This window comes from Caretta caretta, chromosome 20, assembly GCF_965140235.1.
Source record: "Caretta caretta isolate rCarCar2 chromosome 20, rCarCar1.hap1, whole genome shotgun sequence".
NCBI classification, from domain to species: Eukaryota; Metazoa; Chordata; order Testudines; family Cheloniidae; genus Caretta; species Caretta caretta.
The window spans coordinates 15,423,685-15,493,316 of NC_134225.1; the positions used below are offsets into that span (position 1 = coordinate 15,423,685).

The following is a 69,632-nucleotide window of genomic DNA, read 5'->3' on the forward strand; positions in this document are numbered from 1 at the left end:
GATAAAGACTCCTTCCGGTCATGTGACATGTGATCCCGCCAGCCACTGCACAGGGCTGGAGAGACGCATTACGTCACCGCTTCACTGGTCGCCATGGGAACTGTCCCGCCCTTCCACGCTGCCCCCCTCCACCCCAGCCCGGGAGGCGGGGACTTAGCGACCGAGAGGGCGCCTTCGAATCACCGACCACTAGCTACGAAGGCTGAGGGGCGGGGCTTTATGGGCCACGCCCAGTCATTGGAATCGAATTTCTGGTTGGCTGAATGTGAGAGACAGGTTAGCCAATGAACGGCCACAATGGGGAGAGGGCGGGGTCTGGAGCTCCGATTGGCAGGCGACCAACCAACGGCGCGCGGCCCTTGACGCTCCTGCTCCACGTCGGCAGCATCGTTGAGGCCAAGATGGAGGCGCTGATCCTGGTAGGAGCGGGCTCCGGCCGGCGGGGGGAGAAGTGGGGTCGGACCAGGGGGGTGGGCACTGCCAGCGTGGGGGATGGGCACTGCCAGCCAGTGTGGGGGATGGGGGAAGGATGGGCCCTTCCAGTGTGGGGGATGGGGATGAACTCAACTGTTGGGGGATGGGGATTGGGTTCTGCTGTTGGGGGGGACGGGCTCCATTGTTGGGGGACAGGGTGGTGTTGGGCACTGCCAGGGGGGAAGATGGGCACCCCCAGTGGGTGGGATGGGGGTTGGGCGCTGCTGTTGGGGTGGGGGGAGGAATGGGCTCTGCCACTGGGAGAAGCGGGGGCAGAATGGGCCCCGCCTTTGGGGGGTATGGGGGAGAAAGGTAAGAGTGGTGATGTAATGTACTTAGACTTCTGTAAGATGTTTGACTTGGTACCGCACGACATTTTGATTAAAAAACTAGAATGATATAAAATTAACATGGCACATGCCAAATGAATTAAAAACTGGCTAACTGATAGATCGCAAAATGTAATGGTAAATGGGGAATTGTCATCAAGTGGGTGTTTTTCCAGTGGGGTCTTCCTATGTCGGTTCTTGGCCCGTGCTAATTAACATTTTTATCAGTGTCCTGAAAGAAAACATAAAATCATCACTTATGAAGTTTGCAGATGACGCAAAGACTGGGGAAGTGGTAAATAATGAAGAGGACAGGTCATTAATTCAAAGTGATCTGGATTGCTTGGTAAACTGGGTGCATGCAAACAGTATGCATTTTAATACAGCTAACTGTAAAGGTATACATTTGGGAACAAAAACTGTAGGCCATACTTACGGGATGGGGGACTATCCTGGGAAGCAGTAACTGGAAAAAGATTTGGCGGTGATGGTGGATAATTAGCTGAATGTGAGCTCCCAATGCTACGCTGTGGCCCCAATGGCTAATGCAACCCTGGGATACGTAAATAGGGGAATCTTGAGTCGAAGCAGAGAGGTTATTTTACTTCTGTCTTTGGCACTGGTCTGACCATTGCTGGAATCCTGTGTCCAGGTCTGTGCCCACAGTTCGAGAAGGATGTTGATAAATTGACAGAGAGCTCAGAGAAGAGTTATGAGACTGATTAAAGAATTAGAAAACCTGCCTTGTAGAGGTAGACTCAAGGAGCTCAATCTGCTTAGCTTAAGAAAGAGATGGTTGGTTACGTGGTGAGCTGATTGCAGTCTATAAATATCTAAATAGGGAACATCTAAATAGTAAGTAAATAATGGGGTCTTTAGTCTAGCAGGGAAAAGTATAACACCATCCAATGGCTGGAAGTTGAAGCTAGACAAATTCAGAATGGAAATAGAGCATAAATATTTACCAGTGTGGGTAATTAACCATTGGCAAAACTTACCAAAGGTCATGGTGGATTTTTCATCACTGATAATTTTTAAGTCAAGATTGGATGTTTTTCACAGAATCACAGAATATCAGGGTTGGAAGGGACCCCTGAAGGTCATCTAGTCCAACCCCCTGCTCGAAGCAGGACCAATTCCCAGTTAAATCATTCCAGCCAGGGCTTTGTCAAGCCTGACCTTAAAAACCTCTAAGGAAGGAGATTCTACCACCTCCCTAGGTAACGCATTCCAGTGTTTCACCACCCTCTTAGTGAAAAAGTTTTTCCTAATATCCAATCTAAACCTCCCCCACTGCAACTTGAGACCATTACTCCTCGTTCTGTCATCTGCTACCATTGAGAACAGTCTAGAGCCATCCTCTTTGGAACCCCCTTTCAAGTAGTTGAAAGCAGCTATCAAATCCCCCCTCATTCTTCTCTTCTGCAGGCTAAACAATCCCAGCTCCCTCAGCCTCTCCTCATAAATCATGTGTTCTAGACCCCTAATCATTTTTGTTGCCCTTCGCTGGACTCTCTCCAATTTATCCACATCCTTCTTGTAGTGTGGGGCCCAAAACTGGACACAGCACTCCAGATGAGGCCTCACCAATGTCGAATAGAGGGGAACGATCACGTCCCTCGATCTGCTCGCTATGCCCCTACTTATACATCCCAAAATGCCATTGGCCTTCTTGGCAACAAGGGCACACTGCTGACTTCTGGAAGATCTGCTCTAGGAATTATTTGAGGAAGTTCTATGGCCAGTGTTGTACAGGAGGTCAGATGAGATGATCACAGTGGTCCCTTCTGGCCTTGGAATCTAGGAGTGGGGACTGCTATTTGAGGAAGGGGAGGAATGGGCACTGCCATTGGGAATGGTAGGGGGTGAATGGGCACCACCATTGGGTACCCCTGCCACACACATGGTGGCTGGGATTGGGATGTGTAAGGCTCTGGCAGGGGAGAGGTTGCCCCAGGGCTGATGCACCTGGCTCGGGGGGAGGAGGGGGGCCTGACCTGTATCACCCCTTGGTGTGAGGATAGCAGGGGCGTATGCAGGGTAACACTTGCTGTGTGGGGGTTGATTACCTCCTGCTCTGGGTGGGAGTTCCCCTTCTGTCTGGGCCGGGGGAGGGATTCCAGCTTTTGTTGGGGAGGATATGTATGATCTGGACAGACCATTAACCCTGGGGGCTGGCTCCTGAGATAGCAGCTGTGACTGTCATGTGGGGCCCAGGGTGCTACTCTGTAACACAGGACAGTTGTGGGGGAGGGCAGGGCCCCTCCTCAAAAACCAGCTGCACCATCGCAGCTTGCTCTGAGACAAGTATCTCAAAACCTCGCATTCAGGGGAGAACATGGAAAAACTGAATAACTTAGGCCTGAGTCTGTCGAGGCCCTAGGATGCTAGGTCAGACAGGGGCAAACCAGCCCCTGTTTGGTGCACCATGTTGACTCTTACAGTTTAAATGGTGCAAAATTCAAAGGCATAATTCCTTCCTCTCCTGTCCAAACTTCTGGAACCGATGACTTCTGTGACATTCTTGTGTGTGGTTGGAGCAAAACCTCACAGCATTCTGAAAATGCAGCAGTGTAGGGCCGTGTGAAATGATCCCAGTGTAGTAAATAAACCAGGGGTCACTGTGCTGAATGGGGTGGTAGGCTTAGTTTCTGATTTAATAAAATTCCCCTCCCCCGCCCCCCGAAAGCACCCGGAGCTGCAGTGTCACTTCCCCTTTGCCTCCTCAGAGATCTGGACTCTTTGCTGCAGGCCTTAGGCCCAGCTTAGCCCCCCTGCTTCTCCCAGTACTCAGGGCCTTGACTGCAGGGAATGTTCCTCCATTGGCCCCGGGAGATGTGGGGTGTTGGAGGGAGGGATTGGAGCAAAGCAAAGTTCTTGGGAGGGGGGGAAAGCTGTGTTTCCTGCACCCAGAAGCTCCTTTGACTCTGCACAGGCGGGAGGGGCTGCCCACCTGGCATAGGGCTCGAGGTTGCAATCAGGAAGGTGTGATTTCAGTGTCTGTCATCTTTGCAGCTGCCAGGGCTAGAAATAACCTGGAGAGCTGGGGCAGGAGCAGCCCTTGTCCTGGACGTTCCCAGCGCAGGTGTAGGCCTGTTTCGGGGGAATGGGACTGATTGGTTCTGACTGTGTGAATGAGCTGGGAGGGAGTTGGGCATGGCCAGTGGGACACAGGCAGCTGACCAGGAAGAGCAGAGGGCCCCTTGGGCCAGCGGCCTGCCCCTGATGTTCTCTCCAAGCCTTGGCTGTGGAGGCTACTCCACAGAAGCGGTTTAAGCCCAGTTTGTCCCTCTAGCCAGGCTGCCTGGCTCTGAGACCTGGGGTGGGCTTGCTCCCCACATGCTAACACTCTGGGCATGCTGGATTCTGGGAGGTTTCAGAAGGGCCAGTGGGGAGAGGGCTGGTTGAACTCGTGGATCCAAGCTGGCGCCAAACTGGTTTGGATTGGACTGGTTCTTGTCCCTCTGAGAGCCTGGTCAGCTCCAGCTAGTTCGCGTGGCACTTGCCAAACAGCCAAGGCATTTCTGTGTGTGGAACCGGGGCCCGAGTCTCTGCTGCATGAACCCAGGGTGGGGAGGGGAATGGCAGCCTGAAGTCACAGTTGTGCCTCCCTCATTGTGGTCAGCTCCCGCGTGGTCCCCTACACAAAGGAGAGCAGCCCACAGGCTGTGCTAGCTCACCCAGGCCTGGCATGGCTGCCTGGGAGCTGCTGGGAGCCCAGGCCGTCCAGCGCACTCAGTGCTCCAGTCACCCTCCTCCTGCCCCTACAGCTGGGTGGTGGGACTACCCCTCCGCCCCACTGCATTCTGCCCCCTTTACACTGCACCTGACCATTCCAAAGCATTGCCTGCCCGTCCTAGGGGATTGGCTCTAGCGGAGGTCAGGCTGATGTTACAGCTGGCTCTGAAGCACAGGAAGGGCGGGCTAGGGCTCTGGACTTGGACTCCGGAGACCAGTCACTTACTCTGCCCCCTGCCTCAGGTTCCCGTGTGTGCAGTGGAGATCCCCCTTCCCAGGGGTCACACTCAAGCCGGAGTGCTCCGATTCTGCGGTGCTTAGGCCAGAGGAATCCTGATCTAGGTCAGAGCCCGTTCAGATGGGGCAACTCGGCCTAGGGGGTGACAGGGCTGGACTCTCTCATTTGCCCTGTGCTAGGGAATGATAGCTGAGGGGGAAATGAATCTAGGGGAGTAAAAACCTCTGGTGGCTTTGTCTGTCTTGGCCAGCAGCAGTTCTGACAGCCAGGGACGTGCACCTGTCTTATCTCAGTGCAGAAAGATCCTGGGCTTTAGGCTCTTAATATATTGTGCACCAGAGCCGAGTCGTCCGGAGGGAATTGTTTCTGAAGGTGGGAAGTCGTTATGTGTGTACGATTTTCTTCCAAGTCAGGTATGCAGCTGCGTTACCCGAAAAGCCCGGCTACTTGCTGCATGCTTCCCCGTGGGTGGATAGAGCACTGAGCTGAGTGTCAGGACTCCTGGATTCCACCTGTAGCTCTGCAACTGGCCTGCTGCTGGGTTCCCTGGGGCGAGTTACTTCCCTGCCCTGTGCCTCAGTTGTTCCATCTGTGAAATAATAATGATGCCAACCTCCTTTGTAAAGCGTTTGGAGATCCACTGGTGCCTGACAATACCCGGTCTAAAGTGCCCTTCTCTATTGCTCCAGCAGCTCTTTGCCCCTCTCCTTTATCTGCAGACAGGTTCTCCAGTCGCCTTTGCAAATAATAATAATAAAGCCCCACCTGTATTTCTTGGCTTCTGGCATCTCTTTTCTGGTGCTATCCCCTGGTTAGGGTCCTGGCAGCCGTCAAAGGTTTACGCTGTGGCTACGGACACTGCGCTGACCATCTGGGCTGTTGAGCACCTACTTGAATTGAATGAAGTCTAATTTATTGAAACGTCTGAATTAAATGATCAGTATAAACTGTGCCGTAACTCTTAACATCTCGTTTTAATGGTTGATTGCTTGAGGCTCAAACTAAAAACCTCCAGAGAGAAATTCAGGCAGCTTCTCGATCTCCAGGCCCTCTGCCCTCCGGAAGCGCTCGTTATAGATTTAAAATGTGTATTTGTTTGCTTTGCTCTGCAGTACAGCATGGCTCTAGAGAAGTGTAAATCCTCCAGGGCTCCTCTTGAGTTCTTTGCCAGGCTTGCTTCTCATTTCCCTTCTGAGGGGAGATGGATGGAGCAGGGGCTGGGCTGGGAAGACTCAGCCGTTTCAGCTCTAGGCTGCCGGTTCTAATCCAGCGCAGGGCAGCAGCTATTGTAAATTACTAGCTGGATGCAAAAGAGGCTTGTGGTTTTTCAAGGTGGTTCCTTTGGCTCATGTACAGCTGCCCTCTCGTCGGTCAAGGAGCGAATGGAGACTGGTCTCCTTTGTCATCTCCAGAGAGGGTCTGGCCCTGGTCAGGGTGAGGTATATGTGGGGGTAGCGCATTGAAGGGAATGCGGCTCTCCAGGGTTGTCCACCCAGCTGCACCCAGAAGAACACGGCTGAGCCCCCACGTTGGAGGGGAATCTCGGGACAGTCACACCAATGTGGGATGCAGTTAACGGCTGGGGTACGTTTGAGAGTCAATCCAGAATAAAGCAGGGTGTTAATGTAAAGGTGATTATCTATTCCAGTTTAACTCCATGTGTCAGTTAGTAGGTTAATATTAGTTTAACCCTTAATCCACTTTGAAAGTGGATTAAGCTAATTCAGAGTAAGGCACTCTTATACTGGAGTAAGAGTGTCCACACATGGAATTAATCTAAATTAACTCCCCATGTTGACAAGCCCTAAAGAGTTTTTGGCCTGATTCTCAGACCCACTTGCAGTGACGCCCATAGGGGCAGCAGGTGCTTGGCACCTCTGACAGTCAGGCCCTTAGATTGCGCACCCACCAATCAGGCCCCTTAGGGTGTCCCACAAATGGAGACCCCCGAATAGCCTGGTTGCTCCTGGCAGGTTCAGCCACACTGTCTCAGTCTCCTGGGCTGGGGGTGGGGATCAGCCCAGCTTTCTGACAGGGCCTTCTGGAGACAAAGGGCTGCAGACTTGAGCCCAATTCCCTGCAGGCTAAGCCATGCTTGGCTTCTGGGGGAAGGCCAGTCCCATGAAGCTAGGCTCCCTAGGGCTGTGGAGTCAGCTGGGGAACTTGGCCACCTGGCAGTTCCTGTCCTCTCCCCCATCCCCTGGGAGACACAAGGATGAGCAGCTATGGGGAGGGGTCCCTTGGGCTGGTGCCAGGCAGCCCGCGGGGTCCTGGCTTCTCGGAAGTGGGGCAGTCCCATGCTGTGCCCAGTGGAAGCCAGTCCATGCGTCACAACAGGCAAGGGCCCAATCCTGGATGTGCTGGGCACCAGCAGCCTCCGTGGGGAGCAGAGGGCGTCATGGGCGATTGGCACCACGTGGGCTCCAGTGCAGGGTTGGTTCTGGGAGCCTCCCCCCAGGGGCTGGTTCTCCTTGGCAGAGTCTCAGCTTGAGGAGAGGCCGCCATGCCCGTCTGGGAACCGCCCTGCGCTCCTCAGATCCGCAGGTGGGTGGATTTCTGCACTTCTGCTCTGCTGCCGGGCCCCAGGCAGTAACGGGGGGCCCGGGATGGGGTGGGGGTGCCGCACGCAGAGCCCGCAGCGTTTGAGGTGAAGTTCTGTTATACACTCCGACTGTGGCTATGTGGAGGTCAGTGCATCACAGAACTTTGTCTCGAGAGCTTTTTAGCATCTATCTCACTTGGGGTCCCCCAGGTCTCTGCTGCGCCACCCAGGTGCCTCCACCCCTTTTCTGTGGTCTGCAGACCCGAGCTGTGGGTCTTGGCCTGTGTGGGGCTCTGCCGCACGCTAAGCTGACTGCTTAGACTACCTGATACGTCAACAACAGGCTCCCCTGGCTCCCAGCCCCTTCACCGCTGGCAACTCAGGAGCCTTTCAGGAGGCCTGGCGGTGCCCTGAGGCCTGGCGGTGGGGTGCAGGGAGTGATCTCCATGTGACACGGGTCTTGATCTTTGCAAACCCCATTCCTTTTACTCTGGGGGACTGAGGGTCTCCTGAGCCGTGGGGCTGGAAGCACAGAAATGGCCGGGCCCTAATGGGCTGAATCCCTTCGATCCTGCCCCAGTGTGCTGGGAGACTTCGATGCTGCCAGCCTGAGCCCCTAACAGCCCCAATAGTGCTGCTCACCTTCCTGAGCCTCTGCAGACAAGCAAGCCCCATTCCAGGAGCTAAACTGCCCCATCTTGCGCCCCCTCCCCCTAGGGAGCCAGTCCCCCCCCCCCCCCCCCCACGGTGGTGTGCCAGTGTAAATCCGGGTGGTAATCCAGCTGTGTGTGTGTCCAGCTCCGAGCGTGGCCTGGAGACAAGGGGCGACGATGCTTGGGGTTTGCCGCCTCTCACGTGCATCTGTGGGTGTCTGAGTGAATGATGCCCCCGATCTGCCGGGTGCCAGGGGTGCCGTGCTGCACGGGCAGGATCCCGTCAGTGTTCAGGGCTCAGCAGGCCGGGCGCTGCGGTGATGGCACCAGCCTGGGTGGAGGGAGACTTGCCATGAGCCGGGTCTGCACGGGGCAAAGGCCATGTGCGGTGGGGAGGAGCCACAATGGGTCACCAGCACAGAGCCGTGCCTCACTAGGGTAGATGGGAGCTGTAACAAAGGGCCTGGTGGTTGGGGGGCCTGGCATGTATTGGACTGTGGCCCCGTGACCTCCGGGCTGGGAGGAGGTGAGGGGAAGGGCTGTGCCGCCTCCATAGCCAGGGTGGGCACCAGTTGCCCCCTCCTGGCAGCCGCATGGGGAATGAGCTGGGGCTGGGCTGAGCATCGGCAGAGAGACCATGAAGGGCCGAGTGCCTGGGGTGGTGCTGGCTGGGTAGAGGGGCTGGGGATTGGCCCACTCTGCCCTCTTAGTCAGGGTCAGCTCCCTCATGGCCCTTCGCTCAGGGGGCCCTGTGGGGACAGGCCTGGGGCTAGGTGGGACCTATCAGTCCTTAGAGCCTGGGGCCAAGGCCTCATCTCAGTGGGACCTGCGCAGGCTTTCACAATGGGGTATCACAATGAGCCCTGCTGGGCCTGGGGCTGGCTGCTCTGCTTCCCGGCCAATGGCTGGGACCAGGGTGGATCCTGGTGGCGATGGGGGGCTCTCGTCAGTCTGGGTGACAGCCAGCGGCCCCCGAGGAGCCAGAGCCCCCATTGCCCTGGCCCCACATTGCCGGTCGGCCCCCCGAGGAGCCCAGAGCCCCCATTGCCCCGGCCACCCCCCCACCCTCCCCCAAGCCCTGTGCTGGCAGCCAGCCCTCAGGGGGCACAGAGCCCCCATTGTCCCCTCCAGCCCTGTACTGCCAGCTGCTGCCCCCCTTGTGCCTTCTGCATTCATGGCCTCTTAGTGCTGGGGCCCCTCGTCTGTCCCGTGTCCTTGTGCAGAGGGGATACGGCTCCCGACTTACTCCGTTCCCAGTGGAAATAACACCTGTAATCTGCATCATCTGACACTGAGCAGCAAAGCAGGGGCAAGATGGGAATAGAACCCAGGAGTCCTGCCCCCCGATCCCTTGCTCTGACTACTAGACACCACTCCCTCCCCAGAACTAGGGGCTACAACCCAGGAGTCCTGGCTCCCAGCCCACCTCTGCTCTAACCACTAGTCCCCGCTCCTTTCCTTGTCTTTGAAGCTGTCAAAGCTGCCATTGCCTTTGCTCCATGCTGCGGGGCCCCAGGGGGAAGCGGCTGGCCGGGGTGGGGAGTGATAAACGCGGTTGCTAGAGCTGCCCCGTGCAGAGCAGGGGGGTGGCAGCAGGAAGCCAGCTCTCCCGATAGCAGCCGGTTATTTATACGCCCGCCCGCCAAAGCACCAGCTGGGCGTCCTTGGTGAGCCATGTTTGCAGCTGCTGTGGGCCTGGAGCTCCCTCTGCTGGCTGAGGAAAGGGAGAGCACAGGGCTGGGGAGGCTGCCGGGAGGTGGGGCAGTGAGCTGGCTTGGGGGTGCTCGGTCCTGCAGGCCTGTGTGTTACCGGGCATTGGGCCTGTCTGCAGCTTGGGCTGGGGCCCCGGGGTAGCCTTGCTCACACCTGGGGCAATGGGGGGGCTTCACCAGTGCATGGAGGGGTCTGGCCCTGGAGGATCCTGAGTAGGGGGTGCCGGCACACCAGGGCAGGGGCAGCCAAGAGGGGGTCAGGCCTGTGGTGGGGATGGATGGATGCTGGCACCCAAGGATGGGGGGAGCCCCCCCAGAACGTTCCCCTCCCCCCCAGCTGTGCAGACACCCAGCCATTCATCTAGGTCATGCCATGGGCCGTTGGGGTTTGTATAATAATGTGGGACCTGATCACAGCTGGAATCTGTGGGGTGGGGGCCAGGCTCCCCCCTGATTCCATACTCGTTCTGATGCTTCTCTGCGGGGTCCTTTGGTGCCCCTGTCCATGCTCGCCATGGGGCGAGTGGGCACGTGTGCTGGGCGCAGAGAGGGCGTGGGAGGCAGGGGTAGCTGGGCCTGGAGCGACCGTGACAGAGCTGGACTGGTTACAGAGCACCCCCGACGCCAGCTGGGGATGGCCCTTTGGTCTGCAAACCCCTAGGGAGAGGTGCCGGGGCAGCAGCATCTCTGTCTGCCGGGCAGGGGCGTCCTCCCCCAGCAGGGCCCACAGCTGGCGCCGTCTGGGGGAGGTAAGTCCAGCCCTGGGTTGAGCGCCCATCTGGGGGCGATGCGCACGTCTGCTGGACACCAGCTTGAGAACAGCCGTCAGGGTGGGACTGATTTTCCAGCCCTGCTGACCTGGGGCGGAATCGGAGCTGGCCCCATGAGATGTGCCGAGATCCATGCCCCAGGGTGGTCCGTCAAGCCGGCTCCCCCCCCACCCCCAGCCCCACACAGGGAGCATGTGTGGGCCTAATCCTGGTGCCACGGCACCCGCCCCTCTGAGCTCCCAGCGTAGGCGGTTCTGGGCCGTGGCTGCCCCACATGCTGCCCTGGCAGGCTGAGCTCCCTGTGGGTGGGGAGGGTGGGCTGGAGTGGTGCAGGGCCGTGGCAGCTCTGGGCAGTGACTGGGCCTGTGTCTCTGCAGGAGCCATCCCTGTACACAGTGAAAGCCGTCCTTATCCTGGATAACGATGGCGACCGCCTCTTTGCCAAGGTGAGTGCCCGCAGGCAGCATGCCGTGGGGTGTGCTCTGGGTCCCGGGGGCACTGTGGGATGGGCAGAGACGGGGACAGGGGCTGCGCTTTGGGTCCAGGGTTGCCATAGGGGAGGCCAGATGCCATGGCTTTGGGTCCCAAAGGTGCCGCGCGGGGGGGGCATCAGATGCCACGCTTTGGGTCTCAGGGGTGCCACAGGGCGGGGCAGAGGGGCGTCAGATGCCGCGCTTTGGGTCCCAGGGGTGCCATTGGGTGGGGCGGGGGGCATCAGATGCCACGCTCTCGTCAGCTGCTGCGCTCTGAGTCCCACGACCTTACCCTAGGGCAGGCAGGGGCCTGAGATTCTCGTTTGTGAGTGAATTCCAGGACTGGGAAAGTAGGGATTGAGGGGAGCAACTCTGGAACCAGACACAGGGCAAAGCAAACTCCCCCCATCCTGCCAGTGCCCCTCAGTCCCAACCCGCAGCCCCGGGCTCGTCCCCAGCTCTGCCAATGCCCCTCAGTCCTGACCTATACCCACTCCTGGTCCTACAGTTTCAAAGACATGTGCAGGAAAACAAGCCCTGCTTCTTCCCCTCCGGGTCCTGCAGTGCGTGATGCTCTCTGGCTGCCGTGGGTGTCTGGGCGCCCAGAATCCACACCCGAGGTTTGGTGTGAGAGCTTGGTGTCCTTTTCCCAGTGCCAGGCTGCAGGCTGTGCCCATCTGGACTGGCCTGGTCTCCGGGCCCGGCTGGCATTGCACAGGTGCCGGGTGAGCTGTGCCAGGGTCAGGAGTAACGCCCGTGTCTCTCCTGGCAGTACTATGATGACACATACCCCACCGTTAAGGAGCAGAAAGCCTTTGAGAAGAACATCTTCAACAAGACCCACCGGACAGACAGTATGTGCCCTGGCCTGGCAGGATGGGGACCACGGGACACCGAGGGGGAAGGGCCACTGCCTGCGATCTCCCTGCCGGTTCGATTCATGGGCCCTGCAGCTCCACTCGCTGCAGTGGGGTGGGCACGGGCAGATGCCGCGTCTGGGTCCCAGGGGCACTGTGGGGGGAGGGTCAGACCCTGTGCTCTGGGTCCCCAGGGTGCCATGTGCAGGGTGGGAGGTTGGGTGCCATGCTCTGGGTCCCAGAGGTGCCATGGGGGGCTGGATCAGACACTGTGATCTGGGTCACAGGGGCACCATGGGCACCTCTGTTAAGGCAGGGCCATGCAATTGAGTCAGCAGCCAGACTGGGGGGAATCAATGGGGAATACCCCAATGCCCTCCCTGCCGATGATGCTCTGAACCAGGGTGGTCTTGGGATGCCCACCTAAAACCGAGACTGGTGCCATCCCATGAATGCTGGCTTCCCCTCCCTGCCTCACCAGCAGGCGGGCACTGGTGAGCCCACCCTAGCAAAGCCCCTTTTCCCACGAGCTGGCCTGTTCCTCACGTGTGGGCCTGTCCCCACTCCCAGGTGAGATCGCCCTCCTGGAGGGGCTGACCGTCGTCTACAAGAGCAGCATCGACCTGTACTTCTACGTCATCGGCAGCTCCTACGAGAACGAGGTTCGTTCCTGCCAGGGCCCCTGGGCCTGGGGACACTCAGGGAGGAGTTAGAGCCTCGCGTCAGGGCAGCCTAGCCAGCACGGGTGCTGGGGGGCAGGATGTTCTGTGTCCGCAGGGGATTGTGGGTACAGAACTGGAGGCGAGCGCCTGCCTAGAGAAACCTGGCCCTTGCTGAGGGACGGGGCATCGCAGCCGGCTCCTGCAACTTGGGGCATCGCCCGCAGCCCCCCATTGCTTTCCCAGCTGGTGCTCCGCTGCCTGCCCCATGTGGGCGTGGGTGGCCTGGTTGCGGCAGAGCGTTCTTGTAGTGCCAGGGGGGCAGCCTTTGGTTGCCACACAGGGAGCTGACCCTGGGCATGCTGTGAGGGGGGTGGGGCAGGGCAGTGGGCCCTGGAGTCAGCCACACTGTGCACCAGATCGGCAAAAGGGCTCCATGCCAATCAACTCCATGGAGAACGATGGAGACACCCCCATGGGCAGCTGTGGGGAATCCCCCACCATCCTCCACCCCCTGTTGTTCCCAGTGGAGGCTGTGGGCACTGGGCCCCTTTGCAAATCAGGCCCTAAAGGCTGCCCCTGCCCCCCATCAGAGCAGTGATAATGCTCTGCCCCCTCGCCTGTCCATCTCTCCTGCCAGGGGCAGCCTCCCGTGAGCAGATGGCCCCTCCCCAGTGCCCTATGCTTGGGTGTCAGCAGCGGGCTTGTGTGAGGGGGGCGCTTGGGGCAGGGCCTGGTCTCCCTGACCTGCGTCGTCTCCTCTTCCAGCTGATGCTCATGGCCGTGTTGAACTGCCTCTTCGACTCACTCAGCCAGATGCTGAGGTAAGGCCCCGTGAGGGGCGGCGGGGCGGAGCAGGGTGTGGGGAGGGCTCTCCTGCTGCTCGAGTTCCCCCAGCAGTGGGAGATGGGGGGCTGGAGGGTTAGTCTGGGCAGTCTAGGACCATCTGGGGCTCTGGCGCGGGAAGTCAGGGGCTCAGCACACTGCTGGGAGCCTCCCCAGAGCTCACAGTGAGGGAGGCACCGGCATCAGGGCCACCCCTGCTCAGACTGGGCCACTAGGGGCCTCCTGTTGCTGCTGATTAGACATGGCAGGTGCCCAGATGCCATGGTGATGGGCTGCAGGGTAAGACCTGAGCCAGGATGAGGTGACCCGGAAAGGCCTGGAATGGGGGGGTCAGCTTTGAGTCCTCAGTCCCCTCGGGCCAGGCCTGGGCCAGGTGTAAATCAGCAAGGCTCCAGTGACACCAGTGGTTTGTACCAACTGGATGTTTCTGAGGAAGGGGCTGTGGGCGATGTCTCCTGTTGGGCATCGGACCAGCTGCAGACGGCCGGCGGGGCGTGATCCTGCCAGCACCCGCCATTCCTGCTGATGGCTGCTCAGCACCCCAGGATAGAGGTCCACTCCCCACTGTGCCCCTCTGAGCCAGCACAGCCCTGTGTCCTGCTTGCTCCACGAGGGGGATCTTTCTGGGGCAGTGAAGCCGTTCCCAGCCACGGGAGCCCAGTCAGCCCAGCAGGGGAATGAACCAGCAGGGCCCCAGCTCTGCCCCTCAGTGCCCCAGTTCCTGGCAGGATCACCAGCCCCACTGAGAACGGGACAAATAAGATCAGAGTCCTGTCGCCCTAGCCTGGAGATTGGGGGGCCGGTGCAGTTACCGGGCAGCAAGGGGGTTGGCTGATCTAGGGCAGAGTCCAGAGCGCCAGGCACTATTGGCCAAACACTGCCCACCTGGCTGGGTCAGCGCTTCGGTCAGGTCTCGCTCCGGGCGGCTTGAACTCGATTGTGTCCAGGGTTTGCTCTCCAAACTCTGCACGAACCCTGGGGGTCACCTTTCCTCCTCGGGTTTGGATCAGAGCAGGGGAGGGGCCTAGTGGGCCAGATCCTCTGCTGGCAGAAATAGCCCCACTGGAGACCAGGGATGTGGAGGAACCATGTGCTCGGGACGGGGGTGTAACCATGCTGACTGTGGGAGCTAGCTGGGGTCACTCAATTAGGGTGAACTGCAAACAAAACGGGGCAGACAAACCCCTAAACCTGGTGGATATTCCAATTAGATTTGCCAAGCCAGCCCAAAACAACTTCTGTATTACCTCTCTGGTTACTCAGCAGTCCAACTAATGCAGTTCCCTTAAAATCCCCAGCCTCAGGCCTCCATCCAGACATGTCAAACATACGATGACAGACACACATGTCAAACATATGATGATAAATTCTGAAAATCTTGTTTCATCATAGAAAAGAAAAGGTTCTTCCAATCCCAAAGGACCAGACACACACCCAGGTCCAATTATAACTTAGATCTTACCCAAAATACACACTTATAGTCAATTCTTGTTATTTAAGCTAAAATTTATTAAAAAAGGAGAGAGAGAGAGTTGGTTAAAAGATAAGTATACAGACAGACTTGAATTCATTTCCTGTGGTTCAGATACAGAGCAGAGATGAGCTTGTAGTTGCCAAAAGTCCTTTTAGAATAGTCCACAGGTTATAGTCCAATGTCCATATTCAGAGTGACTCCAGTCAGTGACTGGGGATCTCAGTCCTTATGGCTTAAGGTTTCCCACTCTTGAAACCCAAAGCAGATCTGAGATGAAGAAGGATCCTGTCCCAAGGGTTTTATACATTTCCAGCAGCCTTTTGGACTGAGAAGAGAAGAGGCTTAACTTTCCTTCTCCTACACATCATGGCGATTAGCCCAGGGTCATTTATCCATTAAACAGGTCAGCTACAGGTTACCACGACCTTCCAAGAGACATGTAGACAGTAATACGATTTCACTCAAGTGTTCTCCTAAATGACTGTATTCCTTTTTTTGATCTTTGAATCAAAGCTATAGCAACAGACAAGACTTGTCTGCTGACATCACAAGACCTGAGCTGACATCTATCCTTCTATCTCTAACAATGCAGGCTGCATTTCAAAGCTCTGTTCATTTCCATCTCTTCCTAACCAATCTCTAAAGCCATGGGTCAGGTCAGTCTGTGAGTTAATTAACTCTTTCTGGCCCTGTCACCTTTCAGTGAGATATTAAATTACACTCATAACGGAGGTCTGAGACACTGTCAGCCCCCCTCCCCCTCCAGCACACTGGGGCCCAGCCCACCTAGAACCATTGCCCATCTAGTCCCTAGTCCATATAGCCTGGCAGCCCCACAGGGAGCTAGTGGGTCAGATCTGAGTCTCCTCTCCCCACCCCATACTGGACGTATCTGAGCCAGGCAGCCCCTCGCCAGGACGCTCCGAAGTTCCCCCTGCCGGGCAGGGGGCCTGACACCCCTCTGGTGGCAGCCTGAGCTGCCCTGCAGCATGGTGTGTGGGCTGCGCCTGGTGCCCAGGTATGGTGGGTCTGGCGCCAAGGCCCCGGGCTCTCCCTGACAGGGTGCGGGTCTCTCGGCAGGAAGAACGTGGAGAAGCGTGCCCTGCTGGAGAACATGGAGGGTCTCTTCCTGGCAGTGGATGAGATCGTGGATGGAGGGTGAGCACCAGTGTCCACACAGAAATGAGGCTCCGGCTCCCGCTCCCCCCATGGGGCCCAAGGCTGCAACTTCCTCCCTCCACCCAGCTTGTCCTGGGCCCATCTTACCAGGCTCTTGTGTCCAGGGCCTGAGTACTGGGGCATTCTGCCCAGCTTGAGGGGTGGTGGCCAGGCATCAGCACTGGCAGCTGGCAAGTGCTCCCTGGGGAGGGCTGGAACACGCTGCTTGCCAGGCCCCCCCCCCCCCCCCCCGATTCCAGCTGGCTGTTGTCATCACGTATGTCCAGCTGGTTGGTGTGGGCGTGGGCATATGCATGTAAATGCCCAGCCCTGGGAAGGTGACATTTCTCTGAATTGAGGGAGGTTTAAATTCTTCCAAAGGGCCTGGCTGCCTAGATACCCTGTCCTCAGCTGGCCAGGCTGACCCTCTGCATGTCTCTCCCCTCTCCCTGCACTGGCCACCCTGACCCTTTGCAGGCTCCCTTCCCCTCCCTCCCCCCCAGCTCGGTTCGCCCATCCCTCCTCTGGCCACCCAGCTCTCTGGGCAGTCCCAAGCTGGTCAGAGTCGCCCAGATTCTCACAGACCGGCCGTTGGGGGTGGAGGGTTTGTCACAAGCCCGTTGGGCCATCAGTGTGGTGCCCCTTGTGCGGCACAGGGCGGCAGCCTGGGCACGGGGGGCCCCGCGAGCAGGGGCTTCTCTCACCTGGCACAGTGTTAACGGGCCACGTGCTCCTCCCTCAGCGTGATCCTGGAGAGTGACCCCCAGCAGGTGGTGCACCGAGTGGCTGTGCGGGTAAGTGAGTGCGGCCCCCCTTCCCCGGAGCAGCCCCGCTCTCCCCCCACTCTGAGAGCCCCTCCCCCTGGGGAGTAGAGCCCAGCTTCTGTCCCAGTAGGCTCCTCCTCCTTGACTTGCCCATCACCATGCCAGCTGCCCATTCTGCCCCCTGTCGGGCACCCAGAGGGAGCGCTAGGGCAGGAGCCTGCTCCCCCTGGAATGGCTTTGCCCTACAGGGTGGGTGGGGGAGGGGCAGCACGATTCCTCAGTGCACAATGTACCCCCTGCTGCACTCCTGCCCTTCCCCCCTCCTGCTTTCCAGCCCCTAGGGGCTGGGGTGGCTGCGAACCAGGCTGGGGCTGAGCTGGGGCCTGACTCCCTGAGAGCAGTGGGGAAGGGCCTGGCCACCTTGCCCAGCCCCCTACATTGGGAAGGAGGGGGGAACCGTGTCCCCTGCAGCATTGGGGTGGGGGGTGAGGGCAGTGCCCCCTGCAGCATGGAGGGGTGGGGTTCAGGGCAGCACCTCCTGTGGCACTGGGGGGCTGGAAGTGGTGCTCCATGACATGTCTGTTGCAGGGCGAAGACGTCCCCCTGACAGAGCAGACAGTTTCTCAGGTACATCCCTGTCCCTGTCCCCACCCTCCCTGCGCACCGGCATCACTCCCCCAGCCTGGGCAGGCCTGTCCCCCTGGTCGGCTCCAGGGCTCTGCAACTTCCCATCCCCAGATTTCGCCATCTCCAGCCCAGGCCCCACCCTCCCCCAGTCAGGCCCCTCCCAAGCTTAGCATGGGATTCCCCAGGGCAGACCAGCAGGGATTTCCCCCCCCCCCCCCCCAGGGGCCTGGTCCTGATTTCTTTGCAGACTCCAGTGCCCCCTAGTGGCAATGCGGTCCATGGGGGGGGTGCCCTCCTGACCACTTCCCAGCATGGAGTTGGATTGCAACGTGCAGCAATTGTTAACCGCCCCCAGCATGCTCTGTGCTGCATGAGACCTAGCGGTGGGCACAGCCTCTGCCCTGGGGAGCCCACAGCCAGCGAGGCACACAAAGGGTGGCACTAACTTAGAGTAAGGGCCTAAGAAATACTGTGGGCCCCACGGTAACCCAGCTCCTTCTGGGCTGGGTGCTCTGAGGCCAGGCCCTTAGATACACTGTGCCATGCAGCCTGTTGGTAGGGGCTGCCCCGGCGCTCTCCTGTCCAGGGCTGCTCTGCCTCCAGACAGGCCCGCTGCTCATTGGCCAGAGCTCTAGATGGCAGCTTGTCCAGCTGGACAGAGTGCCCTGCCTGTGCCCTGTCGGGGGCCTGTCCCAGTACAGGCTGGGCCGAGCCACAAGACGGCTCTTAACCCTGGATCCGGTTCCCTTTGCCCCATTGTGAGGCAGTGCCTGGCCCAGGCATGGGGAACAGCCTGTAACTCCAGAAACTCATGGAGCCCTGCGGGATGGCAGGGGCAGATCCTGCTTACCTGTTGCCAGCTGGTGCCCGTGGCTGCAGGCCGGGTTGGTAGTAATAGAGCGCGTCCCTTGGCCCAGCTGTTCTCCAGCCAGTCTCTCCTGCTGGGTCCTGCCGGCCCACGGACCCTTCCACCACAGCTACACTGCCCCCTGCGGAGTGGCGCCCAGACAAGGCCCCTGTAGTCAAAGGGCCCAGGGCTTCTGAAAGAGCCTGACATGCAGGTAGCACTTGCCCCACACGCAGCTCCCTCTGGGATTGGAGGGACAGCAGTCAGCTGGGGCCCTGGATCTTGACATCAGCCCCTGCTCTTAACCAGAGAGCTGTGGGGTCTCTCATGCCCCCTGCAGGGCTGTTGAGGCCAGTGGTCACCATGGCGAAGGGGGTTGGCTCTAGCAGTGGGGCTGGTGAGCTCTGCAGGGGAGGGGAGGGGGATGGTGCCAGGCCGGCAGGTCACTGGAGGGGAGGGGAGGGGAGAAGAGGTCTGCCACCCAACCCCTCCAGCTGAGCCACCCCCTTTCTCTGCTTTCCAGGTGCTGCAGTCAGCCAAAGAACAGATCAAGTGGTCTCTGCTGCGATAGGGCACGGATCCCACTGCTGCCCCCATCTCTACTGTGTCCCACCCCCTTGTCCTGTATGACGCACTGCCTGGCGCCCTAACACGCTGGAGGATTTTGCTGGATCTGGTGTCTGGCTCTTTTCTGACCCTCTGGGCAGCCGCTGCTTTCCCAGCCCTTGAACAATGGGGAACCTCGCATCAGGGTCAGCGGAGGTGGCTGCTGCCCAGCCCAGACATTTGCCCTATCCCAGGGCTCGCAGGGGGTCCCCCAGACTCATTGCTACTGAAACCAAGCCCGGGATGGGATGGGGTGACACCCTGGACCCTGCTTCACTGCTGCCCCCTGTGGCGGCTGTTTGTCCTGGCCTAGTGCCCTCTTTGGGGTGTGGTGAGGGCAGGGCTTCCCCACATCATCCTGCTTCCTCCATCTCCACTGGCTGTTCCCTCCAGGGGGTGGGTCCCTGTGCACTCCCTGCCACTGCAGTAGCCAGTTACAATCCACCCACTGAGGCCCTTCCTGGGGCAGATGCTGCTGATGGGGGGGTCTCGTGGGCTTACCTCCTCCCGGGGGCTGCCACTTGGGTGCAGCCAGCGTGGGGTGGGCTCTGGAGCCCAGCAGCTCCCCAGGCCAGGGGAGAGTCGGGGATCCAGCATGGGAGGGGCGTCTCCTCCACACTCTGCCCAGGTGCCTTTGCTGTTAGCCGCCTTTCCCGGGGACCCAGCTTGGCAGCCCCATGGCTCTCGGGTCCCCCTGCCCTGCAATGAGGGGCCAGCGTTACTGGTGCTCCTGGCCCAGCTCTGCCATGGAGCCTGTGCAGTGCCGGGGCAAAGCCACTTGTAGCCAGCCTCCAAAGTGCTCAGCGCCCTGCTGTACCATTACGCTCATGGGGGGGGGGCAGTGTTCTCCATCGCACTTGCGGGGGCTGGGTTCCCCATCATGCTCAGTGGTGGGGACAGGGGGGATCCACCTTGCACCCAACGGGAGCTGCAGGCTGCTGACCCTCTCCCTCTAGTTGCCCTTGGCTTTCTGGGTGCCATGGGCTGGATCTTGGCAGGGGGGGCACCCCCCCAGTTCCCCCGGGTTCAGTTGGAGCCCGGGGCACTCTCCCCACTGGAGGTGGGTCATGCAGAGTGGGTGCTTCAGAGGGTCTGTGTCAGGCCCCAGCACAGGGAGCAGGCAGCTGGACAGAGTTGACTGCACTGACCCTGATCCCTGCCAACAGCTGGATCCCTGGAGGACCAGGTCACAGCTCCATCCATGCTGGAACTAGGGGGTGCAGCTGCCCTCCCAGGTTGAAGTGGTTTCCATTACATGCAGGGTTTACAGTTGGGGTCAATGGCTGACAGAACCCCTGCGGAGCTCCCCTGCCCCACCCCTCTGAGCCTTCCTGCCCCCTGCTGGGCTGGGCCCTTCCGGCTCAGTGGCATGCTGCCCACTCCCCCCATCCCTGGGGAGAGGCCCCATGGGTAACCCCTGCTCCAAGCCAGCTTTGAGGAGAGGCTCTTGGAGCTGTGTGGCAGGTGGGTGCAGACCCTGCTGTGACCCCCTGGGCTCCTGCTAAAAGCATCCCCCTAAAGCATCCTTCTGCTGTCCCGGGTCCCCTTCCTTCCGAGCAGTGAGATCAGCGGGGTGCTCAGTGCTGCTCCCCAGCTGTGGGGAGAGGCTTGAGGCCCCTCTGTGCCACTAGCTCCAGCTCCAATCGCAGCTGGCAGCTCCTGCTGGGCCCCGCCTGCGCTGCGCCCTCCGGCCCCAGGCGGAGTCACTGACCTCCCTGGCTCTGGCTCCAGGCCGGTTGGTGCCTGTGCCGGGTTTCCCAAGCCGGCCCCTGAGTTGCTGTAGCTGCCCCAGGGATGTGCCCAGGGCTCAGGATCATCCCAGTCGTCCAAGGGGTTTGTACCCAGAGGTGGGCGTCCTCCTCTCCAGCAGCCCCCTGGATCTGCGCCTGCAGATCCTTCTGCAGGAGCCCGGGCGTCTCGGCCTCCAGCCACGGCTGATTTACGGCAGGGAGCTGCGCAAAGTGTGAGCGCGGTGTGAGCGGCTGCTCCCCTTCAACTGCTCATAAATCTCCCCTGATGAGCTCCTGGCTCTCCAGGCCCAGCACGGCCCAAGTGGAGGGGCCTGGCAGGCAGGCTGGCAGGTGCTGGACAAGGCTGTGGGCTTTGGGCCTGGTACAGGGCAGGGATTCAATTGGAGCTGGTGCTCCCCTGGAGGGAACACTGCTCTGCGGGGGGGCGAATGAGGGAGATGCCCTCCCCAGCCATGGGAAGGACCCTGCTCCTTGGATCTCAGCGTGGCTGGGGGGGGGGGCCTCCCTCTGGCACGTCCTGTCTGGGCCCCGGTAGGGTTTCTTCCCTAGGGAAGGTCTGGTTAACAGGGGCACTCGGCTTGTCGCTCCAGCCAGCGGCTCACTCTAAGGCAGCTGGGCCGGAGCTCCCCCCACCCCACCTGCCTCCCACAGCCCCCACCTCTGCATCAAAATGCTCCTCTGGTGGGAGGGGGGATCTGCTCCCCCCAGGGTCCCCTCTGTCTTCCCCAGGCATCGTCTGTAGCGGGGGTGGGGGTATTCCCCTACCAGTGAAATTCTCCCCCAGTAAAGCTCCCCTCCCCAGGAGCAGGTGGTGGGTGTCTGCAGCTGAGCGTGGCAGGGGAGGGCCAGTGTCCTTGCAGGTTGGCAACCTTGTGCCAAGGTGTCATGGGTAGGTGACTCTGCTCCCTCACTGGGGCAGAGGCTGAGATGGCTCGTGCTGCCTTGAGGGGGCCACCTTCTCTCGCCTTTGTGTCCCCACGAGTCCCACCTTCCTTGCCTTTGCCATCGCCACGAGCATGGGGGGTGTTAGCCCTGGTGTTCACCTCCCCTTCCCAGGTGCTCCAGCCCCCCCCCATCTACGAGCATGCCATGCTCTGGCATTCGTGCCCCCTTTTGGGATCCACTGTGCCAGCCCCAATATGCACAGACCTACCCATCTGTCTTTGCCCCCCAGCTGCTCTTGGCATGTGGCATGGAGGCAGTGACTGCTCTGGGATTCCTACAGCCGGACTGGGTCAGGCCATAGGTCCGTCTAGCCCGGTACCCTGGCTTCCGACAGGGGACGGTGCCAGCTGCTGCAGAGGGATTGAACAGAACAGGGAATCCTCAAGGGGCCTGCGCTCAGGCTGGCTGGTGAATGACGCTGCCCTGCCAGTGCCAGCTCCCGCTGGAGCCGGTGCCCCCTGGATTTCACTGGACATCCCCACTCCCAGCCAGGGCATGCCTCCCTTGGCTCAGATTTGCCCCTGACCCCCATCTCCGCTGCGCAGTCCTGGTCCCTGGGTCTCCACAGTGCCAGAAGGCACCTGATGCCAGCTCTGAGCAGCGAGGGGGTGAATAATGTGTTCTCCTTGGGCGGCCCTATAGGCTGCTGGGGGCAGAGGGGTGGGGGGTTCTGGGGAGCTGAGGAACTGTCCTGTAGGGCTCTCTGTGTCGCCCTGTCAGCAGGGAGGGGGGGTCTGGTTTGAGGCACTGCCTTGGTACTGGGGCAGGGACAGGCCCTGTGGCTGAGCCCCCCATTCCCCCTTCAGGGCTGGGGGAGGGATTCCAGCCCACTGCTCTGGGCTGTGCCTGACTGTCCCGTGGGAAGTGGCTGCAACTCTAATAATGATGCCCCCCCCCCCCGTGAACCCTGGGCAGGGATCTGGGTGAGGAGCGGTGGCACCAGCTCTAGGGTATCCACAGTGTTCTTGTCGGCAAGTTAAGGAAGTATGGGCTGGATGAATGCACTATAAGGTGGGTAGAAAGCTGTCTAGATTGTCGGGCTCAACGGGTAGTGATCAATGGCTCCATGTCTAGCTGGCAGCCGGTATCAAGTGGAGTGCCCCAAGGGTCAGTCCTGGGGCCGGTTTTTTTCAATATCTTCATAAATGATCTGGAGGATGGTGTGGATTGCACTCTCAGCAAATTTGCGGATGATACTAAACTGGGAGGAGTGGTAGATACGCTGGAGGGGAGGGATAGGATACAGAAGGACCTAGACAAATTGGAGGATTGGGCCAAAAGAAATCTGATGAGGTTCAATAAGGATAAGTTCAGAGTCCTGCACTTAGGACAGAAGAATCCCATGCACCTAGTCCCCAGACTAGGGACCGAATGGCTCGGCAGCAGTTCTGCGGAAAAGGACCTAGGGGTGACAGTGGACGAGAAGCTGGATATGAGTCAGCAGTGTGCCCTTGTTGCCAAGAAGGCCAATGGCATTTTGGGATGTATAAGTAGGGGCATAGCGAGCAGATCGAGGGACGTGATCGTTCCCCTCTATTCGACATTGGTGAGGCCTCATCTGGAGTACTGTGTCCAGTTTTGGGCCCCACACTTCAAGAAGGATGTGGATAAATTGGAGAGAGTCCAGCGAAGGGCAACAAAAATGATTAGGGGACTGGAACACATGAGTTATGAGGAGAGGCTGAGGGAGCTGGGATTGTTTAGCCTGCAGAAGAGAAGAATGAGGGGGGATTTGATAGCTGCTTTCAACTACCTGAAAGGGGGTTCCAAAGAGGATGGCTCTAGACTGTTCTCAATGGTAGCAGATGACAGGACGAGGAGTAATGGTCTCAAGTTGCAGTGGGGGAGGTTTAGATTGGATATTAGGAAAAACTTTTTCACTAAGAGGGTGGTGAAACACTGGAATGCGTTACCTAGGGAGGTGGTAGAATCTCCTTCCTTAGAGGTTTTTAAGGTCAGGCTTGACAAAGCCCTGGCTGGGATGATGTAACTGGGAATTGGTCCTGCTTCGAGCAGGGGGTTGGACTAGATGACCTTCTGGGGTCCCTTCCAACCCTGATATTCTATGATTCTATGATTCTAGGGACCCATGCTATTACCAGCAGGAGAGTGAGTTTGGGGGGGGGGGGGATGAGAAAACCTGGATTTGTGCTGAAAATGGCCCAACTTGATTATCATACACATTGTAAGGAGAGTGATCACTTGAGATAAGCTATTACCAGCAGGAGAGTGGGGTGGGAGGAGGTATTGTTTCATGCTTTGTGTGTATATAATAAGATCTTCTAAACTTTCCACGGGATGCATCCGATGAAGTGAGCTGTAGCTCACGAAAGCTCATGCTCAAATAAATTGGTTCGTCTCTAAGATGCCACAAGTCCTGCTTTTCTTTTCACATCCCCAGGGTGTTCCTCGGGCTATGGGGATGATGTTGACATGTGTTGGCCAACAGCGCCACCTGCGCCCTGTCCGCTGCCACTGCAGGCCTGGCCTGTGGAGGGGGAAGGCGGACCCCTCTCCCCTTTGCCAGGGACCCTTGCGGTCACACCAGTGTTCTGTGCCCCCGAGCCCCGCACTCCCTCAGTGCGCAGCCCTGCCAGTGGGATCAGTGGCCTGGGGGGATCAGGAGCCAGGGTGATGGGCTCCAGGCCAAGGAGACAGCACCAGAGCCAAAGCCCGACTTAGCCAAGTCGGGCAGGTGGTGCCAGGGCTGGGCTGGTGCCACCAGCCTGGGGGATGGGGTGAGCTCCTGCCCAATGCAGGGTGCTGGGTGCCAGCCCTGAAGCCTGGCCCCATGGAGCTGGGCCTGGGGGCTCCAAAGGGCTTGGCAGCTCAGCAGAGGCTGCGCCGGTACTTGGGTGAGCATGCCAAGGAGAACTGAGTGGGCTGCAGGGAGAGGGGGGCTTGGTAGGGGGCGCTCTCCCCTGGCAATCAGTGCTGGTCCCAATGCCCCAGGGTGGCACTAGGGGGCGCTGTGCTGCAGGGAGCAGGGTGGGGGCTCAGTAGGGGGTGCTCTCCCCTGGCAATCAGTGCTGGTCCCAATGCCCCAGTGCAGTACTGAGGGTCTGGGTTGCAGGGAGGGGCTGTTTTGGGGTGAGATTTACCACCCAGAGCCCGCCCTGACAGTGACTCAAGGCCCTGGAGTGCATGGGGGGCAACGCTGGCGCCTGGCACTATCCCAGCAGTGTTACCTGCCGGCTGCCTTCCCCCTAGTTCCCCCGGCTGGGTCCCATGCTGCTCCCCAGGCCTCAGGTCTTCCCTTGCGCTCGGACTGAGGATGGCGGGACCCACAGCCCAGCCTGCCCCGCCCCATATCCGCTGCAGCAGTCCAGCCTGGCATCAGGCTCCCCAAAGGGGCATCAAGGTCCCCGTGGGAAACCCAGATCCAGCTGGTTCCCTCCCCCCACCTTATTGCCCTTGGGGGAGGTGGGGGGATGAGGGAGCAGGGAGGGAAGAAGGGGACTCCCCCCCCATCACTTCAGCCCCCGCCCCCAGGGCGTGTCCCATGACAACACCAGAGGCACCGAGCCGGGCTGTACCAGCACCTACCTCTGGCACATGGAGGCTCTGTGCCTCTGGCCTGACCCCCCCCCCCCATTTACACCAGTCGGAGTGAAACAGTGTGAATCACACATGGGGATTGGGGAAGGGCAAGCCAATGGGAGGTGTGGGGGGAACTATGAGGGGCTCAAATTCAGATCCCTGCCCCCGCCCCCCCCAGCCTCAGCTCCACTCTCCAGGGCTTGCCTGGGCCCTATCTGGGTGGGCTTCAGATCCCATTTGTCACTCCCAGGGAGAGGGTCAGATCAGGCCCCTCCCTGTCCCTAAACCCTCTGGGGCTACCCCCTCCCCCACCGCACGCCGGTCTCATTCTGACCAGAGCCTGAGGGGTGGGGGGCAAAGGGCAGTGTTACCCGTGGGGCTCCACCTGGGGCCCCTCTGCAGCTGCCTCTGGGGGCATGGTGGCTGTTAACACAGGGGGCCCTCGCCGTTGGTGCTGAGCTGTGATGACTCCAGGGTGATGCAGGGGAATCTCCCGTGGCCCCAGGAGCATCAGAGGAGCCTGTCACCTCCTGGGTGGGGCAATGACTGTGGTGGGAGGGGGCAGGTTGGGGGCACTGGCTGGAGGCACGAGCTCCAGGAAAAGCCTCTGAGACTCTGGCTGTCCCCCTGCCCCATGGACTGGGGGGTCCCCACTGGGAACGGCCTCATGGCCCTCAGCAGCAGCTGGCTGGGGTGGATGGCTCAACCCCCAAAACCCCCATGATACCGTGGCTGTTTGGGGTGGGGGGCAGCTCTCCTGCCTGGGGCAGGGGGCGGGGGCTGAGTCCAGATCTTAAAGGGGGGGTCATTCTTCCCTTGTGCTGCCACAGGGGGTGCTGAGTGCAGGGCCTTGCTAGGGGCCCCTCATGCTCCCTTCATAGACCCCAGCAGCCCGTGTTACAGTGAGGGGCAGGCTCAGAATGCTCCAGGGAGGGCTGAGGGAGGTGGTGGGGTCTGGGGTCTGTGAAGGGAGCACAGGGGCCCATCAGGGGCCCCCTAGCAAGGCCCTGCTCCCAGCACCCCCTGGCCCCCCAAACACCCAGCTTTATAACAGGCCAGCCCCCATCTCAGATCATTAGGGCTTGGGGGCCAGCACAGTCCCCTGCTGGAGCAATGAGGGAGTGCAGAGCCCCCCTGGAGGCTTGGGGGTGCTGAGCCCCTTGCAGTGGGGCTGACCATGTGGGGCCAGGGGCCCACGTGCCTCCTGCTGCTGGGTTGGGGAGTGTGTCCCCGCCCTCCCTGGGAGGTTGGGTCAGGCTGCGGAGCTAGCTTGGGGTGTGGGGGTCCAGGCAGGGCAGGGGCTGGGGTCAGGCTCCTGCAGGGAACTGCTCCCTGGAGCTGGAGCTGGAGCTGGCATGGACTCAGCACAGGGTCCCCAGGGGAAAGTGATTAAATACCCTGGTGCAGGGAGCGGGAGGGACTCGCCCACAGCCAGAGCCAGGGATAAAACCCAGGAGTCCTGGTCTCAGCCCCCCCACTCCAACCGCTACACCCCACTCCCCACCCAGAGCCAGGGATAGAACCCAGGAGTGTGTGTGGGCAGGGGGGTACTGGGCTGGACGGGCCCCTGGCTCTGTGTGTGGGTGGGGGGGTGGGGGTACCTGGCTGGACGGGCCCCTGGCTCTGTGTGTGGGTGGGGGGGTGGGGGTACCTGGCTGGACGGGCCCCTGGCTCTGTGTGTGAGCAGGAGGGAACTGGGCTGGACTGGCCCGTGGCTCTGGGGGTGACCTGGGGACAGCGGGCTGGATGGGAGCCAGGCACAGGGAGGCTCCTTGTAGAGATGTCCCCCCGCCCCAGCCAGTGACTGAGCCCAGCATGGAGTAGGGCCCTGGGGGTGGGGGGCTAAGGACAGAGCCTGGAAGCCACCCCATTGCCTACAGCAGGGGGCAGTGGTGAGTTCCATGGAGACCCCAGCTCTCCCTCTCCCTCCCCCAAGACAAGCCTGGACCCTTCCCTCCCCCAGCCCCTGCTCAGCACCAGTGCTGCCTCCACCCACCTTCCACTGACCTCCCCCCCCCGCCACTGCAGAGCTGGCTCCCCAGATCCCAGCCTGTGCAGATACATAGCCCCCCCTCCCACGAGGGTCTGCCCCAGCTCTGCTGGTGCCCCTCAGTCCTGACCTGCAGCCCCCTGGTATCCCAGCCCTGGGCTAATGCATCCACCCACTGTACCCCAGAACCCCACCTCTGCTGCACCCCAAATCACCCCCCATGTACTCCCTGCACTGCTCCCAGCATAGCGCTGAAGCAGCCCCTGTGCCCCACAGCCCCCTGCCATTCTGTCCCCATTGGCGGGGTGGCTGGGGCAGTGCGGGGGCACTGAGGGGCAGGCGCGGGTCGGGGTTCAAGGGGGAGAACTGGGGTGCGTGGGAGGGGGCTGGTGGTGAGGGGTGTCAGCAGCCCCATAATTCCAGGGTCACGGGGCCACTAGTGAGTGGGGGAGACGCAGCCCCCTGGGGGTCCCAGGTGTCCAGCCCCACCGGGTTCTGGGGGGGCCTGGCACAGTCTATGGGGCTCCCTCTCCAGGCAGGATCCCGGCTTCGGGCCACTAGTTGGGGGTCTGCAGCGCCTTTTCTTGTCACCAGGTGGCGCCCGGCGCCGCCAAAACAAGCCGCCCCTGTCTAGTCCGGCAGCCTCTGCCGGTGCCCCCCTCGAACCCCCCACACTCCCGGACCCTGGGGCGGGGGGGCTCCGGAGTGAAATCTTGCGGGGATCCAAAGTGCGGCGCCGCGGGGGAGGGGCAGCGGTGGTGTGTGGGGTGGGGGGCGCGCAGACAGGTGGTCGGGACGGGGGGGGGATGAAGGGGGGCGGTCGGGACGGGGGGGGGGGCTGGATGAGCTCTCAGATCCAACCTGGCCAAACAGGGAGAGAAGTGGTGAAACACAGGAACAAAGTTCAGTTTTGGGGTCCCCCTGCACCTCCCTCCTCATGCCTTCTTCCATCCCCCAGCCCCTCCTTAGCAGTGACCTGTGTGGCTCCCCCACCCCGGCTACCTCTGTCCTGTCCCCCCAGGTCAGCCCAGAACCGAGCACTCCCTCACCCCCAGACGAGCCAGAACAGCCTCCCGCTCTCCCCCCAGGCCCAGGCTCCCAGCCTGGGGCCACTTGACCGCTCCCAAGATCCTGGCATTGGGGGCGAAGGGGACCCCAGCTGGGTTGGGCCACTATGGGGCCCCAAGCTGCCCCTTCCCCAGCGACCAGGACACCCCACCTCCCCCGCACAGAGCCCCCTGCTCTCCAGATCTCAAGTGGCCCAAGGAGCAGGGCTGAGCCGAGCAGCTCCCCCCCCACCCATGACCCAGAATGATGCTGGGCTCTGTGACAGGCAGCCCCCCAACCCCCTCTGCATTCTCAGGATCCTCATCTGGGCCTGCTCCCCCCATTGCTTCCTCCTTGAAGCCCCCAATAACTTCCAGGTGCAGTTGTGCCCTGTGGAACTTCCTGCCACAAGAGAACAGCTGCTGGCACCTTCAGGTGCCAGCCACCTACCAGCCCTTCCTGTCTTCACTGGAATAAAGGTGGGGTGTGTGTGTGTGTGTGGAGGTAGTTTGGAGCTGAAAGCCAGGCTGTGGAGAAATTAGGGATTTCTGAAAGGTTTTGCTGAACAATGTTCCTGACTCAGTTTCCCCAGCCCCTCATACTGCTGCCTGTGGGCTGGGTGTCACAAGGCCAATCTGTTTCCCTGGCCCAGTGGGCTGGGTGTCACAAGGCCGATCGCTCCCGAAGGAGTGGGGTGGGGTGGGGGTCACTGCACCAGCTGGGCCAGGCCCAGTTGCACAGTTAACAAGTGAGAGCAGGATGGACGCAGCACTGATGGCTGGGGGCCCTGCACAGGCTGTGGCTGAGCCAAAGATCAGACAGCACTCAGCCCTGGGGAAACCGAGGCAGCCGAACTGGGGAATGCGGCACCAGCTGCAGCAGGGCCCAAAGACAGGGGGCCTCAAGTGGCTGTTGGCAGGAGTGGCTGGAGACTCGGGCCAGAGTCAGGGCCAGTGCCGGGATGGCCCCAGGAGACACCAGGGTGGCTGCTAGTGTCTCTGCAGATGCTGCCTTCAGCTTGGCCTGCAGCCTTGTCTGTGCTGGGTCCCAGATGAAGCCTTGGTTTAAAGGGTCCTCGCTGGCCATGGGTCCTCGCTAGCTGCATGTCGCTGAGAGGCCTCGCTGGCTGGACACATCATGGGGGACCCTCACTGGGAAAAGCTTCAGGAGGCATCTCACCTCAGCCCCACTCGCTGCAGTGGCTCCAACTCCTGTGAGGGAGCTGGGGGGTGGCCGAGCTCAGGGGTGGGGGTGGGAGAAATAGGGGAACTCCCGGGTGATGGGAGAAAGGTCACAGTAATGAACCTGGAGATCTGGGGCCCTGCGTCCCACCCCCCATACACACCCACTGAGCACACACAGATACAGCTCTCCTGATAGGGGTATGGAACAGCTTCCATCTGAGAGGAGAGTAATAAGACTGGTACTTTTCAGCTTGGAAAAGAGATGACTAAGGGGGGATATGATAGAGGTCTATAAAATCATGACTCGGGTGGAGAAAGTCAATAAGGGCGTGTTATTTACTCCTTCTCATAACACAAGAACTAGGGGTCGCCAAGCGAAATGAATAAGCAGCAGGTTTAAAACAAACAAAAGGAAGTATTTTTTCCACACAACACATAGTCAGCCTTGCCAGAGGATGCTGTGAAGGCCAAGACTGTAACAGGGTTCAAAAGAACTAGATCAATTAATGGAGGAGAAGTCCATCAATGGCTATTAGCCAGGATGGGCAGGGATGGTGTCCCTATCCTCTGTTTGCCAGAAGCTGGGAATGGCGACGGGATGGATCACGTGATGATTACCTGTTCTGTTCATTCCCTCTGGGGCACCTGGCACTGTCGGAAGACAGGATACTGGGCTAGCTACTTTAGTCTGACCCAATATGGCTGTTCTTATGATATGCGAACACACCACACACCTGCACACCATGCATAAGGGATATACACAAACACAGCCTGGTTATAGACTCTCAGCTCTGCCCCAGAGTTGGCAGGGGCCATTGGGGGATGACGACCCCGTCTGCTGCCCCGTCCCTCCTCCTGGGGTGAAGCTCTGCCCATCCCTGCAGGGCCAGGGGCACAGTGGCACCGTGCCCCCCCTTCCCTCACAGGCCATGCAGGCCCAGCTCTCTCCCCTGGGCCTCAGAGCGGGGAGGCAGGGAGCCGGGGGACACAGGACCACAGACTCCTTCTACCTGGCCTTTGCCCTGAGCCCAGACAGGCTTGGCTTTGGGGCCAGGGCCTGTGACTTGCGTGATGGAGAGCAGGGGCCAGTTCCTGCCTCTGCCCTAGGGATTTCCTGGCCAGACCGGAGCCCTGTGACCATCTCCTCTGGCTGGCCAGCCCCACCCGAGCTACAGCAGGGCTTTTAGAGAAACATCCTGGCTGCAGGTCCGACATGCCAGGGCTGGGGACTCCATCCCAGATTAGGGGATTATTGAGACCAGGCAGCGCTGGGATGTGAACCCACAGCCTTTAGGGGATAAGAGCCTAAATCCAGCAGCTTGGACCCCCTGCCACGGTACCAGCCACTGCCAGTGCTCTGTGCCTCAGTTTCCCCATCTGGGGAATGAGGTTGAGAAAAGCCACTTTTTACCAGCTCTTCCAGGCCAGCCTGTGTCTCCCGTTGGGTCTGGGCAGTGCCTGGCAGGAGGCTGCTCTCAGTTGGTGAGGGCACCAGGCGCCAAGTCCTTGGGGGGCGGAGGAGGACTCCAGGAGGGACAAGGAGCTGCATTTCCAAGCTCCCCTGGGCAAAGCGAGCATGGCAGCCCCTCCCGCCACCCTGGCCCAAACCATATTCGATCCCAGAGTCGGGTGACAGAACCCAGACGTTGGGGCGTTTCCTGGTGTGGGTGTCTCAGGGCCCAGCATCTCCCAGTGGGGACAGCAGTGAGTCCCCTGCACCTCGGGATCCAGGATGGATGGTGAGTCCCCACCTCACCCTCTGAGATCGCTGGTGGGTCCCCGTGACAGTGGGCTGAGCGATCCCAGCTGCGAGGCCCCTTTTGCTCAGGTGCAGAGCCTGGCCCTGACCTGGCTGGGGGCAGCTGATGATCCAGCTCCCTGCACAGAGCCCTGCCCAGGAATGGGGGTGACCCCAGCTGAAGAACAATCCCGGTTCCCTTCTGGGGCCTTCAATCCCAAAGGACTCTCACCCGCTGGCTCCAACCCAGGGGCAATGGGGCCTGTGCCCAGGTGGGGCCAGCCCCATGGGGGCAGGCGTTGCGGTTTGCCAGCTCAGCATGTGGCCCAGAGGAGAGACCCCACTGTAGGTCGGGTGCTGCTCTTTGCCCAGTGCCGACAAGCACCACATAAGAATGGCTATATTGGGTCAGACTGGCTAGCCCAGTATCTTGTCTTCTGACAGTGTCTGCTGCCAGGTGCTTCAGAAGGAAAGAAGAGAACAGGGCAATATATCGAGTGATCCATCCCCTGTCGTCCAGTCCCAGCTTCTGGCTGTCAGAGGTTTAGGGACACCTAGAGCACAGGGTTGCATCCCTGACCATCCTGGCTAATAGCCACTGATGGACTTATCCTCCAGGAACTTATCTAGTTCTTTTTTGAACCCACTTACACTTTTGGCCTTCACAACTTCCCCTGGCAAGGAGTTCCACAGGTTGATGGTGTTGTGTAAATAAATACTCCCTTTTGTTTGTTTTAAATCTGCTAATTTCATTGGCTGACCCCTGGTTCTTGTGTTATGAGGAGTAAATAACACTTCCTTATTGACTTTCTCCACCCCAGTCGTGATTTTATAGACCTTTATCCTATCCCCCCATAGTCGTCTCTTTTCCAAGCTGAACAGTCCCAGTCTTATTACTCTCCTCATCTGGAATCTGTTCCGTACCCCTCAGCATTTTTGTACCTTTTCCAATTCTAATACAGCTTTTTTGAGATGGGATGACCAGAACTGCACGCAGTATTCAACGTGTGGGGGTACCATGGATTTATATAGAGGCAACATGATATTTACTATCTCATTATCTATCCCTTTCCTAATGATTCCCAACATTTTGTTCGCTTCTTTAACTGCTGCTGCACATTGAGTGGATGTTTTCAGAGAACTATCCACAGTGACTCCAAGATCTTTCTTGAGTGGTAACAGCTAATGTAGATCCCATCATTTTCTATGTATAGTTGGGTTTATGTTTTCCAATGTGCATTTATCAACATGGAATTTCATTTGCTGTTTTGTTGACCAGTCACCCAGTTTTGTGAGATCCCTTTGTAGCTCTTTGCAGTCTGCTTTGGACTTAACTCTTTTGAGTGATTTTGTATCATCTGCAAATTTTGCCATCTCACAGGTTATCTCTTTTTCCAGATCATTTATGAGTTTGTTAAACAGCACTGGTCCCAGTACAGATCCTTGGGGGACACTGCTATTTACCTTTCTCCATTCTGAAAACTGACCATTTATTCTTACCCTTTGTTTCCAATCTTTTTACTGATCCTTGAGAGGACCTTCCCTCTTATCCCATGATTCCTTATTTTGCTTAAGAGCCTTTGGTGAGGGACCTTGTCAAAGGCTTTCTGAAGGCCCAAGTACACTATATCCACTGGATCACCCTTGTGCACATGCTTGTTGACCCCCCTGTAACGATGCTGGTTCTGGCGGGACCCAACTGAGAGTGCCAATTCAGGACAAACTGCTTAAAGCAGGGCAGTTACAGCCCAAGGCTGGGGTTTCTGTGCACACCAAGGCAAACCAAACCAGCCAAACAGAGAAGACTTTGGTTCTACCCCACTGGCTAACCAAAAGTCACACAAGCAATTCCCTTAGACACTCCAGTTTCCCAGTATCCCCACCAGTGCCACTCGTTATGGGGACAACTGGTTATGAAAACCAATACCCCAGAAAAAGAAAAAAGGTTCTCTAGATCCCAAAGGACCAAGCCCCAGACCCAGGTCAATATACAAATCAGATCTTACCCACAAATCACGCTGTTGCCAGTCCTTTAGAATCTAAAATCTAAAGGTTTATTCATAAAAGGAAAAAGAGATAGATGAGAGCCAGAATTGGTTAAATGGAATCCATTACATCCAGTCATGGCAAAGTTCTTGGTTCAGGCTTGCAGCAGTGATAGAATAAACTGCAGGTTCAAATCAAGTCTCTGGAGCACATCCACAGCTGGGATGGGTCTTTCAGTCCTTGGTTCAAAGCTTCAGTGTAGCAAAGTCCCTCCAGAGGTCAGAAGCAGGACTGAAGACAGGATGGAGATGAGGCATCAGCCTTTTATAGTCTTTTCCAGGTGTAAGAACACCTCTTTGTTCTTACCGTGGAAAATTACAGCAAAATGGAGTTTGGAGTCACATGGGCAAGTCCCTGCATACTTCGCTGAGTCACTGGGCATATCTGCCTTCTCTCAATGGGTCAGTTGTCCAGCTGATGGTCCTTAATGGGCCATCAAGCAGGCTAGGTAGAGCTGACACCAACTTGTCTGGGGTGTCACCCAGAAGCATAACATAAATTTGAAATTCACACAGTATAGAGCCAATATTCATAACTTTAACTACAAAAATGATTCACACATATAGACAGCATAATCATAACCAGCCAACAATAACCTTGTCTTAGACACCTTATTTGACCCCCTTTATACAAGATTTGGTGCCACTACAGGACCTTGGTTGCAACAATGATCTATACAGTCCCAGATTATGTCAATAACGTCACACACGCTCAAAGACTTCTAATAGATTGGTGAGGCATGATTGCCCTTCACAAAAGCCCCATTGATTCTTCCCCAACAAATCATGTTCATCTATGTGTCTGATAAATCTGTTCTTATCTATAGTTTCAACCAATGGGCCTGATACTGCCGTTCAGTCTACTGGCCTATAACTGCCAGAATTGCCTCTGGAGCCCTTTCAAAAAATTGGTGTTACATTAGCTACCTCCAGTCAGCTGGGTCAGAGGCTTATCTCAGCAAGAGGTTACACAGTACAGTCGGTAGTTCTGCAATGCCATACCTGAGTTTCTTCAGAACTCTTGGCTGAAATACAGCTGGTCCTGGTGACTCATTACTGCCCAATTGATCAGGTTGTTCCCAAACCTCCTCTACTGATAACTCAGTCTGGGATTGTTCCTCAGATCTGCCACTTAAAAAGAGCGGGAATCAGGTATGGGAATCTCCCTCACATCCTCCGCATTTAGCTTTTCTGCAACGGCCTTATCTCCCTTTAGCGATCCTTTCGCACCTCTGGCACCCAGGGGCCCCACTGGTTGCTTGGCAGGCTTCCTGCTTCTGAGGTACTTTAAAAAATTGCTGTTAGTTTTTGTCTTTTGCTAGTTGCTCTTCCGATTCTTTTTTTGGCCTCCCTAATTATACTTTTACACTTATCATAGAATCATAGAATATCAGGGTTGGAAGGGACCTCAGGAGGTCATCTAGTCCACCCCCCTGCTCAAAGCAGGACCCATCCCCAATTAAATCATCCCAGCCAGGGCTTTGTCAAGCCTGACCTTAAAAACTTCTAAGGCTTGCCCCAGTTTATGCCCCTTTCTATTGCCCTCAGTAGGCTCTGACTTCCGATTTTTAAATAGTGCCTTTTTGCCTCTAACTACTTCTTTTACTTCTTTTACTCTGCTGTTTAGCCACGGTGACACTCTTTTGGTCCTCTTACTGTTTTTTAATTTGAAGTATACGTTGAATTTGAGCCCCTATTAGCGTGTTTCCAAAAGGTTTCCATGTAGCTTGTAGGCATTTCACCTTTGTAATTGTAGCTTTTAATTTCCATTTAACTAGCCTCCTCGTTTATGGGTAGTTCCTCTTTCTGAAGTTAAACACTTCCGTGGTGGAATTCTTTGGTATTCCACCCCCTCCGCCAGATGTTAAATTGAATTATAGTATGACTGCTATTACTGAGTGGTTCCGTCATATTCACCTCTTGGACCAGATCCTGTGCTCCACTTAGGACTAAATCGAGAATCGCCTCTTCCTTGTGGGTTCCAGGACTAGCTGCTCCAAGAAGCCGTCACTAATGGTATCTAGAAATTGTATCTCTGCGTCCCGTCCTGAGGTGACCTGTGCCCAGTCGGGATGGGAATAGTTGAAATCCCTCATTATTGAGTTTTCAATTTTTATAGCCTCTCTAATCTCCCGGAGCATTTCACAGTCACCATCATCATCCTGTCAGTGGTCGGTATCGTTAGTATATCCCCACTGCTACACTCTTACTATTCAAACCTGATTTCAACAACCACCATCAACCTCAGCCTGGACCAGTCCACACAAGAGATCCACTTCCTGGACACTATGGTGCTAATAAGCGATGGTCACATAAACACCACCCTATACCAGAAACCTACTGACCACTATTCCTACCTACATGCCTCCAGTTTTCATCCAGACCACACCACATGATCCATTGTCTACAGCCAAGCTCTATGATACAACCGCATTTGCTCCAACCCCTCAGACAGAGACAGACACCTACAAGATCTCCATCAAGCATTCTTATAACTCCAGTACCCACCTGCTGAAGTGAAGAAACAGATTGACAGAGCCAGAAGAGTACACAGAAGTCACCTACTACAGGACAGGCCTAACAAAGAAAATAACAGAACGCCACTAGCCGTCACCTTCAGCCCCCAACTAAAACCCCTCCAACGCATTATTAAGGATCTACAACCTATCCTGAAGGACGACCCATCACTCTCACAGATCTTGGGAGACAGGCCAGTCCTTGCTTAAAGACAGCCCCCCAACCTGAAGCAAATGCTCACCAGCAAACACACACCACACAACAGAACCACTAACCCAGGAACCTATCCTTGCAACAAAGCCCGTTGCCAACTGTATCCACATATCTATTCAGGGGACACCATCATAGGGCCCAATCACATCAGCCACAATATCAGAGGCTCGTTCACGTTCACATCTACCAATGCGATCTATGCCATCATGTGCCAGCAATGCCCCTCTGCCATGTACATTGGTCAAACTGGACAGTCTCTACGTAAAAGAATAAATGGACACAAATCAGACGTCAAGAATTATAACATTCAAAAACCAGTTGGAGAACACTTCAATCTCTCTGGTCACTTGATTAGAGACCTAAAAGTGGCAATTCTTCAACAAAAAAACTTCAAAAACAGACTCCAACGAGAGACTGCTGAATTGGAATTAATTTGCAAACTAGATACAATTAACTTAGGCTTGAATAGAGACTGGGAGTGGATGGGTCATTACACAAAGTAAAACTATTTCTCCATGTTTATCCCCCCCCCCCCCACTGTTCCTCAGACATTCTTGTCAAGTGCTGGAAATGGCCCATCTTGATTATCACTACAAAAGGTTCTCCCCCCCCCCCCCCGCCCCCCTGCTCTCCTGCTGTTAACAGCTCAGCTTAAGTGATCACTCTGGTTACAGTGTGTATGGTAACACCCATTGTTACCATGTTCTCTGTGTATATAAATCTCCCCACTGTATTTTCCACTGAATGCATCTGATGAAGTGAGCTGTAGCTCACGAAAGCTTATTCTTTCTTTTTTTTTTTTTTATTCAAACCCGGAATTTCTCTCCATAGAGAGTCTATGGTACCGTTTGATTCGTTTAAGATTCTGACTCTATTTGACTCTACACTTTCTTACACATATATGGTGCCACTCCCCCACCAGCACAACCTACTCTGTCATTCCTACGTATTTTGTACCCTGGTGTTACCGTGTCCCATTGATTATCATCCTTCCACCAAGCTTCTGTGATATTTCTTATACCATTATCCTTATTTAATACCAGGGACTGAACTTCACCCATTTTAGTATTCAGACTTCTAGCATTTGTATAAAAGCACTTATAAAAGGTGTTGCTCTTTAGCGGTCTGCCATTATGTGAGGTAATTGAATGCGACTCTTTTTCATCATTTGACTGTTTCTCTTCAGTTCCAACCTGTACTTTACCAACATCTCTCCTCTTTCCTAGGATCTAGAGAATCCCTGTTCATAAATCCTCCCTTGAGGGCTGTCTCTGTCCGAATCACGTGCTCCTCCACACCCGGCAGCTTTCCCTCAGCCCTTCGTTTAAAAACTCCTCTACAACCTTTTTAGTTTTCCATGCCAGCACCTGGTTCTGTTTTGGTTTAGGTGGAGCCTGTCCTCCCTGTACAGGCTCCTCCTTTCCCAAGAGGTTCCCCAGTTCCTAATAAACCTAAATCCCTCCTCCGAATGCCATCTCTCATCCATGCATTGAGACCCTGCAGTTCTGCCTGCGGGTGGACCTGGCAGCATTTCAGAGCATGCTCCCATGGAGGGACCCTGAGCAGTCAGACACCTGCTGACCCCTAGACTCCTGGAGGGGGACTCAGAGCAGGGGAGGGGGCGTCACAGCACTTGTGCTGGTTGCACAGATCAGTAACTCGGAATAAAGTCGCTGTGGTTCGAAATCCCCTGGCTTAACCTGTTCCTGGCTGCACCCACGCTGCCCCGGGGTGGAGGAGCACACAAGCAGCCCAGGGTGTGCAGCCCAGTGTGATGGGGGGCTCAGCAGAGGAGCTGGGTGAAGGACAGGATGCAGGTCCTGCTGGCAGCCCCAAAGAATCATAGAATCATAGAATATCAGGGTTGGAAGGGACCTCAGGAGGTCATCTAGTCCATCCTCCTGCTCAAAGCAGGACCGATCCCCAATTAAATCACCCCAGCCAGGGCTTTGTCAAGCCTGACCTTAAAAACTTCTAAGGAAGGAGATTCCACCACCTCCCTAGGTAACGTATTCCAGTGTTTCACCACCCTCCTAGTGAAAAAGTTTTTCCTAATATCCAACCTAAATCTCTCCCACTGCAACTTGAGACCATTACTTCTTGTTCTGTCATCTGCTACCACTGAGAACAGTCTAGAGCCATCCTCTTTGGAACCCCCTTTCAGGTAGTTGAAAGCAGCTATCAAATCCCCCCTCATTCTTCTCTTCCGTAGACTAAACATCCCCAGTTCCCTCAGCCTCTCCTCATAAGTCATGTGTTCCAGTCCCCTAATTATTTTTGTTGTCCTCCACTGGACTCTTTCCAATTTTTCCACATCCTTCTTGTAGTGTGGGGCCCAAAACTGGACACAGTACTCCAGATGAGGCCTCACCAGTGTCGAATAGAGGGGAACGATCACGTTCCTCGATCTGCTGGCAATGCCCCTACTTATAAATCCCAAAATGCCATTGGCCTTCTTGGCAACAAGGGCACACTGTTGACTCATACCCAGCTTCTCGTCCACTGTAACCCCTAGGTCCTTTTCTGCAGAACTGCTGCCCAGCCATTCGGTCCCTAGTCTGTAGCAGTGCATGGGATTCTTCCATCCTAAGTGCAGGACTCTGCACTTGTCCTTGTTGAACCTCATCACATTTCTTTTGGCCCAATCCTCCAATTTGTCTAGATCCCTCTGTATCCTATTCCTACCCTCCAGCGTATCTACCTCTCCTCTCAGTTGCAAACTTGCTGAGTGTGCATCCAGACCATCCTCCAGATCATTTATGAAGATATTGAACTAAACCAGCCCCAGGACCGACCCTTGGGGCACTCCACTTGATACTGGCTGCCAACTAGACATGGAGCCATTGATCACTAGCCGTTGAGCCCGACAATCTAGCCAGCTTTCTATCCACCTTATAGTCCATTCATCCAGCCCATACTTCTTTAACTTGCTGACAAGAATACTGTGGGAGACAGTGTCAAAAGCTTTGCTAAAGTCAAGGAACAACACGTCCACTGCTTTCCCTTCATCCACAGAACCAGTTATCTCGTCATAGAAGGCAATTAGATTAGTCAGGCATGACTTGCCCTTGGTGAATCCATGCTGACTGTTCCTGATCACTTTCCTCTCCTCTAAGTGCTTCAGAATTGATTCCTTGAGGACCTGCTCCATGATTTTTCCAGGGACTGAGGTGAGGCTGACTGGCCTGTAGTTCCCAGGATCCTGCTTTTTCCCTTTTTTAAAGATGGGCACTACATTAGCCTTTTTCCAGTCGTCCGGGACTTCCCCTGATCGCCATGAGTTTTCAAAGATAATGGCCAATGGCTTTGCAATCACATCCGCCATCTCCTTTAGCACTCTCGGATGGAGTGCATCCGGCCCTATGGACTTGTGCTCGTCCACCTTTTCTAAATAGTCCCGAAGCACTTCTTTCTCCACAGAGGGCTGGTCACCTCCTCCCCATGCTGTGCTGCCCAGTGCAGTAGTCTGGGAGCTGACCTTGTTCGTGAAGACAGAGGCAAAAAAAGCATTGAGTACATTAGTTTTTTCCACATCCTCTGTCACTAGGTTGCCTCCCTCATTCAGTAAGGGGCCCACACTTTCCTTGACTTTCTTCTTGTTGCTAACATACCTGAAGAAACCCTTCTTGTTACTCTTAACATCTCTTGCTAGCAACAACTCCAGGTGTGATTTGGCCTTCCTGATTTCACTCCTCCATGCTCGAGCAATATTTTTATATTCATCCCTGTTCATTTGTCCAATCTACCACTTCTTGTAAGCTTCTTTTTTGTATTTAAGATCAGCAAGGATTTCACTGTTAAGCCAAGCTGGTCGCCTGCCATATTTCCTATTCTTTCTACACATCGGGATGGTTTGTCCCTGTAACCTCAATAAGGATTCTTTAAAATACAGCCAGCTCTCCTTGACTCCTTTCCCTCTCATGTTATTCTCCCAGGGGATCTTGCCCATCAGTTCCCTGAGGGAGTCAAAGTCTGCTTTTCTGAAGTCCAGGGTCCATATTCTGCTGCTCTCCTTTCTTTCTTGTGTCAGGATCCTGAACTTGACCATCTCATGGTCACTGTCTCCCAGGTTCCCATCCACTTTTGCTTCCTCTACTAATTCTTCCCGGTTTGTGAGCAGCAGGTCAAGAAGAGCTGTGGCCCTAGTTGGTTCCTCCAGCACTTGCACCAGGAAATTGTCCCCTACATTTTCCAAAAACTTCCTGGATTGGAAATCCAGGAGGTTTTTTGTTTCCAGTCGACCCTGTAAAAAAAAAAAAATCTCAGCGAACTGGAACACATCCCCTTTGGGTCAGACAAGCCCTGGGCCCTTTAGCGCAGGGGATTAGCGCTCTCCTGGGCTGTGGGAGGGCCAGGTTCGCTTTCCCCCTCCCCGGGTGAAGGGGCGAAGGAGGGTCACCGACATGTGCCTTGGTGCCCTCTAGCTGCTGTGCTGTGGGAGAGTCGCTTTCTCCTGGTGAGTCATTGGAGTAGGGACTGGAGCTTGTCAGGGCTGTCATGAATGGCAATGGAGCAGGAGAGAGGGGCCCTAGCTCTGCATTTGCCGAGGGGGTGTTGGCTCCGGGCTCAGGGCCCAGTCCTGCTGAAACAGGGCCGAAGGCTGAGCCCCGCGCCCCTGGGCGAGCCGGGAGACCCAGCACCAGGGTGCAACAGTAGCCCCCACGCCCAGCCAGTGCCTTGTCCTGGCCTCACGCCTGGGGTCATGGCAGGTTTGGACTGAGTCAGGGGCTGCACAACCAGCCTGGGATTCACCACACTGCCTGCAGTGCCCCCTGCTGGCTGAATCTCGGTCCTGCTCCCCTGAAACCACCCCCGAGCTGAACACAGCAGGGATGGGATGGGCACGCGGTGTCCTGTCCAGAAACCGATCCCGGGCCGATCTGGTTCAAAGCCCCGTCCCGTGCGGGGTCTGTCCCCGGGCTGATCCGGTTCAGGGCTCTGTCCCGTGTGGGATCCATCCCCAAGTCGATCCAGTTCAGAGCTCCATCCCATGCGGGATCCGTCCCCAGGCTGATCCAGTTCAGAGCCCCGTCCCATGCGGGGTCTGTCCCCGGGCCGATCTGGTTCAGAGCCCCGTCCCGTGTGGGGTCTGTCCCCGGGCTGGTCTGGTTCAGAGCCCCATCCTGTGCGGGGTCTGTCCCCGGGCTGATCTGGTTCAGAGCTCCTTCCCGTGTGGGGTCTGTCCCCAGGCTGATCCAGTTCAGAGCCCCGTCCCATGTGGGGTCTGTCCCCGGGCCGATCTGGTTCAGAGCCCCGTCCCGTGTGGGGTCTGTCCCCGGGCTGGTCTGGTTCAGAGCCCCATCCTGTGCGGGGTCTGTCCCCGGGCTGATCTGGTTCAGAGCTCCTTCCCGTGTGGGGTCTGTCCCCAGGCTGATCCAGTTCAGAGCTCCATCCGGTGCGGGGTCTGTTCCAAGGCTGATCCAGTTTAGAGAGCCATCTGTCTTCTAAGATGGTGAAACCAGTCCAGGTGCCCTCTTTTGAAGGTGTCCCTGTGCCCTTTCACCACTTGGCCTTTGCCTTTTGTCAGAGCCCAGCTGCAGATTCCCCCGAGCCAAGGTGTGGGGTTCGTCAGTTTGGGACTGGAGGGGGTGGAGACAGTCCCTTTGCTTCGCTCCCTACATCAGGTTTGCTGGGGACCCCAGCTCATTCCTCCACGTGAGGATGCAGGAGAGGGCTTTGCGCTCTCCTTGACAGCTGGCCTGTGACTTCACAACACAAGGACTGGGGTGTGCAACTGTGGGGCCAGCCCTTCGGAGCAGAAAGGGCTCTGGGGCCTGGCCCATGAGAGCAGGGGGCTGAGCTGTGGGCATGGAGAGCTGGGTGCTGGGGAGTAGGGGGGTGATTCAGCGTCGGGGATCCTGCCAACAGCCCCAGGCTGGGGCCGGGGGGAAGTGCCAGGCCCCGAGACGCATGAGGAGGCTGGAATGCTGGACCCCAGGAAGGCCAGAGGCCCCCCCCCACTGCTGGCTCAGCCTCTAATGGCGGGGAGAGTGGGGGGTGGAGGGGGCAGGTGGAACGTCCCGTGTGCTGAGACCTAGGGATGCTGCATTGAGTTTAATGGAGCCCAAAGCAACCCCCCTTTAGCGTCAGGTTCCTCCTCCTCCTCTGTCTCCCCACACAGCCCTCAGCGAGAGCAGGGGGCTCAGCCCCCCATGGGAGCCCAGCTCTGTTCACTGGGGTGCAGGGCCGGCCAATGCGCGTACCGTTCAGTGCAAAGTGCAAGGGAAACACTCCTGGCCCCAGATCGGCCTGGGGGGCGGTGTCAGGAGCAGGGGAACTGACGCAGGAGGCTGGGGAGTCACTAACCAGGCCCAGGAAACTGACACAGGAGGGCTGGGGGGGGGGGTGGCTGTCACTCACTGTGCCCCAGGGAACTGACACACAAGGGGGGGTGTCACCGCACTCAGGGGAACTGACACACGAGGGGAGGAGTCGCTGTGCTCAGGAGAACTGACACAGGAGAGGAGGGGCAGGCCCACTGGGGGTGACCCTGAGAGAGGGGGTGAATTCTGCCTGGCGCTGTCAGGCCTGGGGCTCGGGGGGAGAAGGGAGGTGTGGGGCCTTACAGGAGCACTGAATTCCCAGGGATGGGTTCAGGGTGTGACTGGGGGTCTCAGAAGCTGCCCCTCTTCCCCCCACACCTGCCCTGACCCCCAACCAGCCCCAAGTGTCAGTGGAACAGCCAGAAGCAGTTTGGAAATGAGGCAGAAATGGAGAATTTCCCACTTCATCTGTCCCACAGCCCCTTGTCTGTCCCCCATCTCCCCCCATTCCCATCCCCCAGCCCCATCTCTGCCCCCATCTCCCCCTGTTCACATCTCCCCAGCCCCTTCTCTGCTCCCCATCTCCGCCTGTTCACATCCCCCCAGCCCCATCTCTGCCCCCATCTCCCCCTGTTCACATCCCTGCAGCCCCTTCTCCGCCCCCCATCTCCCCCTGTTCCCATCCCCCCAGCCCCTTCTCTGCCCCCCAGCTCCTCCCCAGTCCTGCTGCCCCCAGCCCTTTGTCTGTCTTTCAGCCTCATCTTCCCCTGTTTTGGGGGGACTGGCCTGGGGAGATAGGAGTTGGGAGGAGATGAGAGCAAAGAAGGGGCAGGGAAGGGGCTGGGGGGAGATGAGGGCAGGGAAGGGGCTGGGGAGAAATGGGGGGTAGGGAAGGGGCTGGGGGCAGATGGGGGAAATCTCCTGCCTCAGCACCTCTGCATCCTGTCATCTCCCTCAGAGTGTGTGTGCCGGGGGGAGCAGGGGGGATATGTTACCAAGCCCCCCTTCCCCTTGTCCTCCCTTCCTCTTGCCGCCAGCCCCCCCCTTTGATCTCCCCCTCCCCCAGCCCCCCCTTTCCAGGCTGCATCAGCTCCTTCACCGAGGGCCTCAGCACAAATCGATTCCCCCCGCAGATTTACAGCCGCCCACTCGCCATTGGCTAGCGGGGCCGTCAGCGCTGATTTAGGGGCGCGCCCCATTGGCTGGGCCCCGACAGGGTGATTTATGGGCACCCCACCATTGGCCGGGCGGTGCGGCTGGGGGTAATTTACGACCCTGCTCCTGATAGGCCGCAGCCAGGGTGTCAGGTCACAGCTGGAAAGCTGGAATTTCTCCCTGGAGTCCCAAGGCTGCCCCCTCCCCAGCCCCCCACCTCCCCGTTCTCCCTCCCGCCCGGGGCCGGACGTGACTCTGCTACCAATCGCCCTGCTCTCCCCCTCGAAGGCACGACGCCCCGCCCGGAACTGCCGCCTCTCCCCAGCTGTGCCACGAGATCCCCCCCCTCACCCCACGGCAGCTGGTGCCCGAATCCAGGCCCCAGGCCCGTCAGGAAAGCCCTCTTCGGGGCAGAGAGCTGCCCCCGCACGTGCATTAGGGCTGAGGTGCATTAGGGCTGACCAGCTGTGGCAAAGTGGTCTGTGGGTGGGACAAGCCCTGCCACCCCAGCATCAGACACCGCAGGGGCTTATCCCACCCTGATGAGGTCATCGCCCTGGGTGTGTCATCATCGCTGCTGTCTCCACAGCAACCCGCTGTGATGTCACAGACAGGGGAGGCGTGGCCGGGGGTGGGGGTCAGAAATCCTGGCAGAACTGGATGTGGTCCACTAAAGCCCCAACTCTCCTCCCCTCAGGACTCTCCTGAAATCCAGCTGGGGAATTCCCCCCCCCCCCCGAAATCCAGCAGGGGTGAGGCAGGGCCCCCCTCCTGACCACCAAGTGGGTTGGACTGTTGCTAAGTGTCTCCAGGGGAGACTCATCCTCCTAATCTAAACCCTTCCCTCCCCTGTGGCATCCTATGGTTCTACGCTGGGACCCTCACCCCAGTATATGGGCACGAGCTATCCTGGCCACCCTCTGCCTTGTCCACCCAGGCTTTTACAGTGGGGCACTGGGGGCAAAGTGACGCCCACAAGGTCTCCTGGCCAGTTACAGCCAGATATGAACCCAGGAGTCCTGGCTCCCAGCCACCCCCCTCTCTAACCAGTGACTGAATCCTACTTCCCTCCCAAAGTGGGGGATAGAACCCAGAAGTCCTGGCTCCCAGCTGCCCCACCCCGGTCTAACTGCTAGGCCACACCATGTCCTGAAGGGGATCCTAATTCACAAGAACAGACAAAGCCAGCGAAGTCCCTGCCCAATGTCCCTCCCTGGTGTCAGAGTCCCCAGCCAGTCCAGCCACCAGTCTGGCCTCTGATGAGCCGGCTCCCCTTGGACCTGAAACCACAGATCCATGCCCCATGGCTGGTCAATGGGGCTGAGCCCCAGCAAGAGCTCAGAGTAGGGTGACCCATGGCTCTGTGGCCTCCAAGCCCCGACTGCTGGGATTAAAGCCGAGAAGTGGGGTGGGTGCAGAGCCCTGGAATCCCCCCCAGGACAAGGGCAGAGATCCCGTCTGCCCCCCGCGCCTGGGCCGGCTCCTTCCAGCCCAGGGAGATGGATTTAGCAGGTTAGAACGAATGGAAACAGATTGCGCCAGGCTGCAAACAAAGAGGGGAAGATTTATGGGTGCCAGCACAAGTGGAAAAGCAGCCCCTCTCCTGCCATGTGGCTCCAGCGACTGAGCCGAGCCAGACGGGGGGGGGGAGGGGGAGGGGGTCACTCTGCCAGGAATGTACTTTGTGCTGCTAATTTATGGGTGGGAGCTGGGTTGGGGAGGGCGGGGGGGGGGGAGTGAGCGTGTGCATGTGTGAAAGGGCGTCGGTTCCACCCCACCACTTGGGGTTCCATAGGGTTTGGGGCTCTAGGGTCACTTCCCCAGAGGGGGATGGGGTCAGCCTGGGTCCCCCTTTGCCAGCGGGTTTTGAACTGGTGTTTATGGGTGTAAAACTGGCATTTACACACTTGCCAGGACCCAGTGGCACCACCGTGCCTGGCAATCGGGGTGATCCTGAGTCCCATTATTGGAGGAAGGGGAATGCGTTTGTGAGGTCACTATGATGGGGGTGTTCCCAACAATTAAAAATTACTTCCTCAGCCCCTGGGAACTCTGGTTCCAAATGCAGACAAGAAACACATTGCTTTCTTCACCTGGCACGCCCACTGGCTTGTTATTGTAACACTTATGGCTGGTGTGTTTTTGTAGGGTCTCTCGACGGTGTGTTATTGCAAGGTCTCTCGTTAGGAGTAGTGTGGTATTGCAGGGTCTCACCCTGGTGTCTTATTTTAGGGTGTCTCGTTAGGGCTGGTGTGTTATTGTAGGGTCTCTCAAGCGCTGGTGTGTTATTGTAGGGTCTCTGGTTAGCACTGGTGGGTTATTGTAGGGTCTCTCAAGCGCTGGTGGGTTTCTGTATGGTCTCTTGTTAGGACTAATGTGTTATTGTAAGGCTCTCACTGGTGTGTTATGGTAAGGTTGTTAGCGCTGGTGCGTTACTGTAGGGTCTCTCTTTAGCCCAGGGGTGTTACTGTAGGGTCTCTCCTTAGCGCTGGTGTGTTACTGTTGGGTCTCTCATTAGCGCTGGTGCGTTACTGTTGGGTCTCTCATTAGCGCTGGTGCGTTACTGTTGGGTCTCTCCTTAGCGCTGGTGTGTTACTGTTGGGTCTCTCGTCAGCCCTGGTGCGTTACTGTTGGGTTTCTCGTCAGCCCTGGTGCGTTACTGTTGGGTCTCTCGTCAGCCCTGGTGCGTTACTGTTGGGTCTCTCGTTAGCCCTGGTGTGTTACTGTTGGGTCTCTCGTCAGCCCTGGTGCGTTACTGTTGGGTTTCTCGTCAGCCCTGGTGCGTTACTGTTGGGTTTCTCGTCAGCCCTGGTGCGTTACTGTTGGGTCTCTCGTCAGCCCTGGTGCGTTACTGTAGGGTTTCTCGTCAGCCCTGGTGCGTTACTGTTGGGTCTCTCATTAGCGCTGGTGCGTTACTGTTGGGTCTCTCATTAGCGCTGGTGCGTTACTGTTGGGTCTCTCATTAGCGCTGGTGCGTTACTGTTGGGTCTCTCATTAGCGCTGGTGTGTTACTGTTGGGTCTCTCATTAGCCCTGGTGCGTTACTGTTGGGTCTCTCGTCAGCCCTGGTGCGTTACTGTTGGGTCTCTCATTAGCGCTGGTGCGTTACTGTTGGGTCTCTCATTAGCCCTGGTGTGTTACTGTTGGGTCTCTCATTAGCCCTGGTGTGTTACTGTTGGGTCTCTCGTCAGCCCTGGTGTGTTACTGTTGGGTCTCTCATTAGCCCTGGTGCGTTACTGTTGGGTCTCTCATTAGCCCTGGTGTGTTACTGTTGGGTCTCTCATTAGCGCTGGTGTGTTACTGTTGGGTCTCTCATTAGCCCTGGTGTGTTACTGTTGGGTCTCTCATTAGCTCTGGTGTGTTACTGTTGGGTCTCTCGTCAGCCCTGGTGCGTTACTGTTGGGTCTCTCATTAGCCCTGGTGCGTTACTGTAGGGTCTCTCGTTAGCCCTGGTGTGTTATTGTAGGCTGCGGGGCTATTGCCGGACGCTGTCAGTGCTGCTGAGCACACCATGTCGGAGCAGGCCCCTCAGACAAACACCTACAGGGTCTCTATCAAGCATTCTTATAACTACAACACCCAGCTGCTGAAGTGAAGAAACAAACTGACCGAGCCAGAAATGCCCAGAAGTCACCGACTACAGGACAGGCCCAACAAAGAAAGCCACTAGCTGTCACCTACTGCCCCCCACTAAAACCTCTCCAGCACATCATCAAGGATCTACAACCTATCCTGAAGAACAATCCCCCACTCTCACAGACCTTGGGAGACAGGCCAGTCCTCGCTTACAGACATCCCCCCAACCTGAAGCAAATACTCACCACCAACTACACACCACACAACAAAAACACTAACCCGGGAATCAATCCCTGCAACAAATCCCATGGCCAACTCTGTCCGCATATCTATTCAAGGGACACCATCATAGGATCTTATCACATCAGCCACACCATCAGGGACTCATTTACCTGCACAGCTACCAAAAGAATAAATGGACACAAATCAGACATCAAGAATTATAATATTCAAAAACCAGTCGGAGAGCACTTCAATCTCCCTGGACACTCAATAACAGACTTAAAAGTGGCAATTCTTCAACAAAAAAACTTCAAAAACAGACTCCAACTAGAAACTGCAGAGCTGGAATTAATTTGCAAACGGGACACCATCAAATTAGGCCTGAATAAAGACTGTGAGTGGATGGGTCACTACAAAAACTAATTCCCCCTGCTGATACTCACACCTTCTTGTCAACTGTTTGAAATGGGCCACCCTGATTACATTGGCCTCATTACCACTACAAAAGTGATTTTTCCTCCCTTCGTATTCTACTGTTGAGAATAGCCCACTTCCACTTTAATTGAATTGTCTTGTTAGCACTGACCCCCCCACTTAGTAAGGCAACTCCCATCTTCTCATGTGCTGTGTATATATATTCTGTATTTTCCACTCCATGCATCTGATGAAGTGGGTTCTAGCCCATGAAAGCTTAGGACCAAATAAATTGGTTAGTCTCTAAGGTGCCACAAGGACTCCTCGTTGTTTTTGCTGACACAGACTAACACGGCTGCCCCTCTGAAACCTGGGGAAATTGACTCCTCTGCAAGGAGCCGAGGATTCTCTTCCGCCTCGTGTCAGCACCCGTGCTGGGTGGCGCCGTGAGGCTGGAACAGCCAGCACTCGGGTCACAGGACTCGCTGCACCCACTACGCACACAGCTGCACCCACGCCCATGGACCTACGGGCACACGAGTGTGCACACACACGCACCCCTCCGCACACGCTATCACAAGCGCCTGCCATCCCTCCACACCAGCCATCAAGTCACCCAGGATGTTCAGGGGCCAGGATTTTGCTCCCCACACTGTCCCCCAATCTACCATGCATGGGGGAAGGGCTGTTTCCTACCTCTCCTGATGAAGATTAGAAGCTGCTGATTGGCTTGGTGCTGTGATATCATTGGTGGAGGCAGGGTGACATCACAAGGGTAGACACCCACCCCACCCCTGGCCTCCCTACCCAGCCCCTGCTCTGGGCCAGACTCATGGAGTGGGGGGGGGGCACTTTCTGTGGAGTGTGCGGGGCGCTCCCAGCACATGGGGCTCTCAGGCCTTGAACCCCCCAGAGCAGCAAACTGGTGCCAGGGGTCTCTGCTCTAGTAGCTGGTCCACACATAGGATAACAACCTACTGCTGCTGACTAGCAAAAAGTCACTCAACAGAGCCCCTGCCGGGGGACTGGCTGGGAGCAGCCTCAGAGTGCACCTGGGGTATTTCTTTTCATGCCAGCTGCACTGCACACCCAGCTGGAGCTGAGCATCCCAACAGACCCCTGAGGCGGCTGGGCCAGCAGCTTCCCAGCCAGGAAGAACTGGGTAGAGAAGCCAGGAGTCCTGGCTCCCAATCTGCTGATCCTGTCATTAGATCCCACTCCCCTTTCACATTTGGGAAGAGCATGCAGCCACCCTTGTCCCCCGTGCCCCTGCTCTAAACACTAGACCCCCCTCCTTGCCCAGACCTGGGGATTGAACCCAGGAATCCTGGCTCCCTCTAACCTGGCTCCCTCTAATCCCTGGGTCACTCTAACCACTGGACCCCACTCCCTGAACACCTTGACCCTTTGCCCCCCCTGCTCCCCCCCGACTTTGCTCTAGTATTGTCCAAGCAGGCCAGACCCACTGCAGCTGCGGAAAACAAAGCAAAAGAAAGAACGAAAGAACCTGAACCAGCAACCCAGCAAATCTACAATGGCCCAGAAAGTCCAATCAATTTTGCTGGAGTAAATTGACCCCCTAGGAGAAGGCACGAAGTGGCCTGTGCATTTCGTTAGTGTTTCGCTCCCAGATGAATAGCAGCTGCTCTGTAAGAGCCCCTCATAAAAGCTGGATTGCTGGGATGGGGTATTGATTTTTCCTCCACTCGTCCTTAAAATCACAGCTCATTGCGGGTCAGCGAGAAGGAGAAATGGCTGCAGCTCTGGCTCATGCAGTAGGGAAAGCACAGGCCAGGCCGGCGCTGCGTTACAGGGATGGGGGCCCTGGGCTGGGATCGACAGGGGGATTCTAATGGCCTGGGGGTGCGGTGGGGCTGTTCAGGCCAGGTGGGGCTGGATCTCAGCTTCTACCTGGCCTGAGCAGGGTGGGGCTGGGATTTTATCCCCGAGATGGATGCATACCAGGAGGGGCTTTGCTGAGCTGTGTGTCCCAGCTGGGTCATGGTGCCAATGTCACTCCAGGTTCACCCCCCATGGCCGGGAGCTCTGAATCAGGCCTAAAGGGAATGGGCCCTTTATACCTGCTGCCACTCTGGCCCTGTGGTGCCCAGAGGATCTGATCCTGGACTCCCAGTGGAAGGAACCTGGGTACAGTGACTCCGGATGGACCCTGGCTGGGGTGTAAGACTCACCTCCATGGGGAGATTCCCACTGATTTCACTGGGCTTTTGACCAGACTCTGACTGGGGGCAAGGATCAGGCCCCCTGGGCTCAGTGGAGTCATTCTGGGTTTACATGGCTGTCCTGGGATTTATGTGCCAGGTGAGGGGTTGGGAGCGGAACTTAAAGACATGGCTCTGCCCAGACCCCACCTGAGCCCCACCCACTCCTGGAAGAAGGCATCAGGGATGGCGTGTGTGTCCCAGTGCCTTCCCCTGCCCAGAGCCTGCTCTCAGTCCTGTCACTTGGAATCCAGAGTCACTCCAGATTTATATGCCTCCCCAGCTGCATCTCTGGGGGCATGGTCCTAGTCTGGGCATGGCTCAGTGCGTGGGGCTCTATCTCCCTCCAGTGGTGGCCCCAGCAAGACAAAGAGCTGGTCATGTCCTGGCTCAGCACTGCCCCAGCGTCCAAGTGCTGGGACCGGGGGCTCCGGGCCCACACTGTTGGGATGGTGGTGTCTGTGTCTGGGCTGCATTGGGGCCGTCAGGTGTGACGTCGAAAGGCTGGGGGCAGCATCTGGCTGGACTGGGGGGGAGGAAGGAACTGCCTACAGATAATTTGTGTGCAATGGGGCAGCGTGGTCTAGTGAGGAGGGCACTGAGTTGTCAGTTAGGACTCCTGGGTTCCATTCCCAGCTTTGCCTGTGGTGCAACGTTAGGTAAGTTCCTTTCCCTCTCAGTGCCTCAGTTTCCCCTCCCATCGTGCATCTGTTCAAACTGTGAGCTCTATGTCCATGCAGTGCCTGGCCCGAGAGGGCCCCCTTGGTGCTACTGTAATGCTCCTAATAACGCACATCTTCATGGAAGAAGGAAGTGCCACGTTGGTGAATATGCCTTGTGGTGACCAGCTCTGTGGACCCAACCCTGCTCGGAGCCCCTCACCTCTCCGGGAGCAGCGGGCTGGGCAGAACGCTGGCACTGGGGGGAGTGGGAAATGAGGTGCGATGCCCACGCACCTGCCGAGCGCTGGCCTGACGCCTCCAGGTGGGGGAGAGATGGACCCTGCCTGCAGCTCCAAGACAGAGCTCCCCCTCGCCCCCCATGGCGCTGCTCCTTCAGGCCAGGATCTGCCCCAGGGCCCAACAGCCGCCTGGCATCAGAACTGGACTCTGGCCCGTTGTACTGGGACGCTGACCCAGGACCAAGCTAGTGAGAGGAGGGGGCATGTTGGGTCTGGGGCAGCCCCGTGGGTCTGTTCTGAGCCCCATGTCCCACCTGCCCCACTTCTTCCAGCCATCCACTCCCAGCAGCTGTGATGAATCCTCCTGCCCCAGTCAGCTGCCCCTCGGGCTGCCAATAGCACTGAGGGGGGAATGCTGCCCAGAGCCCCACAGGCTCAGCTGGGCCGGAGAATCGGGGCAGGGGGATGCTGGGGGTCACATCTCTCTGCAAGACGCAAGGGACTGCCCAGGGGGAGGGGGCTGGGGAGAAGAGAAGAGAGCCTGGTGCAGGGGAGGGAGGTACTGGTGCCCCCATCTGGGCTCCGTTCCTCCTCAGCCCAGCATCTATCAGCCCTACTCTGCTCGGGGGCGAACCCCACACCGAGGTAGGGGGAGGGGAATCAGGCCCCCTGAGAGCTCTCCCCCTGCAGCTCTGGGGCGAGTGCAGGTTCCCAGCCCCAGGCGGATGGTGTGGAAGGAGCCGGCCACTGGAGGGGCAGAGTTAAACTCCAACCTCCCCCACTTGATCCCCTGAGCATCTCCTCAGCGGCATTGTGCCCTGGGGCGTGAGATCAGGGCAGGGACCAGGGTGAGTGCTGAAGAATGGGGCCCAGGAGAGTGATCTGAGCCTGCCTGGGGGCAGGGAGAGCCCCCATCACCTCTAGCATGGTGCCGGTTGCTTTGCTGTCTCTTGCAGCCTCATGTGTATGCCCCGCCTCCGCTCCCCCACACACCTGCATTCGGGGATTCGCCATTGGAAAGTGGGGTCACCTGCAACCAGTTGGGACCCCCGCCCTCCACTTCCCTCCAGGCTAAAAATCCCAAACAAATACAGGGCACTGGAAATTTCAAAGGTGGCAAATTAACTGTCAGTGCCCGTCATTCCTGACCTGAAGCTCCTTGCTATCCCAGTCCTGGGCTGCCCCCCCATCTCTGCCAGTGCCCCTCAATCCTGACCCACAGCCCCCTGCTACCCCAGTCCTTTTCACATTTTAACTGGTTTGTTTGTGTATTGGGAAATGTTTCCTTCCCTTTGTCTGGGGTAGGGGGAGTCACTAGGGCAGAGGTGGGCAAGCATTTTGGCCCGAGGGCCACATCGGGGTATAGAAATTTTATGGTGGGCCATGAATGCTCACAAAATTGGGTTGGGGTGTGGGAGAAGGTGTGGGCTTGGGGGGGGGCTGAGGATGAGGGGCTTGGCGTGTAGAAGGATGTTCCGGGCTGGGACCAAGGGGTTCGGAGGGCGGGAGGGGGATCAGGGCCAATGGGTTCCTGGCCAATGGGAGTTCTGGGGGCAGCGCTTGGGGTGGGTCAGCTTGTGGAGTGGAGCCCCCTGGTAGCCCCTATGCGTAGGAGCCGGAGGAGGGACATGTCACTGCTTCTGGGAGCCATGCAGAGCAGCCCCCTATCCGGCTCCCCAGCAGGAGCTCGAGGGCCGGATTAAAATGGCTGGTGGGCCAGATGTGGCCCGCGGGCTGTAGTTTGCCCACCCCTGCACTAGGGAGCGAAGGGAATCGCTGTGGGTCAGGGGAGCAGATCCACCCCCTGAGGGTGGGGGAACGGCTCTAGGGCTCCCTCCTCCTGTCCACCCCTTCCCCTGCGCACTGCCCCCCTTCTGCTCATAGCCCCCTGACCTGGCTCACCTCCAGCTGCCCTCCCCATGCCATGCCCAAATCCCCCCCTCCCCTCTGGCCCCACTGCCACAGCAGTTCCCTCATGCAGGGGGCACATCTCCCCGGTAGCCGCCCATGCTCTCCTGCCGCGCCGCTGGGGCTTAGATCCAGGGCTGGAAGTGCAGGCATGGAGACACAGAAGGTGAGGACAGGGGTGGGTGCATTGGGAATGACCCCCCCACGGGGAACGATTCCCTCCCCTCCGGAGCACCTGATGGGAATTACCCCGATGAATTCACCTCCCCCCCCCCCCCCCCCCCCCCAGAGCCGGTTCTGGATTCATTGGTGCCATGGGGGGAAGCATCTCCCATGGCTGGCGCTCACATCCCCCTTGCCAGTGTCTTGGCCCCCCGCTGCTCTCCTCCCCCCCTGCAGGCCCCCCTCCCTAGGCATCCCCCAAAGTTCATGTTTTCATAAACTCTTCTCTCGCCCAGTAAGTTTCACTCCCTCCTAACCCCTGGCGTGAAATTTACGAGCCGTCCCTGCCATAATTAACTCGCCAGCAACACCAGTTCCCAACCTGTAATAAGGGCCATAAATAAAAGGGTCCTGACACCCTCCCCCCAGCAGAGCCCCCCCCGACCCCTCCCCATGTGCATACTTCCGCGGGCAACTCGTTTCCCCCAAACATGGCTGTTCCCAGGCCAGGAGCCCTCAGTGCTCCCCTACCCCTGAGCTGGGCCGGGGTCGGACCCGGGCTCTGCAGCAGGGAAGAGGCCGGGGTGTGTGTGGGGGGAGAATTCGTGTGGTTGGCAAAGCCCCACAACGGGCTTATAGCCTGGGGGGCCAGGTACCTCCTACCTCCCCCCCACATCCCTCCTGTTGCCTTCCCCAGGAGCCCACCCACCCCATCCAGGCCCCAATATCAGCCAATGCTGGGGACACACGGGCGTGCTCCACTAATCCCCCCACAGCCTCCCCCGGAGATGTGAGGGGGAACCTTGGGCTGGACATGAGGAGACATGGGGTCCCCTGCATGCCCCACGTGGCAGCACCTTGGGGAAGAGCAGCCCCCCGGCAATCCCCCAGCATCTCACACACAACTGCACACCGCACTTGTAACCATACACACAAATGCCCTGCCCGCCCCGCCCCGTTCCCCTGCAGCTCCCGGCTCTGTGTCCCACCTGGCAGGGCTGGATTTCTCTGGGCATGGCACAGCAGGTCCCACCTGGAGCGGGTCCATGCTGCCAGAGACCCTTTTCCCCCAGACCCACCCAGCTGGTGCTGCCCTTGGGAGTGGAGCCTGCTCAGCTCTCCCCTGGGGCCAGTCACACCCCAGAGATCGGGGAGGGGAGACAGCTGAGCCCAGCTGGCCAAGCCAAGGCTGAGGGGGCCTGAGTGTGGTCAGGGCAGCCCAGGCAGGTCTGGCGGGTGACTAGAGGGGAGAGAGCAGAGGAAATGGGGGAATGTCCAGGGACACCCCCCGACCCTGGAGCATCTCCTATGGGTGTGAGCAACTCGGACCAACAGGCTGCTCCATGCAGGGGTGCGGGGGGTGGGGGGGAGTCCAGCAGAGAGGGAAAGTGAGCAAATGAGTTCACAGAGCTGGCAGGGAGCCCAGGGCTGGGGCAGCAGGGGCCTTCTTGAGGGGGAGGGGAACTCAGGGGAAGAGCTTGGGAGTGGGGGGGGGCAGCAGACATTGCTGCGGGAGAGAACTGGAGGCAGAAGGAGGAGCAAACACAGCTGGGAAGTAGCTGGGGCATGGAGGGGGCAGCAGACACAGCCAGGAAGATCTGGGGGGCAGAGTGGGGAACAAACAGAGCCAGAGGGGGCTGGGGGTGGAGGGGGAGACAGAGTGGGGAGAGACCTAGGGGGTGAAGAGGGGAGCAGATTCAGCTGGGGGGGCGCTGCGGGCAGAGTGGGCAGCAGATGTGTCACAGATGGGACTGGGGGATGTAGAAAGCAGAGGACAGGCAGAGGGAGGAGCTGGGGGGGCAGAGCTGGGGAGGCAGATGGGCGGAGGGGGGAGCTGGGGAGTGGAGGGGGCAGAGGATGGGTGGAAGGGAGTTGGGGGGCAGAGGGGGCAGCAGACAGGGCAGAGGAAGAACTGGGGCATGGAGGGGGCAGAGGATGTGTGGAGGGAGAGCTGGGGGCAGAGGGGAGAGCTGGTGGATGGAGGGGGCAGCAGGCACAGCCAGGGGGCTCTGGGGATGCAGGGGAACAAACAGAGCCAGAGGGGGCTGGAGAGTGGAGGGGGAGACAGATCTGGGGGAGACCTAGGGGGCAAAGAGGGGAGCAGATGCAGCTGGGGGGAGCAGGAGGCAGAGGGGGCAGCAGACGGGCGGAGGGGGGAGCTCGGGGCAGAGGGGGCAGCAGACGGGTGGAGGGGGGAGCTGGGGGCGGAGGGGGCAGCGGACGGGTGGAGGGGGGAGCTGGGGGCAGAGGGGCAGCAAACGGGTGGAGGGGGAGTTGGGGGGTGGAGGGGGCAGCAGATGGGCAGAGGCGGGAGCTGGGGCAGAGGGGGCAGCAGACGGGTGGAGGGGGGACCTGGGGGGCAGCAGACTTGGCTGCGTGGCTGCAGGAGAGAAGATTGCCAAGGGGCAGGGCCCCAGGGATCCGGCAGGTCCCAGCCCTCGGGCAGAGCAGCCGACATGCATCACAGAGCTGAGTGCAGCTCGGAGCCAGCAGCAGTCAAGGCCTGGATGGGGCAGGCACTGCAGTGCAGCCACCTCTGGGTGGGGCAGGGGGTAGCTCGCTGCACGCAGCCTCTGCTGGGATGGGGGGTGGGGATCAGCCATGGCTACTGGCCCAAACCTCTAAAGTGCCATGAGAGGGCCCATTTGCCCTCCCCCCCACTCCCCCGCATGCTGCAGGCCTCCTGCTCCAGCCTGGGATTGACCCCGGTGCCAGAGAGCCTGGGGGTGCCGTGACCACTGGGAGCTGGGGCCCTGCTGGGCTGAGGCTCGTGGTTCCATATGGGCCACCCTGGGCCACGGGAGCAGCATGGAGCCTGGGGCATGCTCAGAATTTTAATGGCGATAGGACCCCCCACCCCAGGACAGGGCCCCCCGCTCTCTCCTGTTTGCACTCCCCCTGCTGGAGATTCCTGCCCATCAGCAGGGCTTCGGGGCTTTGTGATGGCGGGGGGGGGGGGGGGGGGGGCACAGAGGGAGCTCCCTGCTTTCCACCCTGATCCTGTGCTTTGTCCAGGCCCGAGGCCCAGCTCCCTTCTGTCCAGGACTGGCGGGAGGGGGAGTGCGGGGGGAGGAGGGGAAGGGCCTCGTTAATCTGGAGGGGGGGGGGAGTGGCAGGGCCATGTTGCCGAGTGCTGGGCACGGCACAGGGGAGGGGGGCGGTCGCTTTAAGAGTGGCTCGGGGTGACCCCCATGCCCCAGGAAGGTGCTGATGTAAGAAGATTAATGAGCCGCCCTGATGAGTAGTGATGCTAATGGGGCACTGCGGCTAAGTGCCTGTCTTGGGGAACGGGAGCCGGCTCGGCTCAGAGGGCAGTGCCGCGGGGAATCCATCATTGTTACGGCCCTGCCAGCTCCTGCCTGGTGATCAGCCCCCCAACGGCCCCACCTGCCGCCTAGACCAGGCCGGGCTGGGGTGCTGCCTCTGCCAGGGATCAGCAGGAGCCCTCACCTGGATCAGGGCCTCCGGCACCACGTCCCCCTGTGGCTGCCCCACCTCCTGCATGGAGTAGGAGTGAAATGGACCCTGGGGCTAGAGGGGAGTAGGGGTGCAGGTCCCCCCTGCAGGAGACCCGATCTGAGCAGACAGCGGGTCAGAGCCAGGATAGAACCCAGGAGTCCTGACTCCCGGTCCCCCTCCCCTGCTCTCACCACTAGTCCCCACTCCCCTCCCAGAGCAAGGATAGAACCCAGGAGTCCTGACTCCCAGCCCCCCTACTGCCCCACTCTCACCATGGCAGGCTGCTCAGACCTCACAGAGAAGGTGGGCAGGAGCTGAGGGTCCTGACCTGAATGTGACCCCCCGGAAGTTGTGAGAGGAGGGATTGGGTTTGGGGTGCCAGTTTCCCCATGGGGCTGGGAGCAGGGCATGCAGAGAGAGGGGGGCAAAGGGCTTGACCCACCTTCAGGGCCGGGTCCATCTGGGGCTGGTTGGTTCCGTTACCCAAACTGCTCAGAATCCTTCCCCCAGTGAGAACGGAGCCACAGCGCCAGATCCACATGGGCCCTGCACTGTGCAGCACGAGCCCTGGCCACCCTCTTGTGCCTCATCCCCACCCCAAGGTAAGAGCCTCCTATAGCTACCTGCCAGGGGAGTGCCTCCTCCAGCTCCAGCTGGTGCTTTTAGCTGGGTCCAGAGACTCCAAGGCCAGAAGGATCCTTCAGGCAAACCTGCTTGTGGCCTGAGCGGGGAGGGTGCTGAAATGCAGCCACCTCTGGAGTGGGGCAGGCAGTGGCCCGCTGCACCCAGACCCTGTGGGTGCGGGTGAGGGGGTTAACCGAGGGGCCCTGCCTGCCTAGGGAGCTGGCGGGGGATGATCCGAGGGCTGACACACTTGCCTCCCAGCTACAGCCCCAGGACGGCCTCTGGGCAGCAGACGAGGCGGGGACATGATCAGGGGAATGGAGCCCTGGAACAACCCAGCCGGGGCACGGCAGAGCCTCCAGCACCTGGTGCCATCCAGTCCAGATCCAAGGAGGGTTCTGCCCCAGGGAAGCCCAGGGCGACCCCACTGCAACCAGGGTAGGGGGCTGGGAGGTGGGCTAGGGTTGCCAACCCTCCAGGATGGTCTGGGAGTCTCCAGGAATTAAAAGATTAATCTTTAATTAAATATTATGTCATGTGATGAAACCTCCAGGAATACGCCCACCCAAAATTGGCAACCCTAGTGTGGGCACCCCAAAGGGATGGGTCTGTGCCACTCAGACAGGGCCCCTCCACCTGAGCCAGCCCCCCCTCCCCCAGCTCTGCAGCGCGAACTCCGACCCCTGACCAGGCCGATAAACAAGGACAGATTTACGGCTGGGGGGGCGCTTGGTGCCTCTCAGGGTCATGGCCCCAGCCAGGGGACCAGCTCACGGGACTCTCAGCTAAATGAGATGGTTGTGGGTGGCATGCCTGGGTCAGCCCCCTGCACCACCCCCACAGACACTGGGAGCAGGTCCCTCGGCACCCCCCATCCCTGACACTGGGAGCTGCCCCACCTGGTCTGGTGTTCTGGCCATGCTCTCTGGGGGGAACCCCAGCGCCCTACCATGCCCATCACAGCTCCCCCAGGGTGGGGTCCTGACTGTCCCATTCAGACCAAGGTGCTCCAAGAGCTCCCCAGGCAAGTGCAATGAGCTGCACAGCCCCAGCCAAGGGAGAATCATAGAATCATAGAGTATCAGGGTTGGAAGGGACCTCAGGAGGTCATCTAGTCCAACCCCCTGCTCAAAGCAGGACCAATCCCCAATTAAATCATCCCAGCCAGGGCTTTGTCAAGCCTGACCTTAAAAACTTCTAAGGAAGGAGATTCTACCACCTCCCTAGGTAACGCATTCCAGTGTTTCACCACCCTCCTAGTGAAAAAGTTTTTCCTAATATCCAACCTAAACCTCCCCCACGGCAACTTGAGACCATTACTCCTTGTCCTGTCCTCTTCTACCACTGAGAATAGTCTAGAACCATCCTCTCTGGAACCACCTCTCAGGTAGTTGAAAGCAGCTATCAAATCCCCCCTCATTCTTCTCTTCCGTAGACTAAACAATCCCAGTTCCCTCAGCCTCTCCTCATAAGTCATGTGTTCCAGACCCCTAATCATTTTTGTTGCCCTTCGCTGGACTCTCTCCAATTTATCCACATCCTTCTTGTAGCGTGGGGCCCAAAACTGGACACAGTACTCCAGATGAGGCCTCACCAATGTCGAATAGAGGGGAACGATCACATCCCTCGATTTGCTCGCTATGCCCCTACTTATAAATCCCAAAATGCCATTGGCCTTCTTGGCAACAAGGGCACACTGCTGACTCATATCCAGCTTCTTGTCCACTGTCACCCCTAGGTCCTTTTCTGCAGAACTGCTGCCTAGCCATTCGGTCTCTAGTCTGTAGCGGTGCATTGGGTTCTTCCGTCCTAAGTGCAGGACCCTGCACTTATCCTTATTGAACCTCATCAGATTTTTTTGGCCCAATCCTCCAATTTGTCTAGGTCCCTCTGTATCCTATCTCTGCCCTCCAGCGTATCTACCACTCCTCCCAGTTTAGTATCATCCGCAAATTTGCTGAGAGTGCAATCCACACCATCCTCCAGATCATTTATGAAGTTATTGAACAAAACCGGTCCCAGGACCGACCCCTGGGGCACTCCACTTGACACCGGCTGCCAACTAGACATGGAGCCATTGATCACTACCCGTTGAGCCCAACAATCTAGCCAACTTTCTACCCACCTTATAGTGCATTCATCCAGCCCATACTTCTTTAACTTGCTGACAAGAATACTGTGGGAGACAGTGTCAAAAGCTTTGCTAAAGTCAAGAAACAATACATCCACTGCTTTCCCTTCATCCACAGAACCAGTAATCTCATCATAGAAGGCGATTAGATTAGTCAGGCATGACCTTCCCTTGGTGAATCCATGCTGACTGTTCCTGATCACTTTCCTCTCATGTAAGTGCTTCAGGATTGATTCCTTGAGGACCTGCTCCATGATTTTTCCGGGGACTGAGGTGAGGCTGACTGGCCTGTAGTTCCCAGGATCCTCCTTCTTCCCTTTTTTAAAGATGGGCACTACATTAGCCTTTTTCCAGTCATCTGGGACTTCCCCCGTTCGCCATGAGTTTTCAAAGATAATGGCCAATGGCTCTGCAATCACAGACGCCAATTCCTTTAGCACTCTCGGATGCAACTCATCCGGCCCCATGGACTTGTGCACGTCCAGCTTTTCTAAATAGTCCCTAACCACCTCTTTCTCCACAGAGGGCTGGCCATCTACTCCCCATGTTGTGATGCCCAGCGCAGCAGTCTGGGAGTTGTCCTTGTTAGTGAAGACAAAGGCAAAAAAAGCATTGAGTACATTAGCTTTTTCCACATCCTCTGTCACTAGGTTGCCTCCCTCATTCAGTAAGGGGCCCACACTTTCCTTGGCTTTCTTCTTGTTGCCAACATACCTGAAGAAACCCTTCTTGTTACTCTTAACATCTCTTGCTAGCTGCAGCTCCAGGTGAGATTTGGCCCTCCTGATTTCATTCCTACATGCCCGAGCAATATTTTTATACTCTTCCCTGGTCATATGTCCAACCTTCCACTTCTTGTAAGCCTCTTTTTTATGTTTAAGATCCGCTAGGATTTCACTGTTAAGCCAAGCTGGTCGCCTGCCATATTTACTATTCTTTCGACTCATCGGGATGGTTTGTCCCTGTAACCTCAACAGGGATTCCTTGAAATACAGCCAGCTCTCCTGGACTCCTTTCCCCTTCATGTTAGTCCCCCAGGGGATCCTACCCATCCGTTCCCTGAGGGAGTCGAAGTCTGCTTTCCTGAAGTCCAGGGTCTGTATCCTGCTGCTTACCTTTCTTCCCTGTGTCAGGATCCTGAACTCAACCAATTCATGGTCACTGCCTCCCAGATTCCATTCCACTTTTGCTTCCCCCACTAATTCTTCCCTGTTTGTGAGCAGCAGGTCAAGAAAAGCTCCCCCCCTAGTTGGCTCGTCTAGCACTTGCACCAGGAAATTGTCCCCTACGCTTTCCCAAAACTTCCTGGATTGTCTGTGCACCGCTGTAGTGCTCTCCCAGCAGGTATCAGGAAAATTAAAGTCACCCATGAGAATCAGGGCATGCGATCTAGTAGCTTCTGCGAGTTACCGGAAGAAAGCCTCATCCACTTCATCCCCCTGGTCCGGCGGTCTATAGCAGACTCCCACCACTGCATCACTCTTGTTGCTCACACTTCTAAACTTAATCCAGAGACACTCAGGTTTTTCTGCAGTTTCGTACCGGAGCTCTGAGCAGTCATACTGCTCCCTTACATACAGGGGAGCAGCACCCTTAGCTCTACTTCACAGAGGGGAAAGTGAGGCACAGAGCAGGGAGGGGCTTGCTCCAGATTACAGCAAGTCAATGACACAGCCAGGAACAGAACTCAGGCGTCTTGGCTCCCAGCCCTCCCTGTTCTCATGGGGCCTGCTGCCTTTTGGGTCTGTATTTCTACAGCCCCAGCACCGGGGGGGGCGCATCCGAGGAGCCTAGTTTCTACCCTCACACAAATAAATAAAATAATAAACCCTGAGATGGGAACAGAACCCAGGAGTCCTGACTCCCAACCCCCCATTCTCTAACCACTAGACCCCACTACACAACCAGAGCTGGGATAGAACCCAGGAGTCCTGGCTTTCAGCCATCCCCCCATGCTCTAGCCACTAGACCCTTCTCCCCTCCTAGAGTTGAGGGATAGAACCCAGGGGTCCTAGACCACATTCTTCTCCCCCAGTCATGTATCACACGATCCAAAATGCCCCCTCCCCCCAGTACCTTCCCATCATGCTGATGGATGCAGGAGGTTTGAGTGATTTGATGGGGAGTGGGTGGGGGGCAGGCGAGCCTGAGGGACAGAGCTCAGGGGAATCCAGGGAGAGAGATGAGCTGGGCCAAGGAGTACCAAGACCCCTGCCCCGAACCATGGGGAGGGTCGGGGACTCCCCTCCCCCCACAGCTGCCCCATTAGGCCAAACCAAGGGTCCCAGCACCCAAGGACTCAGGGTGGCGGCACCCAGGGCCGGGGCCAGGGGGTGCCCTGCCATGTTCCAGGGGGGCGTCAGCTGGACACCTACTGCTGGGAGGGGGAGGAGCAACTCAACCCATCTCCTGTGGCCCCCAGTGCGGGTCTCCCCAGCAGCGCCCTGCTGATGGGGGAGGCTGCCCCAGGTCCCACCTGCTTAGGGGCTGGGAAGACGGGGACCCAGGACCCGAACCCAGCCCAGCCCCCACCTATCGCCCCATCGCAGGGCAGGGGGAGGCCAGGTTGGGAAGCCTGCCCCACGGGAGAGTCAGCTTTGCTGGGGGGAATTAGCCCTGCCCCGGAACGTGGGCCTGGCTGCACTCTGCCTCTGCCTTGTCTCCTGCGGCCCCATCCCTCACTGACCTTTACGGTCCCCCCGTTTGTCCACCAGCCCTGGGAGACCAAGAGCCGACTGGGCCACTGGGAGTGGGTGGAGCTGGGAAAGAGGGCTGACGTCAGCCAGCTGGCCAGACACAGCCAGCTGGCCCCCCATCAGCCAGCCTGCCCCTCAGACATACAGACAGCCAGCTCCCCACCCCGGCCAGCCTGACCCCCCCCCACAGCCTGCCTTCCCCAGACACACAGCCAACTTGCTTCCCCACAGCCTGCTTCCCCCCGACACACAGCCAGCCTGCCCCCACACAGCCAGCCCCCATAATACACAGCCTGCCCCCCCAGACACATAGCCAACCTGCTCCCCCACAGTCTGCTTCCCCCCATAGTCAGCCAGCCAGCCAGCCTGCCCCCCACACGGCCAGCCCCTCCACCCACACAGTCAGCCTGCCCCCCCAGCAGCCCCCACTCTCCCGAACTTTCAGTGCCTCCCCTTTGTGCTCCTCTCCCCCATCCCTTCTCACTACCACCCACCTGCTTTGGGGGTGCAGCCCGCGCCCTGGCCCCCATGGCTGTGCCACTTCTCCTTGCAGGGTATTCCACAGCCCCCAAAATCCATCTCGAACCCCATCCCTGCACATGGAGGAGGCTCCTGGTGCCTCGATTCCTCCCCCTGCAATGTCTGGGCTTCGGGGTCCCCTTGGGGGTGGGAGCTCAGGTGGCTTCTGACTGGTGTCCAGCCTGCCCCCTCCCCATCCCTAAAGGGCCGGTGACACCGGGTCTGAGTGTGCCTGGGGTGTTGGGGGCTCATCCGGGCACCAGGCCTGTCTCTGTGCCCTCTGAGCTGACAGGAAACGGGAGGTGGGGTGATGCCAACCCGCCCGGCCACGTGGTCTGGGTCACCACCCAGGCTCTTACCCAATGGTTGTTCATTGCCAATGAGTTACCGCGCCAGCTCTCCCATAAACCAGCCGCCCTCGCTGGGCTGGCCTGGCTCAGCCCGGTGGGATGGGGCCCCAGGCCAGTCGTTGCGCGATCGCTGACCTCCCCGTGGCACTTGCGAGATCCGTGGCCCCGCAGATGCATCCCTTTGTCCCGTGGTCACCGCATGGTCGCCTGGACCCTGCTCCATGGGAGGTCACCACCAGTGTGACCGGGCCCAGAGGCCTAAAGTCACAGCTCCCTGCTGCCTCGCTGTGCCATCAGCTTGGAAAGGTTTGGGGAGGGGGAGTGGCTGGTGGTGACGCCAAGGCCCCATTTATGGGGGAAGGCCAGGTGCAGGGCGGACTGGGCCCAGCATGATCTTGGTTCCCCAGGGAGCCGGTCTGCCTGTTTTCCTTGAGCCCTGGTGCACTGGACAGTCCCTGCCCCAGAGAACTACAGTCTGAATAGGCACAGGGCGGGAGGGGAAACTGAGGCACAGAGTGCCCAAGATCACAAAGCGAATCAGTGCAGAGCCAGCAATGGAACCCAGGTGTCCTGAGTGCCAGCCCAGTGCCCTGTCCATTAGGCCATGCTGCCTTGGCACATGCACGCACTCAGCATGAAAATGTTTAGTTTAAAGACTGGTGCAATTTTTGTCGCCCATGACACAGACCCCAAAGTGAATTATACAAGCCCCCCAGAGTAGAGTGACCAGATGTCCCGATTTTATGGGGACAGTTCCAATATTTGGAGCTTTTTCTTATATAGGCTCCTATTACCCCCTACCCCGTCCCGATTTTTCACACTTGCTATCTGTTCACCCTACCCCAGAGCCCTCCTGGAGGGAGAAAAGGGCAGGAGACCACTTGCTCCTCTACAAGTCCCCTTTGTAATGCAGCCACCTCTGGGGTGGAGTGTGGCTGCTGTTTAGCAGTGCACAGCAAAACTATACAGCAGGTCAGGACAGGAAGCGAAGGAGAAGCCTGTAGCCATTAGGCTGCAGGGCAACTGAGGGAGGCAGGACAAAATTAGCTGAATCCTTCTCCTAGTGTTCCCTGTCTTGTCTGTTCAGAGTGCTAGCTTTTCGGGACAGGGACTGTCTCGCACTGCGTGGCTATGTGTTACCTGGACAACCGGGGTCTGCACCACACCTGGCACCACAGAGCCCTGCTCTCAGTCTGTGCAGCGCCCGGCTCGTCAGGGGCTCCAGTCTCAGTCTCTGGCCCGTAACAAAGCTGCCAAGGTTCGTGCAGCTTCTCGCGTAACCTTCTATGCAAATTTGTAATGAGCTGATTTGCACCCTGGCAAACTGTTGCACCATGGCAAACCCACAAACCTCGCTTTAAAAAGAAGTTGCAGATTCAGTGCAAGTGAGAGGCACTGGGGGGGCGCTGCCCTGGCTGCTCTGGAGCCCTGTGCCAGCTTCCCCCCACCACTGCCCTGCCGGTATGGGGCAACTCCCCTAAGGGTCCTGGCGGCGCCTTGGGCTCCATGGCCCGGGCAGCTCTTGGTCTCTCTGAGTCGGCCCCTTAGCGTGGGCGTGGTGAGGGTAAAGCTGGAGCTGAGACCTCCCCTAGACCCATCTTACATCAGAGCCACTGCGTGCTCATCCAGAGGGGAGCAATTTAAATGCTGATGAGCTGGCGAGAGGTTCTGTGGCTTGTTGGCGATGCCCGGGGCCAGCCAGTGCCCCGAGTGGGAACCGCAAATAAGCACAAAGTTTCCAGTGCCAAGCACTGAAACCAGGGGAGGTCAGAATCCCTGGCCCCGCTTAGGCAGGCTGTGATGATACGCTCACACCCTACTCCTCCCCACGGGTCATTCATCAGCCGGGCCTCAAGCCAGGCGCCACCTCACTGCACAGGGCTCTGCCATTGGAATGCACAGAACTAGCCCATTTCACCACTGGTCCCCCAGGGCCTCTAGGGGGCAGATCCTCTCTGGCTCTTCTCTGCCCCCCAGGGCCTATAGGGGGAGATCGGGGTGCACTGGACTGTGGCTCTTCTCTGCTCCCCAGGGCCCATAGGGAGGGTGCAAGGGGCTAAAAGATTTTTTCCCTTCCCGTCCCCCCCATCCCTGCCCCCCATGCACTGGGAATGTCCCGCCTCTGCCCCAAACAGTGCCATCTTGTTCCCGCTCCCCAGTCCAGTGGGGTCGGCTGCACTTCCTGGCTGGAGAGGGCAGAGCCTGGCGGGATGAACTGGGCTGACGGGCGCTGCCCACAGCTGGGCAGGGAACGCCCCGAGACCCTACCGCCGTGCAAATCACAGCTCTCCCAGCAGCCAGGCTCCGCAGCACGGTCCCGCTTAGCTCCCAGCCGCCTCTCCTAGCCGGTGTCTGGACTCAGAGCCAGTTTCTGGAGAGCTCCCAAGCACAGCTGGCCTGGAGCGGCTGCCTGACTGATGGCAAGTCAACAGACCGGCCCGTAAGCCCACCTGCACCAGCCACAACTTTGGGCCTTTGGCTCTGTCCCTGGGCTCTGATTTCTGGCTCCGGCATCTGGCCTCTGACTCCAGCTCTGATCCCAGGCTCTGATTCCTGGCTACCCAACTCCTGCTCCAACCCTGCCTGAGTGGTTGGCTAAAAACACTTTCCATTGGAGCCAGCATCTCTGGACTGAGCCCATAGACGCTCCCACTCCTGTCCATCCCCTGTGGTGGACCGGGACCGGCATGGGGGGTGGTGTGGGTGAGGACTGAGGGGCAGGGCAGAGCCGGTGGAGGGGGAAAGCCCAGGGCGGAGTTAGCAGAGGACCGTGTGTCAGGGCTGTGGTCCCTCTGTGTACTGAGATCTCAAGGTGCCTGCTCATACTTCTTGTCCCTTTCGACAACCCTGCCCACTTGTGCACATGCCCCTTGCCCCATTCTCTCCACGCATCTCTCCCCTGTGGGGATCGGTTCTCTGGTGTGGAGTGGCCGTGGGGCTGCTCATGGGGCAGTGTGGGGTGAGCACAGGGCCAGCAGCTCCTGGAGCCAAATCCCTGCTTGGCCCCTGGCCAGCTGCCCTGCATACCCCCCCCCCCACCCTGACCACAGCCCCCATCACCTGCTCTCCCCAGCAGAGATCAGAGCCAACAGACTCTACCAGGACAAAAAGAAAAGGAGGACTTTTGGCACCTTAGAGACTAACCAATTTATTTGAGCATGAGCTTTCGTGAGCTACAGCTCACTTCATCGGATGCATACCGTGGAAACTGCAGAAGACATTATATACACAGAGACCATGAAACGATACCTCCTCCCACCCCACTGTCCTGCTGGTAATAGCTTATCTAAAGTGATCATCAAGTTGGGCCATTTCCAGCACAAATCCAGGTTTCTCACCCTCCGCCCCCCCGCCCCCCACCAAACTCACTCTCCTGCTGGTAATAGCCCATCCAAAGTGACCACTCTCTTCACGATGTGTATGATAATCAAGGTGGGCCATTTCCTGCACAAATCCAGGTTCTCTCACCCCCTCACCCCCCTCCAAAAACCACACACACAAACTCACTCTCCTGCTGGTAATAGCTCATCCAAAGTGACCACTCTCCCTACAATGTGTATGGTAATCAAGGTGGGCCATTTCCAGCACAAATCCAGGCTTTCTAATCCCTCCCCCCCAAAACACACACACACAGGGACACACACAGGGACACACCAGGACAGGGATTCTCCAGTGTCAGGGAGTCCGTCGGACCTCAGGGCAGCACTTGCCGAGAGTCAGGCCCTGGTGTGCTCGGCCCGTGAGCAGCAACAGGAAACAAGGCTGCAACCCAGAGACCACTGGTGATGGGCATCCACTGGGCACCATCTGCATCCTGAGACTGGATACCAAAGTCATACAGCATTGACCTTTTCCCTTGATTGGATGGGCTATACAGGGATCACTCCTGCCCCACCATGCTGAGATGCGGCTACCGCTGGGGTGGGGCAGGGAGGCTGTTTGTACAGGGAGCCTTTCAGCATTTGGTGGGGTTGTACCACACAGGTTTGACAAAGGCCTTCTCTGTCCCAGAATCTCGCCACCCCGTGACTGTCTCACCATTGACCACCTCCTGCTGCTGCCGCTGGGCAACAGAAGAATCTGAGCCCGTAAGAATACGGCTGGACGTGTGCACTGAAGCTTGGAACAGGAGCCCATCTGCCAGCACCCCCCGCACCCCCCAGGCGCTGGCTGTGTGCCAGCTTTCTGCCAGGAGCTCCGTCACATGACTCACCCTGGGAGGCTGAGCACCCCTACTTTGGGTTTCCCCACACCCCATTTATGGGGGCCTCTCCAATTCCCCTTTCCAGGCCCCATGCTTAGGCCAGTCCCTTTCGGGTGGCTTTTCATAGCTGGTCCCACTGCTCACAAGCTGAGCCGCCAGCCAGCCCGTGCTACGTGGCTGCTGAGGTTCTTGATCCGCTAAGCTTGTTTCCGGCTTGGGGGATCTGGCTCGTAGAATTGCTGGCACTCGATCAGGTCGCAGTGACACCGGCCCCTTTACCCCCCACCCTGTGGGGCACTCGTCTGACCGGGTGCCAGCCTCAGCAGATGTAAGCCCTTGTTCTGCTGCAAACCCTGAAACCCTGTCCCGTCGGCCGCAGGCATCAGCCCAGGCTTGAGCAACGAGGCTCTTTCGAAGGGTTCCCGGTTCCCAGGCTCGGTCCCACCCCCCTGGCCCTAGGCCTCAAGGCCCTGGGACCCGGCAAGGGAGTGAGACGCAGCCAGTCCGCAGGGGGGGCTTTGGTTCAGCTCACAAACCTCGGAAATGGTGAAGGAGGCAGCTAGACCTTGCCCGCCTGGGAAGGGGCCAACAACTTAGCATCTCTGCCCCCTGTGGGTGGGCACCCCGCGGTCTCTCCCCGCTGCCCGCTCCCTCTCGTCTCTCACCGCTCCATGTCCAGTTCCTGCTTTTCGCGAACCTCTCGTTCCCCTCTCTCCTAGTAACTCACTCGCCTGCCTCTGCTCCTCCACACCCAAACCGAGCCTCTGCCGCGCCAACCCCAGAGAGGGGGAGGTGGGTCGCTGGGCTGCCCTGGCTGAGAAGGTGAGGGATGCTGCCTCTTCCGCCTTCAGACCGTCCCCCATCCTGGGGTGGATCTGGATCTCCCCTGGCTGACGCTGACGAGCTGGACCGCGTGGCCAGAGACCCATCTGGGGCTGGACTCGGGATCACGCAGTGCCACCAAGACTCCCAGATTGCGTCTTTGAGCACCAGCCTGCCCTGTATCTCCCCATGGCTCCCTGCAGCAACCCCAGCTGAGCCCAGTGTGACGAAGTGGGACTGTTCTTAATGTTTCCTCTGAATAGTGTGGGGGTGCCTCAGTTTCCCCTAGGCAGTTCTTAAGTATCTAGGGGGTGGAGTAAGGGTGTATGATCATTGCAGAGCCCTAGAGGGCAGGTGTGTGCAGGGGTCTGGACACAGAGAAGGGCCAACACCCTGTTTCCTGGCAACTGATGGCCTGGGCCCTTCCCCCCCTGCAAGGTGAGAGCTGAAGGGTTGGAGAACAAAGGAATCAGGTGACCACCTGGCCCGGGAAAGGAACAAAGCCCAGAGGAGGAGGGGCTGGAGGGGTTTTCAGTTTGGGGCTGGCTGGGACATGGAGTGAAGTGCAGACGTGGTTGTCTGGCTCACTACCCCCCAAAATGGACCCAGCTGAGGGGTCCCGTTCTCTGCACCTGCAAGCTCTGTTTTAGACCATGTTCCTGTCGTCTAATAAACCTTCTGTTTTACTGGCTGGCTGAGAGTCATGTCTGACTGCGAAGTTGGGGTGCAGGACCCTCTGGCTTCCCTAGGAGCCCCGCCTGAGCGGACTCGCTGGGGGGAAGCGCACGGAGGAGCAGAGGATGCTGAATGCTCCGAGGTCAGACCCAGGAAGGTGGAAGCTGTGTGAGCTGTGTGTCCTGAAGACAGGCTGCTCACAGAAAGGCGACTACCCCAGAGTCCTGACTGGCTTCATGGGGAGCAGTTCCAGAGCATCGCCCAGGGACTCCGTGACAACTGGTGGCAGCGGTGGGATGTACTGCACCCCGTGGATGGCGCTTCCTGCAGTAAGTGACTGGGGAGCAGTAACACGAAGGGGGATTGCCGAGGACCAGGCCTGCTGAAGGCTCAGAAAGGATCGGTTTCGGGGGGCGGTTAACCCCTGGGAGTGTGTGACCAGCGAGAAGGACTGTGCAGTAATGGGGTCCCCCTGGGGACTGCAGTGAGCAGTCTCAGGGGCGGAGGAGTCTGCAGCTCGACCCTGGCAAAGAGGTGGTGACCTCGAGAAGGGCTGGCACACTAGGGGTTCTCCCTGGAAACCGTGGGGAGCTGAGAACACACGGGCCTGTGAGTCCACAACAACTTGGGAGGAGCGGAGTGATGGCCTGTCACCGTCTCCTTAAGAAGGACATTGTAACCCTGTGCAAAAAGAGAGGGTTGAGCGTTGGAAAGTTCACCAAAGCAGAGTTAATCGTGCAGCTGGAGGAGGATGACCGCTCTAAGGAACAGATTCCTGACCCCAACTGGGGCTATAGCAGGATCTGGGAGCAGCTGGAGTGGGAGCCAGGCATCGCCAAGACTCCTATCCCCGACCAGACGGGGGTCTTCACGATCGGGTTCCCCATCGGGGGATCGAGACGGACGGGATTGGAGCTGAGTCTGAGAGAGCAAGAGGACTGTGGGAGACAGCGAGAGACCAAGAAAGAGCTGCAGAAGCAGCAGCAGCATGAACTGGCGGTGGTGGGGCGGAGAGGCCTAGGGGACCTCCCAGGGGTGAGTGGGGATAGATCCCGGGGGGCCAGTTCCGCAGGGAACCTCGAGACTAAATTGCTGCCCCTGGTTAAGGAGGGTGTGTGTGGATGCCCACCTCACTGCCTTTGAGCAGGCTGGCGATTTGAACGAAGGGGACCCTGCGGAAAAGCCCCGGTGTCTAGCTCCCTTGCTGGGTCCCAAGGCCATAGACTCCGTCAGCCAGATGGTTGGGGATGTGGACAGGCTCCCACTCCTGACCCCAACCTATATGTCTGTGTGGAGTTTCCTGGGGCCAGGCCCCTCGGACCTCCAGTGGGAGCAGAAGGTGATGGTCAATGGGGAGACATTCTTGGGGTGGCCAAAGGGCATGGGCTACATAAACCTTCCCACATACGGCCTGCGAGTGCTATCGACCACCCCTGACCTAAGGGAGGGTATGAAACTGGAAGGGCCTGGTGTAACTCCCACCAAGGAATGGGAGAGATGCTGGGGCATCTATGGGAATGTTGGTGGCTTCGAACTTCCCCAGGTCACCGGCTAAAGTGACCCCGCTCAGTTCGATCTCGAAGGGGGGAGAGA

General features: G+C 58.2%; 1 protein-coding gene across 2 annotated transcripts; it reads left to right on the plus strand.

The window, feature by feature from the left end:
* The first annotated feature begins 269 nt into the window (after positions 1 to 269).
* Positions 270 to 18,833, plus strand: COPZ1 (coat protein complex I subunit zeta 1). Of its 2 annotated transcripts, XM_048831798.2 has the most exons (9): positions 270 to 419; positions 10,834 to 10,902; positions 11,702 to 11,783; positions 12,357 to 12,448; positions 13,214 to 13,269; positions 15,846 to 15,923; positions 16,666 to 16,717; positions 17,276 to 17,314; positions 18,685 to 18,833. In XM_048831798.2, the coding sequence occupies exons 1-9, from the start codon at positions 285 to 287 to the stop codon at positions 18,730 to 18,732; spliced, it is 651 nt and encodes a 216-aa protein (XP_048687755.1). In that variant the 5' UTR covers positions 270 to 284; the 3' UTR covers positions 18,733 to 18,833. The 2 variants fall into 2 exon arrangements, with proteins under 2 accessions (XP_048687755.1, XP_048687756.1); XM_048831799.2 differs by lacking the exon at positions 17,276 to 17,314.
* The last annotated feature ends 50,799 nt before the right edge of the window (positions 18,834 to 69,632 follow it).

Excerpts from the sequence above, each read along its gene's own strand:
- COPZ1 (XM_048831798.2), top strand. The coding sequence starts at position 285 with ATGAACGGCCACAATGGGGAGAGGGCGGGGTCTGGAGCTCCGATTGGC. Across the intron at positions 420-10,833 it reads AGATGGAGGCGCTGATCCTG|GAGCCATCCCTGTACACAGT; the intron begins GTAGGAGCGGGC and ends GTGTCTCTGCAG. Across the intron at positions 12,449-13,213 it reads GCAGCTCCTACGAGAACGAG|CTGATGCTCATGGCCGTGTT; the intron begins GTTCGTTCCTGC and ends CTCCTCTTCCAG.